The sequence below is a fragment of the Cygnus olor genome, chromosome 3 (assembly GCF_009769625.2).
Source record: "Cygnus olor isolate bCygOlo1 chromosome 3, bCygOlo1.pri.v2, whole genome shotgun sequence".
NCBI lineage: Eukaryota > Metazoa > Chordata > Aves > Anseriformes > Anatidae > Cygnus > Cygnus olor.
The window spans coordinates 107,361,703-107,433,791 of record NC_049171.1 but is presented as its reverse complement, the minus strand read 5'-3'; the positions used below and the strand labels follow the sequence as shown (position 1 = coordinate 107,433,791).

At 40.4% G+C, this 72,089-nt stretch overlaps 1 long non-coding RNA gene across 1 annotated transcript; it reads left to right on the top strand.

The window, feature by feature from the left end:
• Positions 1–21,646: 21,646 nt before the first annotated feature.
• On the top strand, positions 21,647–71,412 carry LOC121067636. Its single transcript, XR_005818363.1, has 3 exons — positions 21,647–21,794; positions 66,489–66,559; positions 70,746–71,412. It is a non-coding gene; the product is annotated as an uncharacterized LOC121067636 (long non-coding RNA).
• Positions 71,413–72,089: the final 677 nt, after the last annotated feature.

Below are 72,089 nucleotides of genomic sequence, written 5' to 3'. Positions count from 1 at the left end.
TAGGTATTATTTTAATAAATAGGTAAATAAATACATATATTGCTGTTTAAAGTCTCCTTGCCCTCCTACCAAACCAATTTAATGTAAAAAATATCATCCAAAGGGTTAAATATTGACACAGCTCAGGTCAAGATGTAGGATCAAATCTCAGCCACTTAAGAGCTTCTAGTTTTGCATACCATCTGCAGCTATAGTGTCAATGTATTTAGAGCTTTTCATGGAAATTTGAATCACAGGATCACAGAATGGTTAGGGTGGGAAGGGACGTCCAGAGGTCATCTGGTCCAAGTCACTGCTCAAGCAAGGTCGCCTAGAGCAGGTTGTCCAGGACCACATCCAGGTGGCTTCTGATCTCCAAGGAGGGAGATTCTACAGTCTTTGGGGAAGCTGGGCCGGTGCTCAGTTACCTGCACAGTACCCAAGTACTTTCTGACGTTCAGGGGGAAGCTCCTGTGTTCTAGTTTGTGCCCATTGCCTCTTGTCCTGGCACTGGGCACCACAGTTAAACAGTCCTAACTATCTCAGCTTTTCCTCGTAGGAGAGGTGCTCTAGGCCCTTGATCATCTTAGTGGCCTTCTGCTGGACTCTTTCCAGTACATCTAGGCCTTTATTGTACTGGGGTGGCCAGAAGTAGACAGAACACCCCAGATGTGGCCTCACCAATGCTGAGCAAAGGGGAGGATCACCTCTCTTGATCTGCTGGTGGTATTTTGCCTAATGCAGTCATGAATACCAGTAACCATCTTAGTAGCAAGGGCATGTTGCTGACTCATGTTCACCCTGGTTACCATTAGGACCCCCAGGTCATTTTCTGCAGAGACGCTTTACAGCTGGGTGGCCCCAAGCATACCATGCTTTCAATTTAATACCAACTGGGGCTATTGCTCCCAGGTGCAGGACTCTGCACTTCTCCTTGTCGGACTTCATGGGATTCCTGTCAGCCCACTTCTCCAGCCTGCCTAGGTCCTTCTGGATGGCAGCACGGCCCTCTGGTGAACCAGCCACTTCCCCAAGAGTCCATGTACCTGAGACTGTTTTAAGCCAGAGAATACCAGAGACAGTGAGAATTTTCATGTGGTAGAAAATGCATCTGATTTTTTTTTTGACTTTGCCTAGTTGCTATCTTTCATTTTACCTTTTGACAGAGTTCAAGTTTGTTCACCCTTTATAGACAGTTCTCAGGATTATGATGTGAAGTAGCACCAGAGGCTGGTGTGCTTCCTTAAGGAAAATAACTTCATAAAACCTTTAAAATCTTTTTTTAAACTCAAACTCTAACACAATAGATCATGAATGTTTGATAGCAGTGAATTTAGTTCATCCCCATTAAAAAACAAAACCAAACAATCACACAAATTATCCAGTTGATCCAAAAAAAAAAAAAAGAAGTAACTCTAGGGTCTGGCTTGTATTTGTAATTCCTGATCTGAGTGTCTCATTTTGTCTTGTCTTCCACTTGTGATCAACTCTGACTTCTTTTATTTCCTATCAGGAAGAAAAGTCAAATTAAGCAACATTTTAGCTGTTATTACATTCCAGAAGATTTTTGTCTGCAGATGACATGACTCCTATAGTCAAGTGAGGCTTGAATATATGAGATGTAGGGAGGTTATTTGAGAAATTGCCTTGTAATTTCTCAATAAAAGCCTATTTTTGTAAAAAAATTGTGGTCTGAAGGTGGTATACTTCTTTTCCCTGATAAAAGTTGTTGAATATGACTGGGATAATCTTTGCTGAAGTTTTTGTTTGCCTTTGAATTTATTTTGTTGATATCAATCTTGAGTATGTACTGAACTCAAATGTTAAATGAGACATAGAGTACTTATAAATAAATATGGCTGTAAAGTGATCACATTTCACATAAATTTCTTGAGAATTAAATACCAGTAATTAATAGGATAGCATCTTCTTGCAGTTGGTTTAGGAAGTATTTTTAAAAACACCACCGCTTATGTACCATTGGTCTGGGGATGGTACCAGACCTAATAAATAACTTGACAGTTTTGCAGTTCTCCTACAAGGAAAGAGACTGCAGTGATATTTTGCTCGAATTTATCCTGCTTCAACTAAAAGGGTTTATTTCAAGGACAGAGAAGGGACACTTTTTTTTTTTAAATGAAATGTTTCCCCCTAATGGTACCTATCACAACCCAGAGTGTCTGTGGTTGGGCTGCAGATCAAGTAGATTACCTGAGGCAGGAACTCATCCAGATCCTGCACTGCGCATGTGAAATCACACACTGGGATACTAGCCAGTATGCTTTACCCAGTCTCCTATAAATTATATATAAGGTTTGCAGTAAAGTGGTGCCTAGGGTTTATTTGTTCTGATTTTCATCGCAAACACCTAGGAAATGTCTTTAAATATCCTTGGTCATCATATTGTGTCCTACTCTCAGTGTATGATACAATAACTTAGGAAAGAGATAGATGATGACTGTACTAAAAATGTACTGTAGATCATACAATAGGTAGCTTGTAGATCACTTCAAAGAAGTGACATGCAGGACAATTGTTAACTAAAAAAGAACACCCAAATTGTTGGTCAGAATTTAATCATGTTATAAAACAATTCAGAGTAATGAACAAAATGTTGAAATAAGATTTACTGCTAGCTTCAATGTGGGCAGGGGAAAGCAAATTATTTTGACAATATCTTTCTATTTTTTCCTGTGCACAAAGGAATGAGTTACTGGGTGAGCTGAAATGGACTTTGCAGATTCAGTGGCCTTGTGAATATGTATGTCCTCACATACAGATTGAAATCTGTAGGTCTGGCTGTAACATTGAGGGTAGACAGAAATAGGACTTAACATCATGAGCTCCTGCTTGACAGCTCTTGAATGCTTGGATCCTGCCACTTTCACTGCATCCTGTAAAATATTTTTCAGTAAATATATAAATATTTTATTATTATTTAAAAGTAGCATTTTAAAATGCTGATGAAAGCTCAATGAGTCGCAGATCCTCCAACGAATACAACTGAACGTATGTCCTAAAATGTTCCCAATATGAGGCTAGTCCCTAATTCTGAGGTTCAGTATGTTCATATCTCATATGGCAGTTTCAAGGTGAAACCTAACCAAGTGGGCATGGCATTTTCTGTAAGGTCCGGAGTGTTCAAAACTAGTTTTACATTTTAAGCTGATACTTCTTAGAAATATCTGCACTCTGGGAGGACCTGGTGGGTTTTTTCTGTTTGGGAAGATCATTGGTAAAATAAATTTGTTTTATTAGAGGTAATCAGCAGAAATGGAATGGCAGATGCTTTCTGTGATACACTAACAAGATGTGCTGTTCCTTGTATGCTGTTTCTCTCTCTATATATTTTTAATTTAATTAATATACTTCTGAAATATGTGATCACCCTGTTATGGATGAATGTAGGATATTGCCTGTACCCTGAATAGTTTACTCTATTTTGAGGCTTCTTGAAGCTGGGCCGCTCCCTGCGTACTGCAGGCCAGTTGCCAGAGCACACAAGCTATGAGCTGGAGCACACGAGCAGCAGGAAGAGCAGCTGCTGTATTTGCAATCAGGTGGCTAATCCAGCGCACTTACTGTGTGGGTTCTGGTAAGCAGATAATTCCCTGTTTCTTTTTTTTAAAATGTTGTATGCTACTCTCCAAAGCTGGTGCCAGTCTTGTATAATATGTGCACAATCATTAGTTACCACAATCAGAAATAGTGAGGGTTATAGAAAATTTGGAATAAAAACTTCATGGATAACAGCTAGATTCAGTAAAATAAATTTCTTTCACTTTTTTAGGAAGAAAGCTGAGATTTTTTTTTATCACTATCCCATAGAAAGGCATCCTTTTCCATTCTTACACTGAACATATATTAGCTCCCAAATTCATCTGAGTGAATGTAAGAAGAAGAATTTCAAATGCCAAGAAAGAGGTCAGAAGAGGTAGGAAATGAATGGAAAATGAAACTGTGCCACAGTTAGGAGGGGATCAAACACATACAGTTAGAGATTGTGTCAAATGAAAGAATAAGACCAAAATACCACTCTGATTTTGGCATTTTTTTACATGTAGATATAACTGAGCAGTTATTTCTAATATTTAATTAGATATTATAGAATTAAACCTGTATTTAAAAGTATGAATTATTATTATTATTATTATTTGGTTATCCTTGAAAAGATGCGTAGATTTTACTTCCACATTTATGAGCTTTTACCAAAATAATTTGATGTGTATGAGCTCATTACATTTATTACTTAACTCTAGGAAAGGAGCAGAATTTTTAGATTTAATTAATTTTAAATATTGAGATGTATTTCAGATACTGTTAAGATGTCAAAATGTATTTCAATAAAACTGTTTTTTTTTTTTGTCTAAAAGTCACATTTAAAAATGTTGAAAAAGTTCAATGTTATGGCTTTTATACTTTTATTGTTTTTCATTTAGAGAATTGCTGTCATTCGTCAGCATTCATGCCTTTCTAAGCAGTAGTTAGAGGAGCGTGTTTTCAGCTTGGTACATCTGTGATTCTCTAATTGTATTTTCATACAGAAAACTAAATGTGATTGAAAGACAAGTAGAAGAAGTAGACAAGAAGAAGTAGACATGCTACACTATTGCTATCCAGTGACAAACATACACAACTGACTTTCTAATTACATAATATATAATGCTTTTTAATATTTTGATATGTAATACACAAATGCTTTTATAGAAATTGCTTGCCTCATTTAAAAATATATATATTTTAAATAGTGCTTATCACATAATCTAGAAAACTGATGTTTCTGCAAGCTCATCATATTAGCTATATGATCCTGGAAAATGACAGGGGAATAACGGACAGTAAATGACATTTATGCACATGGTAGATTAACTGTCTCTGGCTTGCTGTGCAAAGCAGTTGCGTGATCAAGTCAATCTAAGTGCCTGTTACCAGTGGCAAAGCAAAATAACCATTTGCTTAAAGAAAGTTAGGCAATCAGCTGTTTACCCTTAATGGTTTTCAGTAATTGTATAAAAAATTATTTTCTGCTGGTTGCAGTCAAACATGAAGTCTTTTAATGTCCTAAAAGGAAATAATAGTAACACTTAGAAAATGCATAAAATAACCTTTGACGTGAGTCTCTTGAAAACAGCAAGTTATTAAATTTTTTTCATCTGGCATTGTTGTGCACTTAGAGCATTTAGTTTTCCACTTAGATGGAAAATCAGGAACGTATATATCTAGCTAGGAATATATTCTGTGAAATTACTTGGCTTTTTATCATAGGTAGTGCCATAACAGTTGCTGGTACCTGCTGTGTTTACCGACTTACCCAATTAACATATCATTGAAAGTTCTTTGTATGTTGTTAAGATTTGAAATGTTAAGTCACGCTGATTTCTGAATGTGCATAAATGCAATCTCTGGTGGAAGGAGAGTTTAAAACACTTATGAATTCTGTATTTTTTAAAAAATGAAGCAAATATCTAAATATGCTGGATCTGACTTCTTTTTCGCCAAATGTGATGGAAATGCTTATAACATCCTGGTAACAAGAGACCTTGTTAAAGCCTAGATGGAAATGGAATAACAAGCTGCTGTAGAGGAGAGTGTTGCTTGTTACTGAGGTATATACATTTGCTAACAGATATGTTCTCCTCCAGTCTAATTTATTTCTAAAAAGTAACAGAAAGATAGAATTGTATTAGTAAGGGTTATTCTGTCAAAATTACTTTAGAATTGTCTTGGATATCTTTCAGTGCTTAGGGTGTAGATTGTCAGAGATTTGTTAGGAAAGAATTCTAGGTGTTGTTCCCATTAATATTGTAAAGGTATTGTATAAAACAATGACATTTTATGGGAGTGTTTTGTTATGTAGGATTGATCCCCTGAATGAGGATGCCCTTAATGTCATTCTGGAGCTCAAGAACTGGGACAGACTGCCTCCAGCTGCGAAGTGAAACCTTCTAGGCCACAATGAGGACATCTCAAGGGCTTCCAGCAGACCCTTTGATAAGCATACATCTGGGGAACCCCTCTATGTGCACCACTCTCCAGAACATCAATGGTGCTAAATGCAATGTGCTAATGCACAATGGCGTCAGCAGGTCAAATTATCAATAGCAATTGCATGTCCAGAAACTGGGAAGCAGAAATAGCACTTTTTTTTTTTTTTTTTTTTTTTTTTTTTTTTAACTGGGTTTACGTAGCAAGGCTTTGGTAGCAGTGGGGCTGCAGGGGTGGCCTCTGTGAGAAGATCCCAGCAGCTGCCCCTTGACAGATCAGCGCCAGCTCCATCTGGATCCAAAAGGGACCTGCTGCTGGCCAGAGTCGAATCTTTGAGTGGCATTGGTTGGACCTCTGTGAGAGCAGATTTAAGAAAGGGATAAAAATCCTGCTGGGCAACAGCAGCTGGAGGAGCAAGGAGTGAGAAGCAGCCCTGCAGCCCCCAAGGTCAGTGCACCAGGAGGGCAGGAGGTGCTCCAGGCATGCAGCAGCAGTTCCCCTGTGGTCTGTGGAGAGGCCCCTGGTGGAGCAGGCTGTCCCCCTGTAGCCCATGGGTCCCACATGGAGCAGATCTCCACGCTGGAGAGAGGAGCCCCCGGTGGAGCAGGTGGATGTGAGCCTGGAGGAGGCTGCGACCCATGGAGAGCCCCCGCAGGAGCAGGCCCCGGGCTGGAGCTGCAGCCCGTGGAGAGGAGTGGTTGTGGTGGAGTTCAGATGCCCGGTAGGGTAAAACCACCACACCTTTATAGAAAAAAAAAAGTATTTGAATTCATTTCACTCATGACAGTGTTTAATTCATAGTTAGCTTGCTTCAGGGAGGTATTTGTAGTATGGGCTACATAGCCACGTCATCATAAACACGTCTATACTGGTGTGTACACCTATATATTCTCCAAGTACAATTCCCAGCTCTGTGATGGGGTGAGGACCTGGGATGGGATGATGTGTCCTGCCTGGCTGTATAGGCATGTGGAGGTGGGAGTTGTCAGGGGTGTACCCCAGGAACTGGGTGTACTTCAGCCAGGTTTCTGCTGTGTGTGGAAAATAAAGTGTGGGCAATGAGCATAAATTCGTACTGCACCTTCCTAAAATGACTTGGTCATCCTTCTGGAAGACTGAAGGGAAGATAATTTGATTACATTTTCGAGGCAATATCCCACTGGCTTTGTTTATTAGTTTTTAAATTTGATTTGTATTTCCAATGAAGTGTCTATCCTTCTGTGTTAGCAGTTGCCAGTAATTAAACCACAAACCACACAAATTATCATAATAAATATTTACAGCTCATTGTCACTCCTATAGTCAAAATGTGGTCAGCCAAAAAAATTCAATAACCTGTATAGAACAGTGCTTGCCACGTTTACCCTCCAAGGAAGCAGCTTCAACATATGGACTTAGCAATATGACTTATGCATTGTTATTGAAAAACTGGGGGATAAATGGCTGAGTTTCAGACTCATTTCCAAAAAAAAAAATTGTTTGAAAGGCACTAAATTGTGTTAATGTTATTAAAGATGACTTTCTTTGGGATATTATTTTAAATGCTAATTAGCGTATTTTTTTGAGTGAAAAAGGGTTTTACTTGGGGAAATTTATTTAGCGTTCTTTCTTTGTTTCCATTGCTATTTGAAACTCTGCATTTAAAAGCATTGTCACATACATTTACGTTTCTTTGTTTGTGAGTTACTTACCTTGGTAGATAAAAGCCATGAGAAGGAGTCTGCAGTTAACATTTTTTTTAAGGAACATATTCCACATGAAGCAAGGATGTGGTAGGCAGCTGGTGTTGTCCAGGCTTTTGGGAACTGTCCTTGGTTGTCTAACTGAAATTATAGCAGACAAGCAGCTACATTGCACAGTGAATGCACAGTCTCCAGTAACCAGACCCTAAGAGAGGAGAAAGGTAAAAAGAGTCAGAAGTTTTCACATTTTTATTCTTTCAGCCAAGAGCAATCAGGGTAGGCAGGCCAGCTGCTGTGCTGAGATACAGCCTTTCCCACTTGAAAAGTACTAAGCACTTGCATTGAGATAAGCTTGTCACATGGCTGAGCATAGGAAATTAAAAATGAAGGGTTTGTGCTGACAAGTTCAAGAACTGGTGTTCACACCTCCAGCTGATGTGTGTCCCTGGCATACTGAATTTACACTCCTGCCTAATTAGGCACCTGACACCACTGACCCTTCTGCACTAGAAGAGCAGCTGCTGCTCTTCTGCTTCTTGCACCAGCTCGAGACTGAGCTGCTCATGGTCAGCCTGGACACTGCTCTAGCAAGGATGTCTGCATCTCTGTGTACTTATGTCAGGTTGTAGCAGCCTTTTCTGTCCAGACTTCACAGCCAGCCCCTACCATGCAAGAAATCATTCAAGCACTGGAACAGGCTGCCCAGGGAAGTGTTGAAGTCTCCATCCCCGGAGGTATTTAAGAGATGTGTGTATGTGGCACTAACAGACATGGTTTAGTGATGGGACTTGGCAAGTCAGGTTGATGGTTGGGCTTGATGGTCTTGAAGGTGTTTTCCAGCCTAGATCGTTCTATGATTCTATGAAAAGGGACAGACAGGGACTCCTGGGAGATACAGGTCCTCTAATGAGGTATAAGGAGCCATGTGTAGCCAAATGGCTCTGCAAGCAACCAGCTCAGATCCTGCATTGTTTGTTAACTGTGGAGGGGCACTGACATGCCTATCCTGGCTCCTCCAGAGCTACCTGGTACGTCTGTTTCAGCAGGGGTGTGTGGAGCAACCACAGGTCATCCCATGATGATGCAGAGCATCTGCACCACAGACAACAGAGGCACCATCAGACAACAGAGGCAAGGTCTTCTGCAATTGCTCATTTGGCAATCAGTACATGTAATGTAACCCTTGTAAGAATGGTAACACTACCAAATTTGTTGTTTTGTTTTATTTTGGATTTCTGGAATGTGATGCCATGTCAATAGTAAGGAGGAGTTGCTTGTGGCTTGCAGGCACTGGAGTACTTCCCCAGAAAAACACAGCACAGCTAGGGTTTTAGAGTAAGCCATCATCCCAAGTTAAAATGGAATGTTGATTGCCGTTTTGAAAAGGGGAAAATCAAGTTCTGAAAGTAAGTAATGGTAAAATACTTCATTTATGTGGTTTCTGAATTTGCACTAGCTATTTAAGGCATTTGTCAGTGGCATTATGAATTGTTAAGTTTGTCTTTTCTTCTATGAATGTTTTAACATTGTTCATTAGAGATAATAAATAAATCTTTGTATTGAAATTCAAGGAAGGAAGCTACTATAGGATAAACAGTACCGTTGTTGTTGTTTCTCCATTAAGATGCCTGGAAATGGACTCTCATCTTTTTAATAGAAAGCACCACTTTCTTTCATGTGTATACTGTGCTGTGCTTCATATGGGACTTTCTCTGTCCTTCACCCTGAAGTTTACTCAGTGAAGTATGGAAGTAAAAGGTGACATAATAAAATACATTATTTAAAAAAAATGTTTAAGCTTTTTCTTTGAACCCCTGCAGTTTTTTTTTTTTTTAAGGAAGTGGGTTATGTATTCCTACAGCAAAAGAAAAAGAGCAAACCCCTTCATATCTGGTGTAACTTCTGAACTGCAGTGCACTTAAAAGTTGATAAATTGAAAAGTTTCAGTGCAACCTCCAGATTCTTTTCCACTTTTACATCTAAAAGGTCTGTTTTTAGTCACTTGATGCGTATGCAGCAGTCTTCAAAGTAAGCTGTATATTAAACAGCAAGTATGCAGTGGAAGACTTTTCCAAGAAACTGATTTCTTCTGTGATTCATAGCAGGACTTCCATTTTGCAGCATAACATGTATTGTAGAATACATGAATATTATGATTGAAATAAGGAAAGCAAACATCACTTTAAAAAATATTACTCATGTTTTTGATTGCATATGTGACTAAATGGAATTACTTTATGGTGGTACTGAATGATGAATGCAGTTAATTAATGTGGCAGGTTGGAGCTAAGTTTTATGTTTGGAAAGCTACTGCCTTTTGATTGAAAACAGCATCAAAAGTATCAAAGTGCAATAGACTTCACTGCTTTTTGGATACCACCATAAGAAGCAGTATTTTTATTGGTGAGAATGTGCTAAAATCCCTATCCTTGGATTTACAGTGTGATAGAAGTATCATTATCCTGCATTTACTGCTGAGACTTCTGTACTTTATTGATAAGTCGTATGACTTACCCACTGGGACTTGCCACTGGGACTTCCAACATTAATCCCCTTGTTCAACACAGGAAAGTAACCAATACTTATCTGTAGTTATTACATTACATTAAATGTGCAGCATACGTTGTGTAGTTCCTATATGTTATATTGTATTCAATTATACATTACAAAAGGTCTTGGTCTCTGAAATGGACCATGCCTTAGCTTCTGGGAGCGTGACTGTAAGCTCCTGACCAGCTGCATTAATTGTGCTTGGGCTTCCGTAGCAGTAAAATATGTTCTTACTGAATTCAGACCAGTTTTATTTTATGTGTTGGGTTTTGTTTGCAATGACAATGCCACCAAGCTTTGTGGAATGTTAAAGTTTTTTCATTAAAAAAACAGATTGTTCTAAAGTCTGTATCAGTTGAATGACGACAGCAGATAAGAATAGATCGTTACTGTTCCACAGAGAACAAAGCTGTTACATGCCGATCACTGTTGTCCTCAGTACAGTCTTGTTTGCAGATAAACACTCTCCATGGTTCCTGTAGCAGTTTTAAATCCGGAAATATTTTGGAAAACATGACCCATCAACATGTTAGTTCCAGGTCTTTAGAAGCTGTAAATATTAGCTCAAAGCGCCTCTTCTACCCTATTTCTCCCTGTTGGTCAGGAAATTAAATGAAAATTATGATTTGAAAACAAAGGATTGAAGAAATTAGTATTTTCGCTTCATGATCTGAATATTTAAAGTTTATATTTTTATTTCCTCTGATTCTAGGAATGGCAAATAATATTCTCGTATGATTACATCTCAAGAGTGATCATTTAAAAATATATATACCAAATGTTATGCAACATGTAATAAATACCATGAGATTCATCAACGTTGGTGATAAATTCAGTCTGGATATCAGAAGAGTTTGTCTTTTTGTTTTCTTGGGAGCCATTGCAGCCCCAATAACCACAGTTTCTTTTACATAAAAAGAGTTTCAAAGTCCTGGTGAGGTACATGGGTTTACAGAGACAAAATTTGGGAACAACTGATTGATTGTTCAATTGATTGATAGGTCAATTTGATCACAGCAGGTGCCTCTCCAACCTGAACCATGAAAAGTAAGTAAACTGAACTAGGTTTCTTTTTCATAAGTAAGGCAGAAATGATTGCAGTTAATTTCAGATTGCTTTGGGATAATCTAAATAGAGGAGGAGTTCTAGAAGTGTTTGGAGGCACTGGAGTGGCTGTTGGTGCTAACTGGTTCCCAGGAATATGCAATGTCAGGCTTGAGCATGACAAAAACACATAGAGGAAACCACAGATGCCATTTTGATTAGAATCTATATTAAAGACTGCTAGTTTGTTCTTGACTCATACCATCTGCTCTATTTCTTTTTCAGATGTGCAAGTTATTTGTCATGTCTAGAGAGGTATTTTAGGAATATTTCTTAATTTTAGATCAATGTTTTATTCATTATTTTTGGAGAATTGCTAAATTATAATTGATTTGGGTCTTTGATGAGCATTTATGGTGGAAACGGCTTGCATTCTGAGACTACTGGACTCAAGTATGGTCAGAGGGCTGGAGCACCTCTCCTGTGAAGACAGGCTGAAGGAGAGGTTGAACCAGGTTGTAGTTCAGCCTGGAGAAGAGAAGGCTCCAGGGAGACCTTATAGTGGCCTTCCAGTACCTAAAGGGGGCCTACAGGAAAGCTGGGGAGGGACTCTTTGTCAGGGGGTGTAGTGATAGGACAAGGAGTAATGGCTTTAAACTAAAAGAGGGTAGGTTTAGATTAGATGTAAGGAAGAAATTCTTCACTCGGAGGGCAGTGAGGCACTGGCACAGGCTGCCCAGAGAAGCTGTGGATGTCCCCTCCCTGGAAGTGTTCAGGGCCAGGCTGGATGGGGCTTTGGGCAGCCTTGTCTGGTGGGAGGTATCCATGCCCATGGCAGTGGGTGGGAATGGATTGGGTCTGGTCTGAGGTGGAAAGGACTTCAGGCTGATCCTATCTGAAATTGGGGACATACATACAATTTTGTTTTCCAGTTAAAGCTCTCAAATATATGCACATTGTATTTTATAAAAGCTCTTGTTGCTCTGCTGCACTCCTGTTCCTGAAATAAAGGTCACACAATTACTTATGGAAACCACGTAACCACAGGCCATGCATTTCGGGGAGCGGACAGCAAAGATACAGCGTGTGATCGTCAGTTGCTAAGTAGACAAACAAGAAAATGAAATACCACCTTTTAATAGTGAAAAGGTTATGCTAGACTCTGATCAGAAATTGTTTTTATTTTCCTGTCAGCCAACAGACATGATGTAATGTCTGCACCTGAGTATTTTGATAATTAAATTAACCTTTTCTTCCATAACTCACCTCTTTGTCAGTTAGCCAAAAAGGCAGAAGCTGCTTTTATGCTACATGAGGCCTTCTCCTCTAGTTGCTTTCCTTCTTACTCAAACTTTTCTCAAATCTATGTTCTCTTTTCCAGAGATGCAGCTCTGACACCTTTTGCAGGTTCTTTTGCTCCCCTTCTTCTCTTAGCTGTTGAAAGCTGTTGGCAGAAAGCCTGATGTTGATTCCTTTCATGCTTTTCAGCCCACTTCAACATGAGTTCAATCTATGTTCTTTGTTATTGCATCGCACTTATCCCAACTAAAGAAACAGAAATCTCCTTTGTAGGCAAGTTTCAAGCAAGCCTCCCTTTTCAAACTAGCCTTTTTTCTTCCTGCAGTCAAATTCAAATCAACTTTCTAAAAGTTATGAGGCTTGACTGTGACATCACAAGGTACCTCCAGAAAGGACTTGAAATAATTTCTTAGATATGTATGCCTTTAAATATATTCATGTTTTAACTGGAAAAGGGGTTGGGATCACATTTCTGATTTGGCTTGAACCACCAGGTTATTGAGGGCATAATTTTACTGTGCTGCGCTGGCAGAGGGGTGTGAAGGAGGCTTCTTAGTAATTAGGAACGGAGGCCAGCAGCATTTGTCTCTAATGAGAGGCTTCATAGAAGATAGCGAGAAACAAGACTTTTCTGTAAAGAAGTCAAAAGTGCAGGTGGGAGAAGATAAATCCTTCTAGAGGATTCAGTCCAGTGAAAGTTTGCTACCTCTGCTGCCAGGCAGTTAATTTTTGTGCTGTCTAGCCATATTTGAGACAAGAATTTCAGTCTTGTATTAGGATATGCTACTACTCTGTTGTCATGAGGTTTGCTTTGGAGTCAACGCACCTTTGCTGATCTGTTAGTGTCTCTTTTATTAGCACGCTGTGTGTCCTTTGTCCAATTGCATAACAATATGGTAGATGCGAGGAAAGCGTTTGTCATTTTATATTATGATTGGAAGAAAAAAGTTTTCCGATGAATGGTTTCTCATTTCACTTTGAAGCATGCAAGGTAATGATTCATATATGCTCTGTACAAAAACATAACTAGGAGTCTTAGCAGTCCATACATCCAGAGAAGTTGAAATAACTTGAACAATAATGGATGACTCAGGGTATTATTTAATACTTGTTCTAAAAGTGTCTTCCCCCATGCTACCTTTTTGTGTTGTTGCTTGACTTACTTCTTTCTAGACTTCCTTTTGCGTTCTGGTAATGGTGCATGGGCTTCTCTCTCCCCAGGCAGGTAGTTCTTTTAGGTTGGTTGGATGAAACTTTCTAATTAAGGATAAAATGTTTCATTTCTTTGGGATCTGTCATAATCAGGCAACAACAAGTTAACAGTGTAATCCTGTGTTTCTACTTACTGTTTGATCTTTTTTTTTTTATTTAAATTTTTTCAACCTTTCTTCCTTTCCCTGCCTCACATTTGTTATCTTGCGATGCCATTGGTTCTAGAGAGTGAGCATCTACAAGGTGACCAGTTTGCTCGGGAACAGCCATTCACAGCTTGTCTGCAGGACCCACGTCTTCTACCAGCCCCTCCAGGTGGTGCCTGGCAATGACACTGCCACTGACTCGACTCTGGGGCTCTAGATGTCATTATGGCAATTAGCAGACACCGAAGAAAAGCTACTGTAAATATATTTTTTGTAGTAGCGTCTTCATATGCTGCAGTTTTATACTGTAGCTGGAGTTCACAGCAAGTTCTGTGATGTGCTGTTGTAGTTTTCTAAGTCTGCAAACGTTTTCTATATTTGAAAGCTTTTTTTTTTTTTTTTTTAAGGAAAAAATGTGTGAATCAGTTGTATAGATATTTACTATAGGTAATGTATGGTGCTCATATCAATGTCTAAGTTAACAGTTAAACTGTTTTGCACTTGACATACATAGCTATGGTTTGAAATGCAGCCTCTGTGAATTGCATCTGGAGATTGAACTGGAGAAATGGAATGGTGCTTTACACCTCACATTAAATCACAATTTCAAATGTCTTTTTCATCCTGAATGATAATTTTGCTAGTTAATTTTAATATGATTTGCAGTATCTTGCAAATGCTAGCTATAAAATGAACATCTGCAGGAATTTTGTTATCGTCATGTAAAAAAGTCTGTTTTACCCTCATGATGTCCTCATCATGATTTCTGTGGTTTGTACATGTCTTTGTAAGATGGGGAAGGATGGGATAGCAGACCAGGAATTTCAGAAGCGCGGTGAGGAGAATGTTTTATGGACTTTACTCTTCCAGACAGCTCCATGCCTTTCAGCTATATGCAGGCTGTCTTGAAGCAGGACGAGAAACCAAATCTACAGAGAATCATAGAGTGATCTAGGTTGGAAAAGACCTTGAACATCATCAAGTTCTGACCTACTGAGTCCCATCACTAAAAGAATCTCCTTAGTGCCACATCCACAACTCTGTTAAATATGTCTTCCTTTTGTTCAAGAGAAAACACTTGATTTCAATATGGAATATCAAAATATGTGGTGGTGTTAGCAGGTAGGATTTGGGAGATGCTTCTGACTAATCACTTACTGAGAGTTCCATAATGACTGTGTTAATGAAAATTTTCCAAGATAAATTTATTCGTTTCAAAGGCTGTCCTAGAACAATAACTAACTACAAATTTTGCTAGGCTTATTAAAGCATTTTATGTTTTACCTGTTACATAGATGAATTTAGGAGGTAGCTTCACAGTTTTTTATAGCTTCAAAGTTTTCTACTCCCGTTTGCTGGGCAAAGCATTTCAAAGTTTATGCTTTCTTCACAAAAAAAAAATGAATTATGGAAACAATGACATCCTTGTCTCTGTATAAATTGCAGCATAAAATCTGATTAACTTGTGAATTTTTTGTGTTCAAATATTTGCTTATGTACTATGCTGTACCAAACTGCAGATTTTCTTTGCTAGTACATAATACTCATTTTGCAGTCACTGATATCAACAATTTTTCATTGCAACACTTTTCTTGATAAATAAACAATATCAGGGAAAAAATGTATTGGATAACTCCTATCAGACCAATTATATTTTCATTTTGTAGTAGTTTTCACTTTATGCTCTCCATATTTTTAGCTAAAAATAGAGCTGCTCTGAACCCTGTCCAGCCAACCTGGCTTTAGAAGCTGCACATTCTGTTCAAGCCAGTTGCTGGTGTCTGTCCCTAGCAGCTGGCAGAGAGAGATATCTCAGCTTAGGACGGACCTGTTTGTGGTTTTCCTTTCTAGTTAAAGAGATGCTTCACTACTAAATGCATAAACTCAGGTGAAATATCACTAGCAGGTTGTTAATGGCTTGTTTTATCCTCTTGACCTGTTGTTTGACCATATGTTTTCTATCTACTTGTGATGTCTGATAAACGAGGGAAATTTCTTTTGGAAATTCTAGTTACTCAAAGCTCGTATGAGTTTTGGCTGCATGCATGAGGGATGTACGCCAACCACATGCTTAAGAGGATTCCTTGTGCTGCTCTGTGGTTCTGATGAGTCATTCCAGGTGTGTTGTCTTCTTTATTGACAACCTGTCCAATCCCCCCTTTTTTTTGAAAGCAAGATGATAGAAAACCAAGGAAAATAATATGCCTCATCAATGGACAATTAGTGGGAGGAGAATAGGAAGATATATTGTTTCTAAATCCTGCAAGCTATCTGATGCTCTAAAATGTGGTAATTATGGTAGTTGGGGTAGTTATCTTAGTGGTACTATTACAAATATTATAAATGTATTAAGGACACAACAAAGAACGTAACTATGTAGGAAGGGAATTTCAAGACAAGGCAGGACTGCCATGATGTTGCAAATGGACTCTGCATATACAGCCAGCAAAATGTGTCCCAGAATCTGAATAAAATGCCGATCTGTTGGAGAAACATTTAATCTTGTCATAATGTCTATAATGAGTGAGTGTAAAGCTTCTCTTTTTAAGCTTTTCCTGCTCCTAATTACCATTATTCTGTTAATGGCAGGAGTAGTTTTATTTCAAGGTTGAATTGGTCTGGCTTTGTTTGGATTCCAGCCACATGGTTTTGCTAGCTCTTTGTGAGATTAAGAAGTCCCTTGCTATCAGATACTGTTTCTGTGTGTAATTACCTATACACGATGATTCAATCACCTCTCAACCTTCTTTTCAACAAGCTGAATAAATTGAACTGCACTTTGTAGGACTGTATTGAAGGAAATCCCCAGATATCTTTTTTACACATTTAACAATGTCAGGGCAGAAGTAAGGTGCTCTCATTTGCTGTTGATATATATTCTTCCATATATTCTTGCTAACTAGCATGTGTATACTCACATTTGTAGAGACATAACACACATCAAATACTTGTTCACAGCAATGTCCCTTTCAAGGTATTCAAACACACCTTAAAAAGGGGGATAATTGTGTATTCTTTCACTGTACAGGGATGGAGATGTGCCTCCCTCCCTGGTGCTGGGATGACCTTCTCAGTCCTGGGACTTGAATGCTGGAAAGCAGTTTGTCTCAACAGGGGAAACAGCGAGCCACTTACCTCTGGCTAATTAGTGTCAAAGACAGCATAAAGATTAGTGTCTATCTAACCTATTTCTGGCTTTTTGGAGTTTTGCTAAATGGAAATTTCTTAGTTGAGTTTCTGTTTCAGTCATATTAATCACTTTGAATAAAGCAAGATTTTGCCATGGTTGAAATTTTGTGTCACATCCCTGGTATCAGGGATCCCTTGCTCTGGGGAGGGAGATAGTTTTTTCTTTTTTTTTTTTTTTTTTTTTTGTCAGAGGTGGACAATTTTCTAGTCTGGGCAAGAAGTTTCCCAGGAATGTAAAAAGTGAAATATTTGCCTTTAAAACAGTGCAGTTGATGCATATAAAGCAGAAGCTGTCCAAATTTTAGGAGCCTAATTTCCTGAAGGGCTACCTGCACAGAGCATGTTCTGTTTGGGAGAAAGCTGGATAAGATCCCCTCTCAGCCTTCTCTTCTCCAAGCTAAACAGGCCCAGCTCTCCCAGCCTCTCCTAATATGAGAGATGTTCCAGTACCCTAATCATCTTCACAGCCTTCCTCTGGACTCACTCAAACACAACGTGGAAGGCAGGACTGGGTAGGTCTGTGACATGGGTCCAAAGATTTCAACACTGTTGTTTGCCCATATGAATAACGACACAATTAGTTCTGACTTATGAAAATCCTGAGAGAATGACACCCATACAAATGTGTTAGAAGTACGCAGGGAGTGAAGGAAGGGAGAGAGTAAGACAGCAGACTCAGGTATTCAAGATACCAGGAAAGGTTAGGCTCTACCAAAGTCATCTCCAGTTTCTCAGCAGAAAGACAGGTTTCTCTCTCCATTCGATTTGGAGATCAGCTCTCCTCCTCCAGCTGCCTGTGGTTTGAATCTTGTATATCTTTCTGTGGTTTCTTCCCCTAAAGCAGAAAAGCCACAAGGCCCATACTGGCAGAAGCTAGGCAACCTGTACAGGAGATCCTACGGTAGACAATTCAAAATATATAAATAATATATGCAGGGATTGGCAGCAGGTGTGAACAAAATGCCAAGCCAAATGTTGCAAGGAATAATGTCGACTTTAGGGAGCTAACAAAATCAAAATCTGTTTCTATTGATTTCCCTTAGAACAACTCTACCTGAGATTGTTATCAATCCTCCTGAGCATCCCGAGTTTTTGTTCTCTCAGACTTTAGCTGCCTTGCTGCAAAAGATGATTTGCATCTCAAACTACCAGAAGCCTTGGGACCGCAGAACAGTCATTTACCAGGCGATTTTACCCTGGGGAGGAACTGCACTGACTGCAGCTTTACTTTAACAAGAGCTCAGACTTCAGGTTTGGGAAGAGGTGGAGAGATTGGAAGAGCGGAGGAAGCCATACGGGTGTAATTTTAACCTTCAAAGTGTATTGTATATAGGTTTTTGATGTTACAGATGGGTGTCAGTGGGATTTCTGTGCCTGAAAAAAAATAATCTTAAAGGTGTTGTCTCATGCTACAACCTGTGAATGTACAAATGTATCAGCAGAAATTTCAGTGTCAGAAAAAGGAATCATCATTTGACACAGATAGCACTTGACTCCTTCCATCTCAGTAGCTTGAACTTGCCAGGTCACGGAAACACAAAGACCCCGAGTGGGAGTCAGGTTTACTTGTAAGCCCTTCCACTAAAGGCAGTTGATGCAGTGGCTGGCCCCACAACCCTCTGGCCACTTTCACCTGTATTTCTACACCTCTCTGTGCTCATGGTGTGACACACCACATTGATGTGAATGTCCAGCATCACAGGGTGAGCAGGGTAAAGCTGCGGGCTCTGCTCTGAAGCTGGCCCAGGGGAAGGTGGGGCTGTGGCGAAGATGGGGAAGAGGCGGTGTGACAGAGGCAATTTGAGGATGGACTGTGTTTCTGAATGAGGTACAGCCTTTGCCTTTTTCTTGTTTGCTGTCTCCAGTGTCTTGTTTCAGGCAGTATCGATCGTGTCAAACCTGGGCAGCTCTATCAGCAGAAACGGTAGTCTTTGTGCAGAAGGGAAAGTCCTCTGACAGCCAGCAGAGCATATAAAACTAATAAACGTGCTGTTACAAAGCCAGTAATAAACATGATACAGCCTGTTAGCTGTTAAAGTGGCACGGTACAAAATTTCTATGAGCCCATTTGGTTGGGGTGTCATTAAAAGGCAGGGACTTTTCTGCGTGTGCCCCAGCTACCAGTCCTTCTGGTAGCCAGGGCTTGTTTCAGCTCCGGAGACTCCACCAGATTCTTTCCTCTACCCCCAGATGACCCAAAGAGGAAGGAAGGAAGCCCACTGGTGATAACATGCCCTCCTTCATAGCTGGCTGCCCCACAAGTGAAGACTGTAGGCTTTGTCCCTTGCTCTCACAGCGGCTGCTGCAGCGCCTGTATGAGTGGCCACAGCCAGGGAGAGAGGCAGCTGCTGAAAGTCTCCTGTCAAGCTGTGGTGGAGCCTCTTCAGGCAGCTTTGCAGTGCTCCTATTTAGCTTCTGCAAAGAGATATTGGGGTCAAAGGTGAAAGATTTCAGGGGACGGAAGAAGGGACTGAAATGTACAGCCTTTAGCTACAAGAAAGAAAGCACAGACCAGAGTGTCCAACACTATCACCAGTCCCAACAAGTGACAATAAAATAATCTTCAAAGAGACAGGTCGAGAGTGACCTTACCTATGGTGCCCAAACTACAGTAGGCAAAATGATGTGAATTTTCATAGGAGAAAAATGCATAGGCAGAGACTAGGTCAAGAAATCTACTCAACTCTGCTGAGAGTTTGGCATTCAGGAAGGTGCCTTCTGAAGGATATGAGTGAAATCCCAGTGCTGTTAACATCCAGGAAGGTTTTGCCACTCATAATACAATCTCAGAGTTCATTCCAGGTTTCTCCATGATAGGCAATGCCTGTCTACAGGGGAATACAATGAAAGTAAATTCACAGCCTAAATGGCTTTCATACAATTGTGATTATGAAATAGAGCAGAGAGGATTAAAGATCAGCAGCATTAACTCTAGGTAACTTTAATGAGCTCTGTAATTCTAGAAACAGTGAGGAGCTCAGCATTGATACTTACTGACGTAGACAGGATAACAGTGTTTTCAGAAAAAAATTAGCACCTTCTCAGACGGGAGGGCAAAAGACTAAGGAGAATGGCTGTGCATCACTTTCTCTGTCCCAGCCTTTATGCCTCGTTCTTATCCGTGAAATCTGAAATGGCTTTGAGTTCCTACTAATTTTCTTTTTCTTCTTAAATGTCAGAGTAATATTTTTCTGTCTCTCTTTCTTGACCTTTCTTATTTTCAGTGAAGGAGGAAAGATGCACTTTTTATGAATTGGGGTGAAAATTGTTAACATGCAGCATGCACACCTACCCCAAACTTTTGGAAAATAGAGGGCAGCCACACTGTGCCTGTGTAGACACAGAGAGTGTCTTGAATCTTTTTGCCTTGGAACATTTCTGATGGGGAAATAATTTCTCCCTGCCTGCTCCTTCTCTGCTCTGACAGCCCTGGTGTGAAGGATCACTCCTACATAGCGAGAGGAGTAATTTGTCTTCTAGGGCCTGAGCTAAATATGGACAGGGTCCTATTGATTTCTATGGGAGCTGGATGGGCTCATAAAGGCACCTTTGTAGACATAATTTGCTACTCTGAGCTCAGGTCACTGCTTTCAAATACTTGCAATTTCATTAAATCAAGAGTGCTTTCAGAGAGGAGAGTCTTTACTAGTTCTTGCCTCATCTCTGACTGCATGATCTTGAACAAATCACCCAGGTCAGAACCTTCTATTTTGTATTTTTGAGTCCATTTTCAGGTGACATCAATGAATCATTAGACTTTCCAAAGTCCTGCATGCCCACAGGGTAGGACTCCCATGCTTTAAAACCAGGAAAGTATCTCTTTGCCAGCAGACATGGAGCCTGCAGGACTGTCCTATGTGCTCTGTGCTGTACAGATCATAGTGATAGGTAAAGAAAGACAAAAAGAGTGTTCTTTACAAAAGAATACTTCCTGCCTGGCTGATAAACACCGCAGGAAGAGATGGCATGCATTACAGACTGGGGGACCTGCATGGTGTGAAGATGTTTGAGGTGCTACATTGCAATGTGGTTGGCAACAAACCGATGACGCTCTGGGGTAAAATCTGGGACTTTGCACTACTTCAGTCCAAATCTGCAAAGGAAGCAGGCTTGGAATTCCTCTGTGAAAATGCCCCCAAATTTGCTGCTTCTTGGTTTGCCAAGAGCAAAAGGGGTGAGCTTCAGAGCTCAGTGCTTGAGGTGAGGGCAGGTGCAATCCACATGCACACCATTTTAGAGCAAGGAGGGTTTGAGGGAATATGATGGCTGCTGACAGAAGAAAACTTTCCTTTTGAAAATCCAAGATATGTCTATTTTAGCTTATCTTATAGGGTCACCGTTGCTAGAAGAAACCAGCTGAGAAACCTCAGCTGCTATTAGTCCTCTGAAGTAAGTAAGCAGACCTCTGGCCCCAGAGCAGTCATACCACAAGGGGTCCCTGGCTTCTTAAAGCTCACAGCTGTTTTTTGTACTTCTGGGCCACAGATAAGTTACTACAGCTTTCCCATCCTCTCTGAAGATAATGATGCCATCTCACAGCTTTCACATATTAACCACAACTAGGTTTCTGCCAGCTTTCTCATATCAGTCATCAGTGAAAAGGGCATAAATATAGGCCTACAGGCACCTGCAAGTCCCCTGGTCCTCCACGTGGAAGTTGTGCTGAGGAGAGGCTTCCTAAAGCATGAGTTCTGCTGACTTGCAACAGGTAATCTGCCTGTGAATATGTCAACGTGGGCTTGTAAACTTTGCTGGGTTCAGGAGTTATCTTTCTTTTATGGAAAATTACTGAGTCTGGGAGAGAAAGCCCATTGAAAGTGTTTAAAGGTGACTGTACGATGTGTGTGGTTTTGGTTATGTGTGTGGAACTGCTGCAGGTGAGTGTGGTTTTCGTAGCTCAATGTTGTATCAGGATGAACTGTAGCGTATGGGCTATCGCTTGTTAGAAAACATGGTCAATATGGTAGGTCTTAAGTTATAATTGTTCTACTTGGAGACTAGAGTTGTAACTGTTAAAGTTTGTGTCTTACAATACAGAGTCAAAAGAAATCTCCACAGAGACCTGATGCAGCACTCTCTACTTTGCGTTGGATAGGAAGGAAGCCATAAGCTTCCAAGTACTCCCTCTGTGAGGGTGCTGTTATGTGAAGACAATCATCCACATAGTCTTTTTATCTATGCTTAGGCAGGGAGTTTATTTCAGAAAAGGAAGTATTTAGAAAAGCAACAGAAAACCTAAATTTGTGCAGTATAGCAGTTCTGAAATAAGCAGGCATTCTGGAGGCCTACAGCAGTTGTGTAAGAATGCATTGAGGACTCATTAATATTTCACAAAACAGAAATGTCAATATACATTAAAGTATTAAAATGTTAGCCATCTAATTTCCTTGCAACAGAAAACAAACACTAAGAAGGCATTCTGTAGGGAAGAACATAAGGATAGACATGAATTTACATTGCCTGTGAGCTTTATTTGTGCAGAAAGGTGTTAGGAGAAAGGAAGCAATTTTCAGGGTCTCTTCTAGTTTTGCAGCCACATGCATTTAAAATATGCATCCTACGCTGGAATAAAACCAGGGTAACTTATTTGTGTCTATTCACAGTAGCTATGACAGTCACATTCAGATGCCCATTGCTGGCCTCCTGAAGGCAGAATTATGCACTCATTTTCAGAGCCATTGGCTCTGAGCACGCATGGTTGCTCAGCAGCTGAAAATGAAGATGCTTTAGTGGGATGCTGGTGCTCCAACTGCTGAATAGTAACTGAAGCCAATGGGGCGACTCGTCTGAGTGGCTGCGCCCTGTGTGAAGCTTTGGGCAGTGAAGGTTGAACAGTTTGTCTTTCTCCTTTATAAGATGCCAGCTGCGGCGTAAACCAAGCTTTATCCCAAGTGTGGGCAACGATTCAGGCTGGTGTCACTAAAGCATGCCGTGCTTTGGATGAAATACCTTGCGTGTACTGCTGTGACCTCCTCTTCTCCAAATGGCAAGGAAAGTAATTGTGGAAAATAAAGGGCTGCTTGTTTATTTTTGCTTTCCCAGTGAATCACAAGCAAGGTTTGTCAAGGAAGACTAAGTGCTATGGAAATGAATCAGTATCTCTGGCACTCAGTCCTGAAATGAGGCCTCTGATTTGAAATCTAGTGGGGTATATTTAGGCTTCTGGGTTTGTAAGTAATGTTTCCTTCTGGCCTAGGCATACAAATAAGAAAGAAGTCTTTGCTATGTATAGTTATTAGATGCAGAATCCCATCCCCACAGTCTTCAGGGGTTTCAAAGTCCAGATCTGCATTTTGCAGTATTGACCCTTCCCCAATACCAATTCATGTCACTTGCTTGCTTTCCCCAGTAGCAATGCAGAGGCTGTGTGTAATGAAATATTAAACATTCATTACATGTTGGGCAGCCTAGGGTTTTTAAACTTCTGTTTTTATAAAATATCAATTCAGCTCAAAACCACCAGGGGATACCGACCATGCTGTGTTTGCAGTGCGAGCACACAAACAGCTGTTGGGCTGTCCCTGCAGCTGCCACCACCTGAAGGGCACAGAGCATCCTTCAGCTGAGACCTACTGTTTTTGCTGCATTCAGATGCAATTAACTGTTTTATGCAGATGTCCGTGAAGATTTATTCTTTTTGTTGTTAAACATAGTGCTTTTTTTTTTCCCCTCAGTCAAATGAATTTTATCAAGTGTAGTTGTACTTCTGTAATAAGACAGCTGCAGGCTTTAAAGATGTGATGTTCAGGAGAAGCTGGTGCTTCAGCTCACTCCAAATCCCTTCTGTATCCCTTTGAAAAGCCAGACATCTAGGGAGAGTTTTGTATATATGAGTGATACTTAACTCCATTAAAAAAAATATCAAAACAAAACCTCCCTGTGAGCTGCAAGTAAGAATACCAGATTCTTAAATAGGCCTTTGCTCAGTGTAACCTGGAATACTATATGTAGAAGTGGAATGTGTTTTTTTTTAGGTGGGGAAACTGAGGCAGTGTGACTTCACCTGCAGGTTTCACGCACTACTGGCTGCAGGGGTGAGGGATGTGGTGGCTGTGGTTATGGGTTGCTTGGCCATGTCTAGGGAAATGCTGCCCCTGGGCTGCCCATGGGCCAGCTCTTGGACTGCTGGAAGCTGTTAAGCTGAAATATTCTCTTCATCCTGGCTTCTCCTCAACTGTTGTCTTGTGCTGATGCACATGCTGGCTGTCCATCGTGCAGCAGGAGCAGTCCTGGACCAACCATCCCTGCTCTTCAAACCGAGCTCCCCAGGGCCCAGGCAGTGCTCCAAAGGGCTGGACATGAGGCGGTCACTGTGGCTCAGCTGGCAGGTGGTGATGTGTTTGCTTTCAAAACCAAGTTTGGAAGTCCTTGCCAGTCTATTCAGTTTAACCAGTAGTCCCCTCTCAACTAGTCTGTATGCCAGAGTACTCACTGTTGGTAAATTATTTTGGCTTATATCAGCAGCTTTAAGTGAAAATTAATAATGAAAAGTAAAAAAACAAAACAAAACAAAACAAAAAAACTCAATGCAGAGAAATAATGGGATTACTTAGCTGTGGTAGGCTTATAGTTTCATTTGAGAACATCTACACTGAAATCAAAGTTACACATGTGAAATGAGAATCTGAGAATCACTTAGGAATCATTGGAAAAGACCCCTAAGATCATCAAGTCCAACCATTAACCTAACACTACCAAGTCCACCAGTAAACATGACTAGTACAGGGGTGAGTCAGCCCATAAAATAAATAATCTTGATGAGGGGTGAACAGGCAGGGTGCATCTTAAATATTGGCAGTGAGTTCCTTTTGAAATGGTGGAAGCACCTGTATTATTATTATTATAGTTCTTGTAAGGCACTCTTCATCTGTTTCAGGGTAAAAGTGTTCTGTAAAGTGTTTACACAGATGACTAACATTGATTACAATTGAAGTCTCACCTTTGCTGTTAATTTAAGGCATGCCAAACATGACAAGAGGCTGTTACTTTGTGATTGCACGCTTTTCAATAGCTAACATTGGCCTGTAGCTGCTTAAGAAATCTATTGTATAGAGTGTATAAATGTTTCATGTGACCCATGGCCATATCTGAGATAACTTGGTATTATTAATTTATTGTTGCTTTTGCTTTAAAATCATGGAGATAAGGTTTCTCTGAATTTAAGATAAGAGCAGCTTGTGAGTATATAGGTCTTTTGTATGTATGGAGGTGTTTGTGTAGTTTTGGTTTCCCTTTGCACGTGTTTTGAACTAATGTCATCCATGCGTATGTGTATTTAAAGCCCAGCATGAGTTGTGCTTAAAACTGCTAGGTAGACAAATGAGGGTTTCAGAGCTTAATTCTACATAAGAAACCCCTCAAATATAATTAAATCCAAACCATTTTACTTGCAGACAAATGAATAATTCATGGAGTTTAGGCATAATCAGGTTATGTGCTTTCTGAAATTCTCAGATGATGTGCGAAGGTTAATTTTTTTCCTATATAGGGAAAAAAAGCTTGGGTGGTTCCATCCCTAACACGAAAATGCAGGTTGCCTAGGATACCATGTTAAAGGGGCAGGAGGGCTCGGGATGTGTGTGAGGAGGATGTATACAGAGTCAAATGCATCCTAGTATTTATTTAATCCAATAGACATATAGATTTTCATGTCTGGATGGCTCATTCTTTTCTCCTGGGGAAAACAAGACAAATGCAATGAGGAAAAAGGGTGAAGGGGGAAGGGAGTGGCAGGAAACTGGAGCTAGGAAACTGAACAGGCAAGCACCAAAAAGGCAGAAAGAAAGAAAATAAGGCTGGGAGGAGCAGCAGGCGCCTGGCAAGTTCAAAGCAACCTGATGTAGGTAAAAAGGAATTAAATCCCTGAGCCTTCTCTATACGTGTACCAAAGGGGAGCTACAAGGGCTGGTAGCAATTGCTGTGCTGCCAGATGTACTGGCCGGGCTGCGGGGAGGGCTGGCAGCCTGGGGGAGCTCTTCTCACGCTGGAAAACCCCAAACCGAGAGCTGCAGGGAGGAGGCAGGGTGCTGGGCGATGCCCACATCGGTACCACGGTGCCTGCCTGCGCTGCTGGTCCCTCGCTCCCCAGAGCATCTTGACTTGGCTCTCAGCATAGAGATGCTCTCTTTTGCTCTCCTGCTTGCTGCTCGTGAAACTCAGAGGCTTCAGGAACCCCTTTGCACTGTGAATTGGATTTTGGAAAATATTTAACTGAGCCCCCAGTGGAAAAGGGATCAGCGAGTTTTTGCAGCTAAATAACAAGCAGGGAGGCTTTCCTTCTATTAGTGCTGCATAATAAACATGAAAGAAGCGATTCTGTGGTTTTGGTCCCATAAGCATATTCTCTAGAACATGTGCTTGAAATAACAGCATGCTTAGTATGTGAACAGAGGGGAAAATAGGCTTAGCAATAAGTCTCAGTGCATAGCTTGGACAGCTGTTGCCATGTGTGCTGTGAAAATTCTGGTTTTTAATGTGCCAAACTAATCTGCAGTTGTCCTGCAGCTGTGCCATGAGAACCACTAATGCAGCTGAGTCAGGGATCTCCAAGATAATGGCAAATAGTAATTGGTCTGAAATTACTCTGGCCTCATTTGTGAGCAGGAACACACAGGCATATAATCCCTGGAGACACCAGGCTTTCCCACCAGCTAGCTGAAGCTGGCATTCTCCAGTCACCCGCAGCATTTCTCACGGCTCTCAGAGCCGTATTTACGCTTGGTGTAGGGCTGCCCCAGTCCCCTGAGCTCCAGTGAGCAGCACTGTAATCCAGGATCTTTCTGAATTGTCATGAAATATGCCTTTATGATGGCTTATTGAAATCTGGTTATTCATGTATCTGACTATCAAGGTCTTGAGAAAGGGCAAATGCCTGCGTTGTGGTTTGGAGGCTTAACTATTGTATTAGGATGTTCCATTTCTTATATCTCTTGTACTGCTTTTGGGTCACCTAAAACATCCTGTTTCCCATCAGCCAGATGAGTATCTTTATAACAAGAACAGTTTCTTGAGTGTATGTTGCTATTTGGAGTAAAGCTTGCAGTTTTCCACACTGACCGAGCAGAGCAGTGCATGTTCAGTGTAATGCTGCTATCTGGAGCGCGGTATTAAAAGCATTTGTCATATGCTTTGTTCTTCTGCTCGCTGCATGGGTGTTTCACGTGGAACAGATAAAATGCTGCATGTGTTTGATGTGCAGCACAGTGCTCCTCCCTGAGATGTTAATCCTTACTAGCATTGCAGTTGCGTCCTTCTGATGCCATCCCACCATATCTACCAAAAAGCCCTGGACTTTTATCTCTTGCATAGTTTAGTTTTCAATAAGTGTATCATACGTGGTAGTGTAAAATAGCCACACAGCCGTTCTCTGAAACCACAGGCCTGAGGTTTGAGGCTGAGCCTGGGAAAGGCTGGGTGTTGGCAAATTGAACTGAATGCAGCTCCCATTCCTGGAACTCTCATTTGGGTGACTTGTCATATGATGACTACAGGAAACATGGCCCATGCACTCGCTCCCCTGCTTTGCATTGTCCCATGTAACAGTGAAACATGAAAAATTTCTTGTTTCATGGTGTTATCTTTTCCTTTGCCATAGGTCTAACAGCAGCCAGTCCGAAACTTGTTTGATTGCTGATGGCTTTGCAGCAGAGGGGCTTTGTGCACAGCCTCTCATCCCATGGGAGAGTTTCCAGAGCATCTGCTCATGCTGTGAGGGAGAGGCTGTGAGCCTGCCCAGTCCCTCAGACCAGCTGCCAGCTGCTTATCAGGGGGCTCTGGGTGTTCTGGAGCCTTTGTGTTAGGTGCTGCATTGGAAGTGTTTGCTGTTCTTTGCAGTCTGATTTAATTAGGAAAAGAACAGTAGGGGTTCAGTTTAAAAAACAAAATAGGAAAAAAAAAACAACAACACAGAACAGACAGATACTAAACATGCATTAAACTGCTTTTTAAAATTCATTTTAAAACATTATTTAGAACTGAAACCATTCTACAGAGGTGAGCCAGCATAATTCAGTGAATTGTCTGGAATTGCTGATAAGGTAGATGTCAGTAATGGATGCAGAAGTTGCTGCGTTGGATTATCCATATGGGCAATGTCAGTGTATCATCTGACTTGCTTTTATTTTGTACATCTGCTTGTTTGTGTCTAGACCTTCCCAGTTGCTTCTTCCTGTAGGGTCTGGTGTGGCCTTTCTAAGAGCATATTTATCACTACTAATGATTATTTTTCTACCCCACTGGAAATTCTGTTTCAATGGCTTAATGTCCTCCTGTCACTTACTGCTTATTTTTGTGACTGAATCCTTCTCCTGAAACAGCTCAGTATCTGTAATGAATAAAGAATATAAGGCATTAGCTTGCTGGTATCCTGTCCTATTGTAAGAAATCACTTGCTGCCTTGTATCTGTGCTGTTATTGCTTTCTTACAGCATAGATGAAATAGAGAAGGCTGGAGATCAAAACTATTTCTCATTATGTGTACATTGAAAAACATTAGCCTAATATATTTCACAAACAGGAGAAATGACCTCAAATGAAAATAAGTAATCTGTTCATATAGGCTTAAAATATGGTTACGGCAATAGAAAGAACTGAAAATCTTGTAGCTGTGCCTACCTGCTGTATCTTATCTCTCAGATCAGTAGATAGGTACTAAAATGAGCACAAGGTCGGGGAACATCTTTTCAGCGTCTTTCTGGAGAGTGGTGTTAAATTTCTTTTGTATCAAATTTTTCTGACTGGGAGGAGGAGAAATGTTTCTCTGCTTAGGAAACAAATGCACCTCCACTGTGGAATTGGATTATGAGAGTCCAAGATGAAAATGCGTTTGAAGGCTGAATTGACCTAATCTTCCCAGTTGGATTTTCCCATTTCAATCCATTCTTGGTGTTCTATTTTTTCAAAGAAATATTTGAGGTTAGGTGTCTTATACATACAGCATGTCTGTATATGAAACCATACTCAGTTTCTCAGTGTTTAATTGAAGAAGGAAAGAATATGGTTCACAGGGAGCATAAGGCTGTGGAAATGTAAGAAATTCTGATAACACCACAGTGAGCACAAGTGATGTGTGCTTATACAAAGCATAAGCATGTATAATGGCTCATTGATGTAAGTTCATTTGATGTGAACTTAGCATTTCCAGAGCTCCCCTGCAATAGCTGTTTTAAGTTCTAATGCTTATTTTTCCATGCAAAACATTATTCTGCACATTTGCTCTTAAATTTTTATTGGAAAATTTTCTAATATAGTAGAAAGGGCTTTAGATTTTTGTCTTGCTTAAAATTTGATTTTCAGTTATGTGACAGGACTATAAGGCTGTTAAAAAAGATGATTTGGTCAATCCAAACACAATTGCTGTAGTCCATTTCAAGACCTGTAATCCTTTTCACTAACTTAAAATTCTTCTAGTTGGTAAAGTAGCTAGGCTATGAAGCATTTGTTCCCACTAACTGATTTTTTTGGCCATGACAATGAAATATGTGGGCAGCAACATGCAACAAGGATTGATGACAGATTTCAAGTCACTTGTGATCTAAAGAGAGCATGCAGGGTGGATGCCTGATGCCTACCAAGTCCCAGAGCTAGGCAGGACAAGAGGAACAAAAGACCAGTAACATGCCCAGGAAAACACTAATTTTGTCTGGCTCCACCTGGGTGCCAACACTTGGGAGAATCATTGAATCAAAAGCAGATCTTACATCTCACATCACTTTCTTCCAGTGATCATGTTTTTCCTTTCTGCCTTTCCTTTCCAATCGCTTCAGCTTCAGAGGATGACTTTTCGTAGTCTTTATTTAAGCAGATGGGCTATCCTTCTTCAAAAGGGAAAACAGAAAAGCTATATTGGCAGCTGCTTAGTGGGAGAGGAGACCTTGTATGTGGGAGGTTTGGCTTTCACTGTGACCGAAAGAAAGTGGACCTGTGCCTGTAGAGAAGCTGGCTATTAAAATAGCCTATTGCTACTGTGTGAAGGTGATTGATGATGTGGGGAAAAAGGAGAATAAGAAATAGTCTGGCTGTGATATTAGTCAAGTATGACCTAATGAGGATAAAAGATGATTGTTCACTGTTGCCTATTGGCTAGGGAGACAGCAGAGATGTATTTGGGTGATGCTACAGATGAAGGCTGTGCAACCTCTTTGAAGCTGGGTCCAGCTGTCAATTTTAGGATAACTCCAGGTGAGTTGCGTGGGTCACAGATGCCCTTCTGTGTTGGATTCTCCTGTTCACTGCTCTGTGTTCGTGCAGAGTACGAGATGCTTAAAGAAAGAATGGGTTTTAAGCTGTTGTAGGAGGTTCCCTGCTGCATGTAAAATGTATACTTAAAACCTACAAATTAAAACTTAGTGGTGAAATGTAGTCATTGCCTCTTATGAGTTGACATTGAATAATAGAAACTATATAAACACTTCTTACAGGAGGAAGGTGATATCCCAGGTTCTGCTATGTGTTGGCAATGTGGTGGCAACTAATGACTTGGTAGTGCTGGTCCATGCCCTGCAGTTAAGGCTGTAAGAAGCCAGTATGTTTTGCATGTGATATGGATACACCCAAAGTAGAAGAGCAGGAAAGCAATTTAACTGGGTCATATATTAAAGAATTATTTTCTCCCCATGTTAGTAGTGCTCTTGGAAGTAGATAAGTAAGCCAGCGACAAAAATACATTCTGCTTATAATTTGAGAGGAGATGACTTAGCAAGTGCGTGCAACAAAGTTTTATTCCAAGACTTGAAAGCAATTTGAATTCAGTATACAATAAATATTGTTCTTAGTTTCCATATACGGAAGCCACCCTACCATAAAGCAGGACTGGTTTTGTAGATTTTATGGGGATAAAAAACTTTCTCTACTTGCAAAGGATTCACAAAGTAGATTCATGAAGAATATTCATGAATTAACCAGATTAATTTCTTGATGTATTAAATCCATACCATACAAAATTCAAGAACATTTATAATAACAAACAAAACCCAACCCCCGAACATAATGAGAAATTAGAAGATCTAATGAGTAAATGTGGAGATACCAATACCTACTTGCATGAAAGTTGTGTTGCCTCTGTGCTCATGGTATATTTTGTTTTATGGGTGGTATTTGTCAGTGTGGTGGTTTAGAGAGCTCGTGTTGTGAATCTTTATTTACAGGAAGCATAGTTCTACCTGGCAAAACGTTATTAAAAATCTTCTATGTATCCAGGATAGCCAGATGTAATTTGGCTTGTAAGCAAGAGAAGCAGACATTAAATTGGCATGTTGTTTGTTTGCATTATCTAGGGTCTCTGAAGCAATTAGTTCTGCATATGTTAGCAAGTCTGGAAGTCTTTCAGTCTGCATATTTACAGGGCAGAGACAATAGCCGCAAGGTCTGATCCTTGAAGTAGTACAGAAGTTGACAGATCAGGTGTATGCCGATGCCTGTAGTGGGTGTACATAGGAGATTATTTTTTTTAGCATTAATAAATACTTCCAATGTTGGCCCTTTTACCTCATGTATCTGGTAACAAGGCTTGTGCACAAGCATTGTCTATTGCAGTCTCTAGGAATTTAGTATTAATTCCCTTCATCTGGGTAGTTCTGCTGCCTTGGCTGAGAATACTTTATAATTAGTGACATTTTTCACTTTGGTCCATTGCTTGTTCCTGCTATTTTATCCACATGAGAAGAGTTAGTTTTATTTTATAAGTGGTTGATAATACAGTGTATACTGTTTCTGGGTGTTAATATGTGTAATCTAGAAACTCACCTCCTGCCTGCCCACTTCACTGCAATCCACAGCAGGCAGAGCCTTCAGCCAGCAAAGGCAGTCCTAGGGCTTAATTTCCTTTCTGTTGGAGGACTCTAAGCATACATTTTCCACTTCTATGTCAACTTGGCTTTAAAGGGCCCTGAAACAGGTTTCTTGTACTCCCTGTTGTTGAGAGGAATAATTTCTACAGGATGTTTAACTACCAATTGGTCCAAAAAGCAAGAGCTGCTATATAGCTGAACCCTTCAAGCACTCCCTAGAGAAAGGAAAGCCACCACTCAAGTCCATCAGTGTGCTTTGATTAAGAAGTGAGGGAATAGGTAGCATCTCCTATTCTCTCTGGTGAAGACTGCAATTACTAGGCATCAGAGTGGTGCTCCTCCCGAAGCAGGAGGAACTGATGTTTGGTGTCTCCCACCCACAACAAGCACAGCAAGGTCTGTCTCCTTGTGTGAGGGTGGTTCTCCCTGAAGTGTGGGAGAAGTTGGACAGTTCAATTGCTGATACGTTAGACTGTGATTGAAAGAAATGTAAGAAAATGGGAAGAAAATGGGGAGAAAATATCCCATTTAGCTTTAAAAAAAAAAAAATAAAAAATTGTAGGAAGGTACTATAGGCAGGCAGACTGTGACATACTCTGATGCCTGCTACCCTGCAGCAGGATCATCAGCCCTTATTTGAAATAATGATCTTTGTTCTGGATTTCCAATGGAATAAGCCAGCTAGTTACCAGTGTGCCAAGTTGTGAGATTGATTAAGAATTGAAACAGTTTGCATCTGCAGATGTGCTGTGCACAGTCAAGTATAGGGGCATCAATATTTCATTAAATCAAGACCAGTGTTTGTATGGACACTTTGATTACAGATGTTGTTCAGTTTAGAGTTTTTCTGGGGGTCCTTTTTTTTTTTTTTTGCTACAGGTGCACATGAACACAGCACAGTTTCTTTGTGCCTCGGTAGGCAGAAGTTGGGTGGGAGGCCTGTACCTCAGGAGAGGGAAGGGAAGGAGGAGGAAAGAGGAGACAATTATTTCAGTATGTTACAAAAGTGATCCAAATCCCAGGGTAATGGCAAAGGAAGCTGCAAGGCTGCAGTGCTCTGCAGCCTACTGGAGATGTGACCCAGGTCACTTCAGGCAGAGAAAGAATGTGCCATTCTTACATTTCATATGGATGCAGATGGTGACCTAACTTGAGTAAAGGATTTGTGGCTATGGGTCCCAAACAGGGATGGCTGCTTCATTTTTGTCCAGAGGTAATTCCTTAATTATTCCTCTCTTTCCACATTATGCCTCTTAATTGCACGTCTCTCTTTTCTGTCTTGATGACCAGCCAAGGTCTACTCATCTGCCAGATCTCGTGGGCACAGACAACCAGCTCTCCATGTGCTGTGGATATAGAGTTTGATATATCAGCTGGGGTTCTGGATTCCAGTAGATTTCATAGTACCTAAAAGTTAGGGGTTGCAACTCCCCACTGGTAACTGAGCCTCTGGGAAAGAGTGCTTCTAAGCCGTATAAATGCAGAGCTCCAAATTTACAGTGAAAATTTACGGTTCTTCTGGGATTTAATTTTCTTTTGAAGAATAACTTGGAGAGATGTGGTGCTTTCAAGTGTGGGCAGGACCATAGAGCAATAATGTCCTTGAAAAGCATGGAGCAAGCCGAAATCTCAGCTCCTTGCAGCATCTCTCACTAGCTCAAATCCATAAGTCCCCATCTGTTCAAATGCCTCCACATGCACACTTGTCTGCAATAACATTCAAGTAGTTATGACTAATCAGGTAAAGAGATGGCATTTACAGATTTCAAGTGTCTGTGTAACTGAGGATAGCTCAGGATATTCCCAGAGCTATGACGGGCTGAAAGCAGTAGCGCTCTGACACTGTTCATGTATTGTCCTTATGACACTTTTTTTAACTGGTGCCACTCAGGGCAGCTGTAGCTAAGAAAGTTTACGTGGCAAATGGGGAAATTCGAACTTCCTTACACTATGCTTAGCAAGATGTTTTTCAGAGGTTCAGATGACACTCGAGTAGGGGTATATTTTATTGAACCATGCAGTTCTCTGTCTTAAGAAATGAAGGTCATGATGAATGCGAGCACAAGAGATGTGGGGTGTGCTGTGCACAAGGCCATGGTCTTGAACCCATCCACCTGCTCTCATGGCCTGCTAGTACAATGGGAGACCATGGAGTGGCTGTTGGCAGAAAAGTTAGTCTTGTTGTGTACCTTCTCTACAGTTTTTGAGTCAAATACTTCTCAGCTGATGAGGGCAGTAGACGCTCTGGCAAGGTGGGCTCTTCAGTTTCTTGCTGAGGTAGCTAAAAAGACGTGACCCCAGTGAAAGGTGCCTGGAAGAGAATGCAGTAGAAATTTGGATGGAACATCTAAACCCACTTATGTCTGATCCCAAAAAGATGAAGTCAGCAAAGCACGTCAAGTGATGAGACAGGTTTAGCACCAAATTCCTGTGCTCTAATTTAAGGCAGAGTTTATCTCAGTAAGAAGCCTGGTGCACTCACTTCATTTTCAAGGAGCACAGAGGTATTTCTCAGGATACTGACCACGGAGTGATGAAGAATAGGTTCACCAGGCAAGGGGATTATGAGCAGATGAGCTGATTGCATTGCTTTCTTCTCTCTGAGGGTGCTGCTGCCATTTGCTGAATCAATTATTTAGGTTTCATGAATTAGTGATTGATTAATTAAGAGCCATATTGAGAGTCAAGGAGTTCACTAAAATCCTCACAATCCTTTTATGGCTGAAATACTAGTATGAGGGGTGACATTTATTTTCTTACCTGCTTCTGTTAAAGAAGGTTTTCCCCCAAAATGAGGTATTTGGGATGGTCACAGAATGAAGATACCCTCTGTTCTGTAGAGGTTTTCAGATGAGATGCATGGAACAAAATTGGCTGTATTTACTAGCAGATCAGAACGTGTCCTGTACATTGTACAGGGCCATGCTTCCTTTTGTCACTGTAGGTCATTTGCTCATTCATTAATAAAAAATGCATTAAATTCAGTTACCGTTGTCTTTATGGGCCATTTCTAAATGTGGTACATTTAATAGGCCATCTAAAATTCTTCCTTTTTGCTGTAAGCCTCAATTTTAAAATGTGACCTTAACATTTTCACAGCTGTAGCAGATAGTGTTTTATCTTTGGAGACATACAATACTTCTAGAGGTCCAAATAGCATTGAAATAAAATGTCTTAATGGAGATGCAAAAAACACTAAATACCAAGCTGAAAATTGTTCTGACAGAAGGAATTATTCTGAGATGTGGTTTTGCACTAGGACTAGGCCTTCTAGTATATTGTTTTGTATCATTCTGCATGCAATTTAGCCCCAGTTGTAACATGTTGAATGTGATGACTCTACCAGAGTTTGACTGAAGTACAGAAACTGTATGGTTTGTGCTCACTATGTCTAGTAGCATTAAAGGATTGAAGCATGCAGTCTGGGGATATGAAGGGTGTAACATGTCCTAGTGTAGATGGGAACAGGGAGGACTTACCTTGGGGCCATCACTTCCTCCTCAATCGCAGGTGGTCTGTCCAAGAGGCCAGCCCTGTGGAATAGGCAGGAGACTGGCAGGGCTCAAAACACACTCCTAGGGGGCATTTTGCTGCTGTTTTGGAACAGTTTGCTTTGAGTTTATTTTTGCTTAGCTGTGATTGCTTCAGAAACTGCTTTGTAGCTAACCTCCAGAGTAGCCTCAGTGCTGTTGAGACATCCTGTTGTTTTTCTGGCTTTTCTTTCAGAAGTAACAGTTTCTGAAAATGGCTGTAGAGCTTACATTTTATTCTGACTTGAGCACTTACAAGATAATTCTAATCAGATATTTTCTAAAGCCTTGATAATAGGAACTGAAAGGAACAGAAAGCTGTATCAAGGCCACTTTTGCTTCCTGGAGCCCAGTGCTTGCTGTCTGAATTTTAAATGCATATAAATCAGGAATGCTTGTGGTGCACAGCACTGACCGTTTGTGCACTGCAATGCATAGATGCCCCTGAGGAAAATCTCTTTATGAGAGGGAGGCCAGCAGCAGCCATGAATAAATGCTAGGATGCATTTCTGGACTGAGATATTTACTGTATAATGACTCTATAATGAAAAAGAGTGCGCACTAAATAACTTCTGTCAGTAAGTACTTAAAACCCAGCTATTTTACTGATTCTCAGAAGAATATGCCTGGTTGTTCATGCTAGCTTTTTTATTCTTTCCAGAACTGTATACATTTACAGTGGCGATCAGCCATACATAGTAAGAAGCATGTTTCTCATCTTGTAACTCCTTTCTTCCTGGCCTCTTGGAGCTAGGATTCCAGAACCCTTGTGCTTGGCAGGTTCTTGAAATTGCTATGCTTCTTCTTGAGCCTGGAATTGCATTTTTAATATCTTGGCAGATGGTGTTCAAACGCTTACGAGTTTTACACCCACAGTCCTCTCTGGTGCCAGTTGGGTATTTCTTCTGAGGAGCATTTTTCTTCTCTAATTACAGCATGCTGCGAGTGTTTTCCTCCTCTTCTCTAGCAGTAACATGTTTCTGCAGCCCAGGATATGTTATTACTATCGCACAGTTTGGAAGGTGGAAAGCACTGACCTTCAAAGTTGTTGCTTCTGTTTTCCCTCTCCCTTGGTTTCTGCTAATGTGAAATTCAATTCCATTAATGTTTTGTAGCCTGTTATGCATCTAAAAGTAGTTGACTGTTACAGTAAAAGGGAAGAGATTGGAAGTGTTGTTTGGCAAACAGTCTTGGCTGTATAGGCTGTCTGCTGAGTAAATAAACCCACCAGTTAAATCTATCAGTGTGCATTTAAGTATGAGAGAGGGGAAAAGAAGGCCTTATGTTGAAATATAAAGAATATAAAAATGAGGACATCACTTTTTCTAAAGGTTAATGGGAGACAGATAATGTCATTGTCATATTAAGGAGCTTTCAGCATGGAAAAAACCCCACATTTATCCTGATCTTTGGAACACTGCATGGCAGCCTCATGTTTGAGTCACTAAAATATACTCCTAGGACATCCGTACCTGTATGAAGGCTTAAAGAAGTAGTTTGGAAACTGGGTAGCAGAAAGAAAATGTAGAGATGGGAAGAGAATGGTGGAGTGGTGCTTTCTTGAAGCAGGGCTGGAGGATTAGCCTGGCTGCAAATACGCAGGGTGCCTGTGAAGCAGCCTCCCTCAGATGGCATGCCCCAGCTCCGAATGGTCTGGAACCATGTTGTGGTTGACTGCCTCTAGTCCCCAGCTACGAAATGCCCCATCCCAGTGCCAAGGGCTCTCTAGCCATCAGGACCATCCCAGGGATGATGATGGGGCCAGTCTAAGGCCAGATAGTGTCTGTCTCTGTAACCTGCCTCCTTCCTTGGTTCTTCTGAAATTATGACCACAGAACCTGGATATCAAGCTGGGGTGGGTGTAAATATTCCTGCATCTGGACTCTAGGAACATCCCTAACTGCTATTTAGGAGCTCTATATTGCTGGTGAAGAAAAAGCCCTTTGTTTTTAAATTGGCACCCAGTGTATCTTCTCAAACAAACATGAAAAATCTGTGTGTAATATCTTTTGTAGATTAGGTGATAAGTGCAGTTGATTGGAAAAAGAACTGTGTTACAACAAAGGGAAAAAGTTGAGCTTAAACATTTGTTTTTAATTTTCCCCCTTGCTATGTTTCTTTTTTTTTTTTTTGCTATTACATCTTCTATCCATATCTTCATTGAAGTCATTCCCAAATAAAATTATTGCATGTTATATGTAGGAGGTTAAAGCCATTCTGTTTACTTCATTTTGTTTGTTCTGGATTTAGAACTAAAGCCTTTTGATAGAGGTAGTCTATACAAAGCTTTGTTTCATATTATGGAACGTGCTGTTACACTGTTTGTTCTATTAAAAATCTAAATGAAAATTGCAAGTTGGTATTGCTCAGAGAGGACCAGGAGGAACATTACTGGATTTCTTGTTAACTAGGGAGCTTCTCTCCGCTGTCTCAAACAATAGACCTGGGAGCCTCGAAAGTTTTCAGAGCATCTAGGCAAGTTTATCTGGTGGTACAGTCACTTGCTACCTGTGAGTTTGTGCTACTGTCTGGTTCCAGAACTGTAGTACATACTCAAAGAACAGGAGAGAAGAAAGAGATGGTGGCTTCAGGGGGAAGATGTGTGTTATGTGAATTCTTTTCTCCTAAACTCTAACGCCTCGGCTGTCATGAGTGAAGCAGGATAAACATTCTTCTCTTGTAGGGTTTTGGCGGTCACATACTGATGTTAGTTCTTTTCAAGTATGGGACTAACATGCTACATCTCTCTGCTATACGCCTTTTCATGGGAAGATGGGTTCTATTTTATTAAATCTTTTCCAGAAATAAGGCAGAGATTGAAGTGATGTCATGATGGTATTCTGATATTGTGTTATTTAAGCATTTCAGTTTTAGCTTACAAGGGTACTGCCCAGAGGAGGTACAAAGTGTGCTACACCCTTCTGTAATATACTATCTGCAAAGCGCATGCAAGTACCAAGGATATGACTAACACAACCAACTACGTATATGTTAACTTATGAAATGGCTCTATAGAGAGAATGCCAGGTTTCCCAGGGAAGCACTTGGTATATCTGAGGGTTTGGATCTCACCCAGTAGATTCCCCTATGGGGGGAAGAGAGGTATGGCCTGTTGACTGATCCCTGAAGTCAGCAATGTCCTCTTGGCTTGTCTGCGATGGTATCTTTCCTAACGTTTTTCCCTCTCTTGAGAAATTTTATACTATTTTCTTGTTTTTAGGTGGAGCTTGAGTGACTCTAGTCATATGTACCTTTGTTACAATTGGTATAAAATTTTCTCAGTTTTGCTTTAAGGGAATAGGCTCAGAGGAATTCAGAGTGCATGCTCAGTTGAGCGGTGGTTGCACCTTGTGTTACAATGAGATTATAATGAGCAACATTCACCCAGAGGATGTGATTTTGTTATCAGGTTGGCTCAGGGCTGGCCATGCAGTCTGTCAGGTCCATAGTACCATCAGGTCCCCCTTCCCACAGAGCCTGACCGCGGTGTCTTCACTCCTTTCCACCCTCTGTGGTATTTCTCTTAGAGTCAGCACAGCAGGCTCCCCTGGTGTTGCCAATATCTGATGTTGCAGTTTGTGTTGCCAAGGGAACTATCATGGAACAGATTCCTTGCATATCTGCCACATCTCACCCTGGAAGTTTCCTCAGCGCTGAACACTCTCGTAAGATGTGGATGTAGGTTTAGTTTCAATAAACCACCTCCAGCTACTATTCCGTACACATTTGTATTAAATAACACTTTGACAAAAAAAAAAAAACACAATCCAGTTCAAGTTGTGGAAAACCTGTTTCCTACATGACAGATTCCCTTTCCTGCCTTGAGTTAGAGTTGCATTCCTTGTCTCTGCACTATTTATAGATGCTTTAAATTGCAATGCTCACTCTAACAATACCATAAAATACTTGTTATTAATATTTCCATTTTAGGCGTTCTGTGGGTTCCGTCACATCTGACTATTTCTGTGAAAATCAGCAGAATTTTAATTGGCTTAGTTTCTTCAAGTCAGTGGTGGATGTTCTGCCTTCACTTCTGCTTTACTTTGTGTTTAACAGTTGTGTTTCCCTGCTGTTATTGTGCATTTGGCATTGTTAGGCATACCGCAATAAATCCAAATGGACACATTTATGACTAGCTTCCCGTCTTATACGGTTGAATTATGCTGTATTTAAAATAACTTCCAAAATGTGCCGATGTCTTTACTCCACTTGCAGCTTGAGCAATTGAGTAACTGTATCATCATCAAAACTTGTTTCATGACTATTTGTTTGGGGACTAACTTTCAAAATGTAAGATTCTGCTTCCTCGGATTAAAATTTCATGTGGCTGCTGCTAGCTGCATTATAACATAACCTGATTTGGGGTTCTTTTTTGTGCGAGGCAATTTATAAACAAAACCTAAGAGGCTATGGTTTCTGCCTCATATTCCCAATCCAGGTAATAGTTAAACCTCACATGTGACAGGATGCTAACTCTGTCATAGGGTGGGCTGACCCAGGCCAGCTCTGTATAGAGAAAGTCTATATTGGAATAAAATGTCAACAGGGGATTGCTGTGGAGTAACTGTTCTGGCCAGTCTTTCCTCAGAGAAGAACTTGTACATGCAGAACAATAATGAATGAGACTGCACAAATAAAATTACTTAAGTGTGTAAATGTATTCTTGTAGAGGTTGGGATTTAGAAATGTAACCTCTGACAGAGGACTCAACAACCAGTTATGTAGTCTTGAATATAATGTTTGTTTTCTTGAGCTGTTGCTTTTGTCTGTTACCCACAAGAAGAGGTAGATACTGAGAGAGCAGAAGAACCTATGACTATTTCAACTTTGATGCTGTTGGAATCAGATGGATTCTTCACATCTCCACAGTGGTGCAGATGCTTAAGAGCCTTTCTGGTGCAGCCTTGAATCCTGTAACATCTTTCATTGAGGAAAAATCCTAAAAGGTGATTGATAGATCTGTTGGTTTTGGATACCCAACACTGAAACTAATTTGTGGCAACTTACCGTTCTTCTTTGTTCTTGCTAAACAAGGGGCCTGATCCCAAGTCGGGGTAAAGGTTAGTGGTTTCATCATATAATCACCATCTTAAAGGTTTTTCTAACTTCTTTCCACAGCGACCTTATCTGTGCAACCTAATGTTGAATAATATCTCAACATGTTTTTTATTACTGAGGATGTTAGCTCTCCTTTTCATAGCTGACTGCTATTCAAAGCTTGATAGTGACTCCTCCATCTTCCTTTTTGAGGATGCTTTTCATGCTGGACAGCTCAGAAGACCTGATTTACATCAATTTCTACTGCTTCCTTTTGAAAGCAGTGACTTCTGAGCTGTGGTATATATATGACAGTCTTTGTCCTCAGCAGCTGGCAGTTAGTTACACCGTGGCTTGTCCTATCTCGACCCTAGTGTTTTCATTTCTGTTAGGAGTGGGGGAATAATTTGTTTCACTGCTGAGAACTGGGACTATTGTGCCCCCTCTGTCTCCTGCTAACAGTTGTTCAGTTACTTATTTTAAGTTGACGTTTTAACAGTTAGTATGTAGTGAAGTCTATGTGAAGAAGGATTTGGAGGTTATTGGAAGGAACGTGATGCTGAGGAATGGGACAGGAATGAGGAGAAGGATGAGAGAAGGGAAACTAATACCATTTGGGAACATATCAACCTTGTTTGATCTTACTGACTGTTCAGGATCTGAGCCAACATCTGAAGAGAGTAAAAATGTTAAAGTTCTCCATTTTTACTACAGAGATTCAGATTCAGACTTCTGCACAAACTGCTTATGGCTGGCTGCTAAAAGTTCTTCTGCGATTTGAATGCCACCTATGATCCTAAGTTTCAAGCCAGGCTTGTTGGCCATTACTGTGTAAGGAATTTTGGCTTCTCTGAGGGTTGCCATATGTCATCTGTTACTAGTGATGTGAATTCCCAAGCACTTCCTGGGACTTACTACATACTTATTCTGGAGGGATGACTTCCTTGTGTGTGGCCAATTTATAACTCACTGCAAATTTAGCATCACTTATTTTAAAACCAGGCACTTCCTTAACCTTAAACCTCTTTAGAAAATAATTATAGGGAAATGTTTTGGGGAACTAAAAATGTAATACCATGTTTTCATTTTGTTGTGGCATTTTTCTCTGCCAGTTTTATTTCTGTAATATAGTTTGTTCCTTTTACAAGACTCTGTAGTGAGCGTAAATAGTGGAATTAAAAGATGCAATCCATTCTAGTTCTTCTATATCTCAACTAATGCATATTCAACCAATGCTAACTTAGATTTTATAGCCATGTTTAGGATTAATAACATATAAAATCTAAATATTGCATCATTTTCAAGCCTCTACTACTGGTCTGAAACAAAGGAAACATCTACACTGGTCATTTCTTTGAGTATGAAGTCAAACATTTGTCAGTGAATATGTGCATTTTAAAAATAAGCTGAAAAAGATGCATGCGAAAACTAACTATAATAGTAACTATAAAAAGTAAATATAAAAGCTAATAATACACTGTCTGTCCCTGTAACTTATAATGCTTTGCAAATAACTGTTTTTCACCCTTATGTTACATGATTTTTTCTCTAGTTGATAGCTTCCATTATTGGTGTAGAATTGTCTCTTAGCATATAAAAATAAACTTAGAACAGTAATAGCATGGATTTAATGACACAGATGAATAACTTCTAATGCATCCAAGAATGTATCCATTACTTTAAGAAAGCATGGTCTCATAGCTATTGCAGACTTGGATTCTAGTGTTGGACCAGCACAGGCATTGTTTGGTTTGAAGATGTTTGGCCAAGCAATATACAAAATAGTGTTGGAATTAGGAAATTAACACGGATTTGCAACTACTGACCACATGGGGAAGTTGCTCCTGGTTGTAACACCCAGTGAGTTTGATTTCTGGGGAAAAAGCCTGCAAAAGAAAACAATAGTCTAAGCTGCTTAGGCATCCTTTTATGACATGCTATTTATAAAATGTGTCAATGGTTATGTCTACATGATAGTCTAGGCTGGTCCTGAACTTTGAAGACACTTAAAAAGACAGTTAAAATGCCTGGTGGACACACAGGACAATCCCTTGATCTCTGACAGTTTTATTCCAGTGTATCTGCTCTACCTCACTGTGAACACAAGGTTGAGCATGTAGAGCTGTGCTCCATGGAGATCCCCGTGGGTGTAAAATGTAGCCAGGATGGAAGTCCTGAGCAGGAATATCCCTGATCTATGCTGTGTTTGTATGGAAATCACTAAGGCAGAGTGCTAGTGATGCTCTGCTTCCCGTGGGCAAATACTGTTTTCCACTGCTGGCCAGGAGCCCAGGGCAAGCACGGCCAATGAATGTATCTATGCTAGCGTGATTGGATCTGTATTTCAGAAGGTAAATCAGTGGAACAACTTCAAAATCTTTTTTTCTTTTTTAACCCTCCTGTAGGGACTTTTTAGCTCTAAAATTCTTTCTCTATTTTTGCCTTACCTTTTCAGCTTCTAAAAGATAAGTCCTTGTCAGCAGCTTATAGTGATGAAGATATGAGTGGAAAGGAAGGGGCATCTATAACACGAGAGTATTCAGTACCTGCCACCTGATAGGATTTATGCGCTATAAAATATAAAGCTTGGAAACAAATTCATAGTGCTTGATTGAGAGCTCAACCTGAATTACTTAAAGGCATGTCCAAGTAGATACAGTCAGTGTGCTGACGTGTGGCTGCTATTTATACTGAGGAGGGAAAGATAAACTTGAACAAGGAGTCAGCATTTCTGCAAATCTCTTCACCTGTGAAATGTCATTGCTAAATATGCTTGCCAGTGCTCCCTTTGTAATCTTGCAAATACCAGACAGTTAAATTAGAAGGGGAATTTTTTGGCTGGAGATGCAGAAAGGAGTGAGATCCTGGAGAAGGGCTTCATAACTTCATGCCCATCATCTTGATCTAATGCTAGGAAAGGACACAGATATGCCTGGTATATTTTAAGACTTCTATTTGGACTGTTCTATAGTTTTCTAGCTTTCTAGAAAATCAGCAGTTATGGTGCCTTTCTCATCATGATTCAACATCGACCAGTAACCTCGGGTATTGACTGCTGCGCGAAATGTTCCTGTGGTTATTAACCTGGTATTAACCTGGACCTCTGTCAAAGAGTAGATAGTAGAGATCCTGTGATCAACCCAACTCATTCTAGGCCTCCAAAGAAGAACTACTGTTTCAGTGTTATGTTCTTACAGATTGTCTCAGTGGGAACTGGTGTTTTTCTGGTCTAGATTTTATGAAAAAAAATGTTAATAGTGCAGCTTTCATGCCTAAGGACAAATTTGAAAGAAGCGTGCTGTTAGTATGGCATTTGCATTGCTCCCAGCTGTCTCTATCATCAGGTCTTGCAATCTCTCTGTGAACCTCTGCTTGTTGATGCAATCCTAGATGGAGATCCAGGAGGAGAGCCTAGGCATGATGTTCTATTATGAAAAAGCAAGCTACAAGAAATACAATATCTCAACACCTCCCCCCTCCAAAGCTCCAGTGGGGTGAAATGAATATCTTTGTGCAGTGGGCCTAGCACACAGTGCTTTTGAAATATCCTGGAAACAAAAGCGTCTTCCCTTACGTTTTCTTGCTTCTGTTTGTTTTCAGTGGACTTGTCCCTCATTTGTGTCAGGGCAGGAGCAGAACAGGTCCTTGTCTAAATATTCAAGGTGAATGCTGGTTCCCAGTGCCTCCACTCAGCTTGCCAACTCAAAAAAATCTCTTATCAGTTGAGAGGAGGTGGGTGGTTTTCCCAAAACATTATGGAATTGTGTATCTATTCCCTTTAAAATGAAGACTCCTCAAGTGCTCTGTTTAAGAGTGTCTTTTCATGTGGGCCTTATATGGGGTTACATGTGATTCTGTGGTGCTGTACTCTGTTCTTGCTATGAAATCCATTACATTCATTTCACTTTAACGTGCATGGATTGCTGTAGAAATCAACCTTAGTGATTTTTTTTAAGACAAGAAATCACTGATATCGCACAAAGCAAAACTATCTTGCCTACTGTATCGAAGTAATAGACTGAAGGTTGTTCCTCTCCTTCAAGAACTTCAATCACTTCTGCTGTGCAGGAAAAACTCATTCTTGTGCTTAGCATATTTCCCTACTATCAATACTGTGTGTCCTATTGAAATGAGACATCAAGATGTGGGAAATTATTTTGGGTTTGACCTGATGAGTTCTGTATATTTTCAGCATCTGAGAAGTTTTTTGGTGCAGAAATGCTTTACTTCCTGCACTTTTCATCTATCATTAGATAGATGATTTTTATGGCAAATGCATTCCAGTCTTAAGTGGAGAACTTGAAAGTAATATTTAAAATAAAAAATAGATACACTTCCTAGGTGGACTTTTATAGTTTCTCTTCCCACCCCTTTTTTCCTTTTACAAAATAACCTTATGGGGATCCCTCTATTACTGCATGGAAGCCAAAATGCAGAAGTGCAAGCTCTGATTCTAATCATGAGAATGCGTCTGCTCAGTCCAGCTCTCAGAATTCACTGTAAGCAGATGACTTTTTTTGTTATTGATTTCTTTTTTTTCCCCCTCTTGGGGATGTACTTACTCAGACTGCTAGTTGTCACTTTGAAATGTCGGAGATGCCATTTTGACATTCCTTTGCAGGAAAACAATGACAACGGGAGGTCAAGGAAGCTATGGGTTTTAAAGAAGTAGATCTCTAGTACGGTTCAGTGCATCTCCACAGCTAAATGACATTGACATAAAGTTAGACAAGGATATACATTTCACAATAAGATGAAGTGACTGAACCCGCTTGTGGTTGCTGCTTAGGTATGTAACATATCACCTACTTAAACCTTTTTTTAATTCCATATTCAGGTTGAAGAGTATTTCATGGCAAGAACATTAGCTGTTGTCAGTAAATCAGAAGCAACTTGAAAGTGATTTCTAAAATTACGTGCTTCTACATTTTTTTGAGTAGGATTGAGCTCCATATAGGCTAAAAAAACATAATAGGTGCAGCCCTTACAAGAAAGCTATGGTATTTATAACTTTTCTTTGAAAATAAAGCACAGAAGTATGTAAGCTTACATAACAAGATAAGAAGAATCTTATATTCTCTAATCACTTTCATTTATTTCTGCTGAGCTCCAAACAGTTTTAATTAGATTATTAAAGTTATAGTATACAATACTGCTAAAATTCTTGCTTTGTAGCTTGGGGGCAACCTTTGAATCTATCATTAATTAAACACATGGAGTCTGACTGTGTACTCCCTGGGATCTGAATTTCACTGCTTTGATTTTTGGAATAGCAAAGCAACACTCTGTGTGCAAATGATGGGAGTCTTGCAGCAGAGTAGGTAACTGAGTTACAAGGGAACAGAGGGCTGGACCTTCAATGCTTCCTTTTGCTCTGGAACTGTTTGTGCTGCCTGTGCCTCTGTCCCCAGGGACCACATGCTTGCAAACAGTTTAGAAACCAGCTGAGATGCTGCAGACGCTAGGTGGTGCTTTCAGTCCAATATTGAGGACAAGAAACAGAAATGCTGATGGGAGTTGTAGAGGCAGCTCCCTACCAGTCCCTGTTCCAGTCCCTGGAAGTTGGAGGGTTAAGGAAGCTTGAAAGCTTTTAAAAATATTTTTAAAATATCCATGCTTAGTGCCGTGGATTTAAGAGGCAGATTCTTCTTGTACTCCATATCAAGTACTCCATATCAAGTTGCTCCTGGTTGTTGCCCCTGTTGGCAGTCAAGGACGGAGATTAAAGCATCCTCTGAAGATGATCCGTTTGGTTTCTCTTGGAGTCATGAGAGTGCTATCCCTCTACAGCTGCTGTCTGCTTTGTCTTACAGATCTGTTCCCCTCCTTAGATCACACTGACTATAGATTATTGGACATAAGCTGATTTGTTTTAAAAGGCTTTTCACATCTCCAAGCTGTAAACTTAAAATAAATGTATTTTCAGTGAGCTTTGCTCCTCCATTGAGACCTGCTGCCAGAAAACAGGTTTGGTTTTGGCAGATGCAGCATCTGTTGCAGGTAATAAAATAATTGGATGTGCTAAAATTTACATGTGGAAAAAGTCTAAGAAACTTATGTTCCTCTATAAAAGGAAGAAAAAATGTTCTACTTATAGGTGGGCTTGCAGACCGAGTACAGCAATCTCCAGCTGCCAGTCTGCCATAGGTGACAGTGCAATGTATGTTTTGGAGCAGTGCTGACTCACTGCCAGTGACAGCAAATTAGTAACACAGTGCTGTCAGGGCTCCCTTTTCCGATGCCACAAGCTGTATGAAACACAACAGCTTTTGCTTTAGTACAGAGACATAGCTGACGGGATCACTTCTACATCTTTCTCTGAAAGGACTTGCGATGTGCATTTGAGATCATTCATGGTGTAATTTTTAGAAACAGAGCTGTGAATGTAAAATGTGGTTTCAACTCCTGGTATGCAATGCCAAGCTGATGTGTAGCCCGGGGAGATAGATGCAAAAGGCTTTGCTGTTCATGTCAAGGTCTTTCAGGAGGGACTTTCATTGGTTTGATGAAGTCCTAAGGTAGGAGCATGCTCTGGAGAGAACTGGTTTTCCAGGGTGTGGCCAGCAATAACTTGCTGAAACTCAGGCCTCTGAAATAGGTTTTAAATTAGGTGCTGAATTTGCTACCTTAAAGCTCAGATGTGTTTTTCTATTAGTGTGTTCAAAATAACCATGTTTTTATTTCTGCTCCAAAGCTCTTTTGATGTCCCTCTCTTGGATGGGTTTGAAAGTGCTCTTGACCTCTTCAGAGTAGATCCAGCTTTCTAAGTTGCTTGAGAAATCAGCTGTTTGCATTTTGAGTCTGAAATTCATACTGGCTGGCAAAGACTTTTTTTTTGGTAAATGGAAGAGTTTTGATCACTGAATGACTTAGGTGCTGTGTGAGCTGTGAACTTTAAGTAGCATCAAACTGGCCTTTGGTTTAAAAAAAAAAAAACAAACACAAAACCAACAACAAAAAGCAAAAACCAAGCTAAAAAATGCATTTGTCACTGGTATTCGCTCTTAGTACAATGCTTAATGAAAAGACAGTAAGAGTTAAGCGACAGAATAGTGTGCTTCTGATCATGGACAGTTATTCCTGTATGTTTTTTTGACTTTGTTTAGCTCTACTAAGTATCTTTCAAAGACTTTAAAACTTAGTTTTTTTTATTAGTAACCTGAAGCTAAAACAGAGGAACACTAGTAAATGAGTGGCCTGTTAGGGAGCAATTATGTAGATGAGCTGCTTCAAGAATTGGGTGGGTGCATGTCAGTGCCTAACTCTCAGTGCCTGGGAGGAGTTTGAAGTCTGCAGTAATTGTGGCTGTGGCTGGGTGCAGACGTGTCATTGTGTGACAGTAAAGTACAGTTTTGGCTTTAAAGTGAGGGTGTATGTTTGCCTGGCCCCACGGCTTCTGCCCACATGAAAATACTTTTTAGTCTTTTTATTAGTTATTGAAAAAAAGGAAAAACAAATTCAAGTGCTTGGAAGCAGAAGTATTAAGTAATGCTTTGCAGAATTTCCCATAATCCCATAGCTCTTGAGAACTTTTATAAGGGATAAGAAGGGAAATGTTTGACAGGTTTTTGAAGTCCTGGTATTAGAGATTGTTATGGGTAACCTTTGTCTGTGAAGGAACTGAGAAGAAAAAGTAGGCTGAAGATAAACTGCCTACTTAAGATCTTTTTTTTTTTTTTTAAGAGCCAAGTGAGAAACAGGTGAAAGAGTGAAAGGATAAGCCAAAGGCAGAAAGTGCAGTTTGTCTTAGGTGTTGATGCTTTGCCATAGCCTGACTGCTGGAGAAAGGCCAGCCCAGCCGGTGCTCTGGCCAGGCTCTGTGAGACCCTGCAGCAGCTGTGCTGTGCTGCCCCTCTGATCATGGGCTTTCCCAGCCAGAGTGAAGGGAAAATCTGGGTCAGCTAAGCAATTCTGCAAAAGTTTGAGCTAGGCAAAAAAGCTAGGCAATTCTGCAAAGTTTGAAAGAGGGAAATTTGTGGGTGCGTGGGGAGGGATGAAACAAGCAAATAAAACCAAAACCCCACAACAGCAAGGAATGAAGCAAGGAAGAAAACTTTCCCTGAAAGCCTGGTGTGACAACATCATGAGTCATTCTCTGGCCTGGCTGTGATGGGGCATCTTTGCATCTGTAATGGTTGGGATGAAAAGACGTCACAGTTAAATCTTTGATTTTAGTGAGTAATGGAGTAGCAAACAGCAATTTAAAAACTGCTTCTTCAATTTAATCTAATCTCATGAATCATTTGGTCTGAACCTTCTTTTCCTCCAAGCTTCTTTCATTTTGTTTAGGACCCCCGAAAAAGTGGGATGGGCACAGGATTTGTTTGTGGTTAGCAATGATGTCTGGTATCTGATGGGCAAACTGTAGTCTCTGAATTTTTGCTCATGTTTCATGTTTCCAGGGGCAATAGTAATGTAGCAGTAAACCTCTTGTCTGTGCTAATTTAATAATCTAATCTTCTTTATGTAAGTTCTGTGGTGCTCGTTTGTTACAATCATCTGTGATACTCTAAAATAACTTTTGCTTTCAGTGCTACAGCTGCTACAACTTAGTTTTGCAACAGAGGAATGGGTTTTGTTTAAATGTAACTGTTGATCACCTCATTTACTCTTCACTTCCGTCAATTTCTCCCTGTTGCATCTGGAACTCAGTAATTTAATTTAGCTAAAACTTGTCATTCAGAAAGCACACAGTTTTCTGGTGCTGGCCTTAATTTGGACTGTTTCTTGAGATAAGCTTTTCCCAGTGGATAATTGCCCTCACTGTGAAATGTCTTATCTGTAACCCAAATAATCTGAATTAAACTTGTCTGTTGTTGTTGTAACTTCTATATTAAAAATAAAAAAAGCCTTAATACTTAATATTCTCTTTGAAAGGGACTGTTTTGAAACTGGGGGCTAAGAACTGATTCTGATCTGAGAAGTAGGGATAGAGCATAGCTGGAAAATGGGTGGTAAGGCTTATGTTTAAAGCTGTGCTACCCCTTGTAGTTCCTGGGGAAAGTAGATGTAGTGTTGCCTACAATGCAAGGTCAATCCACTTTTGCCTTTTAATCCTGCCTATCGTAATTAGCTTTGCCATCAAAATTGCAGTAACCCAACTAAGACTGAACTAGTGCCTATGCAAATATCACCAGCCTTCCAGTTCTCATTTTAAGCTTTGTAGATGTTCACACCACATAGAAAATTAAATCCAGGTGGGACTTGGTCTGTCATTGACTATGAGACATGGCCATAGATATTGCTGGTTTTATTCTTATGTACATATTTCCTAGCAGAGCAGAATGGTAATGTAGAGGATGCCATCATGCTGGTCAGGCATCTATTTACATCCTGTTGGAGACAAAAGGTACTTCCTATCTTTGCTATGGACTGAATTTACATTTTGAAGTTAAGCTTAGGGTTCAAGTGCAGGTAAATTGTCTTGAGTATCTAAAAGTGTTGAGCTAAGATTTCTGGAGCAGGTGTATAATCCCTGTAGCAGCTGTGAAATCTGGGGGTGTTTACTTCTGCAAATAGACTGTTTCTGGAGAGTGAGCTTAACCAGAGCTGCTGTGCTCATGGGCAAAGGTTTGGTTGTGGATCTCACACTGGGTGAGGTTGTTTGTGATGATTAAGGGCCTGCTAGTGAACTTGGGGCTTTGGCACTGACTTACATAGTGAGTGTCTATTTATATGTGCATGTGTAAAGAAACGTTTTCATTAGGTTGATTATTTGTGACTGATTTTTCTGATTTCATTTAAGAAAAGATAACTCCTTTTAAAATGAGCTGAATAGCCTTTCTTTGAGAACAGAGGATGAGCAGGTCTTGCTGGCCAGCTCTAAGGTACTGCCTCACCCACCTCCCCTGGGTCAGCTGCTGACTGCAGCCACGTGCTCTGGCTGACACGGCACCAATGAGGTCAGTGCTGGGGCCAGATTCAGCATGAAGGTGGGTGAAAGAAATAGTATTCTGAGTGAAATATGAAATATAGGGGGACACTGAATCTAGGGATATGGGTAGGACAGAAAATAGTGCTTGAGGTCAGGTGGAAAGAGAAGGGTGTGTTCAGTGCAGAAATATTAATTTGGTTTGTAATTACAGCAGGGGTATTTTGTGCTGATTCTTGCTCTTTGATTTAGTCTGCAATTGCAAGCTGCAGTTAGCAATTCTAGGTTATTCTGCATGAATTATTTGAACCAGAGCAATGGTGTCTCCTTTGTGGAGTCTGATAGAATATGTAATGACTTGGGTCACCTATATTACAAAGAACAATGTACAAGCAAAGAAGGAACAAAGCCAGTTTGGTTATCACTAGTGCAGTGTAATCCCTCCTACAAATAATTACTGGTTTTCACCTGCCTCTCCTGGGGCTTAAACTAATTGCTGTGTTAACAGTCTGCAGACTGAGTTCAAAGGCTAGTGCTTATACAGCTGGTTCTGCAAGGAAGGTATAACAAGAAAACTCGAAAGGAAAGGAAGGAATTTGGGGATTGTGTTGCCATGAACACTTGACATGAGAGGTTTTGGTCAATTCTCAGATGAATGACTCTTGCAGTTTATTGCTATTTTTCTTTTTGGTTTGTCAGCCACTTCCATCAACACATACTGTTGCTTCTTGCTGTCCTCTTGCATAGTTACTTGAAGACAGGTTACTGCTTATTTTTAGCTCTCCAATAAATACCTGCTGAGCTTTAACACCCTAAAAAACTTTACAGGGGCATTGCCAATTTACGAAGCAGGAAATAAGCACCGAACTTTGCTGTCAGAGGGACAATGTATGCTGCAAAAGCAGGGGAGCAGAGTAAATCTGCAGAAGCAGCAATGACCCAAGGAAGAGTATACGGCAAAATAAACTAGCCTTAAGTAGTTGATGTGATGAAACTCTCAGCGGTGTGGTTCTTCTGAGGGTTTCAGGATGCAGGGAATAAGTATACACACGTGGTACTCAGATTCAGTGATCTCATCTGCGTTTGACATGCAAAACAAGCATTCCCCAAGAACCCAGTTATATCTCCCTAGTAAAGGAGGATTTTGTTTGGAAATGGTAATGCACAACGGATTGACAGTTGTACATGCTTTAATTTAAATTAATTTGGAAAGTGTAGAATACTGTGGTAACTTGGGAGCTACTTTGGACTCTTGGATAAACACCTCTTAGACTTGTGTAAATTTGTAGGAGTTATTTTGACAAAAGAACTATTTACAGATTAATATGTGCTTTATTTTGGTGCCTACTCTATCTGTATTTGATCAATTTTCATACTGTTTACTTAAACAGTACCTCTCTAATACTTTCAAGACATTCTAGGCTACAGGATAGAGTATATTTTTGATTTGATCTCTGACTCAGATTTAAGACAGACAATGATAATGGATTGAAATAATCTGAGTAATTTTGAGTGTCATATTTCCTGACCTATTTCTTCCTAGAGTCAGAAGGGTCTTATAGCAGAGGTTCCTAAGATGTTAGGAATCCATTGGGTTAGACTTTCTGCTGAAGGAGAGAAGTAAATATGCATGCAGTAGTAGTTTGTTTCTTCTAAAAGATGCTATTTGTTCCATGGGACCACTGTAATTAAGGTTATAATTTAAAGAGCTCCGTAAAGATAAGTGAGGTACACGCACTGCCCCAGAGAGAAAGCAGAAGTCAGTTATAGGCCTTACAGATGGGGTGTGAAGCAGTTGCAGGGATGTTTGGTGATGTGATTACTAACAATGGGTTTTCTCAGCCAGGGCCCAGATTTTCAAGAGGATGATTCAGATGATAGGAGTGTATCTGTGGTTGGAATGGCAGGGGAAGAAAGGGTGCAATGAGTTTATGGATGGAAGGAGAATTGGTTGAAGGAACAGCTAAGATTAGAAACCTGAAGGACAGAATCAAAGTGTGCAAAATATGATCCTTAGTAATGATGTAAGCAGGAAGGTTCTTGTTTTAGACTTTTGTAAAGTCATTGAAGTGTCCATGCACATCACAGTGGACCCTTACTTGGGTAGGTGCTTGTGGTATTTCCCCTCATAGATAATAAAAAGCCTGTGCCAATATTTCTGATGGGTGCCACTATTTTGCTGTAAGACTCCATTTTCCTGGAAGCAAATATCCTAGTGGTGGACCTTAGAGAGACTACTGAGAGTCAGGAGTAGCATTTAATATCCAATAAATATTCTTGACAGTACAAAACTTATTGGAGTCATCTGTCCAGCAAGAAAATCTTGACAAGCCATCTATGAATATGGCTTAGATTATTAATTTCAGGTCAGAAAGGGGTAGGAGATAATGGAGAAATATACATTTTCTTAATTTCTTCTCCATGTTTTTTTCCCCCCTTCCATGCACAGGAAGTAAACTGTATATGTTGAGTTTGTAAGGAGATGAAGGAAACAGTGATATGGAAAAATGGCTGGCCTTCATCGTCTCTTGGTATGTCGTCTTTCATGCACCTTCGTGCTTTCTTTGGCATCACCTTTGATGTGAAAGGCAGACTGCAATGTACCTGGAAAGTCAAAATGCTTCCCTGTTTGGATTCTAAAGCTTTGCTTTGTCCAGGTGTTCACAAAGCTTTCAGTAATGATCAAGGTAGAGCTCATCAACAGTAAAAGGGATAATCAGCTCTTTAATGAAAAATAAAAACAGAACTCCTTTCAGAATTGTTTACATTTAAAGTTCTACTCTGTCAAAAGTTACCAAGGGTATTTCTCTATTGTTGCCTCTGTAAAGATGCATCTGCACTTTTCTTTTGTGAGTGTGTGTGCATGGACACCAGTGGATCAGAGGAAGAAGGACATGACAATACTCAGCTATCTTGGTCCTTCAGCCTATATGACTCCTCATCCAACCTCTCTATAGAAAAGAGTACTCCGTTTTCTTCCAAATAATTTTGGAAAGTTTTTTTCCTGGTTCTGCAAGAAATTGCCTGGGAAATGCCTAGCAACTGTTGGTTGAACTAAAATATTTCCATACAGCTCACACTCCTTGAGACTGACTTCATTCATTTACTGATTTCATAGCTTGCTTTTCCTTGTCCCCTTCAGCTAGTCTCATTTGCTTGTTTTTTTTGTCTACTGCTTTTTTCATTGGCCAAACTCATTTTGGACTGATTACAATGAGGCTAAAAGGAGGCCTGCTATGCAGCACCTTGGAAAACCATTCCATTGAATGACTCTATGTATAATTTATTTCTCTTTAAGTGTTGTGTATGTGAAAGATACAAATGAATTTTTCTATGTACAGTTTCAATGCTCAGCTTGCAAAGAGAATAAATCAGTTCAAAAGGAAGAGGTATAGTCAGTCTATCACTAAAGCCTCCACTATTAGCAGTTGATATGTAAGGAATCAACAAACATTTATCTACCATAATTAGCAAGTACTAATTTCTACCATTTTAGGCAGTCATTTCTTTGCTTATTCCCTCTATCAAGATGATCAGACAAATCCCAGTGGCTCTTACTGTTCTTGCTTTAGGCTGTGTCAACATCCAGTGATCAGACTCCAAAGGCACTGTCTCTTCCAGGATGCAATTATATTAAAAATAACCATCGGTTTCCTCTTAATGAGTGATGTTGTTGACACAGCAGCTGGAACTCTGGTTTCTTGGTGCATAGCACTGTGTTTTTTTTTTTTGAGAGGTGTGATGGCAGACTTTCACAAACCAGGACATCCTGAGATGCTTTGCACCATGCTGAAATCTTGGAACACGCTTTTTTGGTGATTGATATGGCTTCGTGCTCAGTGCTGGTAGTGCCTATGTGGGATTTGCAACCCCTGCAAAGGCATAAATAAGAGACACCAAACAGGAAAGGAGAGTCAGTTAAACAACAGGACAGATCTCAGCCTGACAGCTCTTTTTCTTGAGACAACAAAAATAGTTGCTTAACTATGTAGCTGTTGAGTGATGTACTAAATAGCTACCAAAATAATTCTGAGGTTTTCTGAGCCTCAGCAGAGGGGATGACAGTCATAGCATGTGCTGAGGTGGTTAGGCATTTGCTGCACTGAACCATGAAGCTGGTGAACACATCTGATACCTCATGCTGGCTAATGAGGGGAAGAGCGCACAGTGGATGTGATACTCCTTGCTGTGGGCTGTCAGTCAGATGCCACAGCTGTATTTCTATGGTATGCATGGCTGCAGGTGTGCCATCTTCCTCTGAAACCCAGCTTTGAGGCAGACATGGATGGTGGAATAGCTGCTTTAATTCTCACTTTCAAAGGCTACATTGCTTGGTCAAGGCTCTGCATGTTATACGACTGCCTTATTACTTATGGCACCCCTGGATCTGAATGTTTTTTTCATAAAAATTATCTCCCGCTCTTCTGACTGAAATGTGAAACAGGGCACTAGACAACTTCTAGTACTTCAGTCAGGCTGAAATGCATCTGAGAAGTCCTTTTTATTTCAACTCTGAAGCTCCAACAATGCTGCTGTTAAGATACTAACATTAATCATTTGATCCACAGTCTTTCCAGGAGAAGCATTGGGCTGAAGATTGCCTTTACTAGATTTTTAACCATATACTGGGATCAAGATGCTAGATGCTGTCAATTTTACTTGAATGAAGTCTTTTTCCCTTGTAGATTTATTTATTTAAACCTGCATGTGGGGGTTGCCCGTCTCCATGCTTTGTGGGTTAGGCTTGCTTTGCTTTGCTTCTCCCACAGTACCCACCATGTTCCCTATGATCTCAAACTCTCCATGGAAACTTTTGAAGCTGCAGAACTGGCGAATGCACTTGGTGATGTTTCCCTTAATTTTTTGTTTAGAATGTTTTTTTTGAGTTCTAGTGTCCTTAAAGTGTGATGTCAGATATTCTTGGAACTTCTTCCATGGGAAAACTTGAATTTCTTTGCATTCTTTTTGGAAACTTAACAGCAAATTATATATGTGTACACATACTCTTTAAATGGGAGTGAGGGGGGCAAAACTGCTTGTGGTACTATGTAATCTTATTGCTTCATATCATAGCATGCACACAGCAGACCTACACTGTGTCTTTTAAGCCACACCATAATTTGTAAATCAGATTATGTAGAAACAAATATGGAGGTGGAAATGTCCTGAATTTCACACTCATTCTGACTCAAGCTTCATTTCTAAATCTGTTCTTGTTAATAGCATAGATAATGATAGCTCTGTATTTTAATTAATTTAGTATGGTTTGTCTACATATATGGCTGAGACTATCAACCTCCCAAAACGGAGCTAAATGCCTGTCTGTCATGTGTGAAATTTGTAATTTATTTAATTACAAGTTTTCTTTAACCTTAACCTGGGCTTCTAACTGCTGTTTTATGCATTCTTATGTGAGCTCTGATTAGTGACTAAGTTTGTCATTTGTATAATACTGACAATTATAATTTCTTCTCGAAGGAAGTCAGGCAATAAATCAAGTTTCTTTGCAGAGAAAAAGATTAACCAAAAGGTTTATTTAGCATAAAAATTGTGTTGTTAGGATGTACATATACTGTCCTTGATATACCTCGGTCTTTCCTTTATTGTCCCTGTTGAAAGCTAAGTGAAACTATTGTGAATTGGGCTTTCAAAACAGGTGTATTTGTCTGAGGAAAATGGTGGGAACAGTGTACTCAGAAACTTTATAGCTATTTTGATGTTTTAATGTCCTCAAAAACACGGACTAATTAGAGCAATTCAGGTACTTTTCAGGATTAGATCGTCAAATCTTGAGGGCTCTGAGCCCTCAAGACTTTTTTGGGAGAAGATGGGAATAGGGGAGGGAGGCCATGCTGATATGAATGACTGGGAAGTTGGTGGTTGTTAGAGATCTAAATGTAGGATTTAAAATGATCTCAAGGGACAGACTTTTCTGTATCTTATTTACACATGGATTGTATTAGAGATACCAGTCTTTCACCTTGTGGTGACATGACAGAAGATGAAGGTAGTTTTTCAGATAGTGTGGAGTACACAGAACAGCACAACACACTTCTGTGATTCTTTGGTTGTTTACTTCTTGTGTACTAATGTCATATTTTTTTTGTTTCACTGCTACCAATATTTTTGTGGGACTCTGCCTGTGAGGCTGAGGGAGGCCTTACGAAAGGAGAAACATGATCTGAATTGTAGGTGTACAGAATTTTAGATAAATTGATGGGGCAAGGTGGAGGTCTGGCTTGTGACAGCTGTTACTTGGGTGAGACATCTTTGTTCTGGTCAAAAGATTACTCCGTACCAGCTGAGGCCAAAAGGTGGGAGATAGCTAAAGGTTCTGGAGTGTGACTGGAGGCAGGATGTAGTGACCTCCAGGGTGAGGGGTTTAGGCCAAACAAGATGGAAGTGGGAGAGACCAAGTAGGGCAGAGCTGCCAGGGGTTGCATAGAAACAGCTTGTGAAGATAGTGGGCCAGGTTTACTTTATGCTTTGTTTAACTGGTCTTTGGGGACTGGTGTGGAAAAGCTGTGAAATGGATGGTGAAGGAATGGAGTCACAAGCTGAGAATAGTTTGGGAGTGTGGCAGGAGTATGGATGATGTCCAGGTTTTAGTCTAAGCTAGGTGTTGAAGTGCCATAGCAGAGCGAGCCAAATTCCAGATTGGTTTAACAGAGATGCTGGAAAATGTTATGCGCGGTGAGCATATATGCTATTCCTGCAGGATAGGCTGGGGCTCCTGCGAAACATCTTAAAAGCCAGGATATGTGAACTAAATCCTGAGAACAAGCAATAAGAAGCAGTCACTTGGCTTATTTTGGAGAACACCTTTGATAATCTCACCGGTCCCAGTACTTGTGTACTGTGTGCAGGAACAGCTGTCAGCTTCTCAGACCAAACCAGCTGCTTGTAAGGGCACTGTACGGAGATACTGGTTTCAAACAGCATTGCAGCCCCATGCACGCGAACAGGCCCTGCCAAGCTCCTCATTTTGCTGGCTTTGTTCTTTTTATGACTCCTACAGGTAGCAGGAAATGCAGCTTCTTCCTGGACACCCTCCTGTAAAAAAAGGTTTTTAAACTCCAGCCTATCTAGCAGAGGCTTGTGATGATGTTGAATAAGATGACACGTCTGTCCCAGCTGGATCAATATTTGAGCTGCTTTTATCTCTACCTGTCGCAGAAGAACAGTTAAATAAATGGCATGAATTTCTAAGAAATATTCACAATAGCAGCTGCCAGGAATGTCACTTCTAAACGCATCGTCTGCCTTCAGTGTGATGCCTCCCTTGGAGATCTATGGCATGTGGAGTGTGCACCTAGACTGCTAGGATTGTCTGGTTACGAGGTGCACATTTCAAGTGAACGACTGGCACCTTCAGGGCATTGTAGAGCAGGTGGAGATAAGTTTTTCTTTAATCTGGGAACCTTAGCTGTAGTCTGTAAATTAAATAAGTCCTCACAGGGAAAGAAAAACAAATGCCTGCTAGGGCTATGTCTGCTTTCACTGATCACTTGCAAGGTACTAGGCCTTCTGTGAAAATAAAGTCCTTAAAGGCTGTGATGCTGGGCTATAGAGCTTAAGCCTGTTTAGGTTAGTCTTCAAACATGCAATTTTTTTTAACAGTATTACTCTAAAACAGTATTACTCTAATATTCTGGTAGTGAACTGCTTTGGGCTGTTTCTTATGATGAGTCACTTGGCCTGTTCTCTACGGAGGCTTACAGGGATAGGAACTAGTACGTATGAGCTGGCTGAGCGCAGTAGGAAGCCTCAGGTTATCTTGGTGTGTGTTAGGTGCTAAGCAAGGGCAAACAAACCCTGGCAGGAGATGCGGGGTGCCTGAAGAGCAGCACCTCTGTCATCTGGTGCAAGCTCTGCTGGAGGGGCTCTTCTGCCAAAACCAGCTACACCTTCTGTCTCCCTTCCCACCAAGAGCCCCTTTCAACTCTTCCTCTGCTCGAGTACTTATAAGGAGAGGAAACGACTCATAGCCTATGATGGACCAAAGAGCTGCTACAAGCAGGGAAGAGATGGGCAGAAGGTGGGTGGTTAGATGAGGGGCAGGGAGATGTAGGGATCACTTCGTTGTCCATCCTTGGTAGGCTGCTGCTGTGTGAAGTTCAGCACAGGTTTATGTGGATGCCTGTGCCTTAGAAGCTGTTTGACAGCTTGATTACCTCCAGTCCCCTGAGGTGGTCATGTGTTGCATTTTGGTTGGAGAACGCCTAAAAAATGCAACTACATTTATAATCTTTCTGTTTAGCAAATGTGAATCGATTTGAATTTGAAATCTGGGAAGACTCATCTGCGTTTACCCTGACAGGTGACATACAGTGTTGCTTGAAATAGACTTTATGGTGAAAAAAATGTGTTCAGAAAGGAGTAGATTACAATCTGGTTTTATTTTTGGGGTCTGATGCATATTCCAAGTGGAAAGTGGATGCTGTCCTTTGGGTCTGATGCCTTGATTATATCTGTAACGAGGTGAGCTCTGAACTTCTGGTTAGAATTGCTCTCCTCCTGACCTTCATCTGCACTAGCAAATGAATATGGGAGGAAAGAAGTACTGATATACAAGAACAGAACCTGGAAGAGCTGCAGGGAAAGGAATTTTAAGTGATGCTAGAGGCACTGTGCATTTGCAGTTGGGCAGTAATGGCTTACTGCAAACCTATTTAACTCAGAAGTGCCCTCCCTTCATATCCAACACTCCTGCTCTTACAAAGCTTGTGATAGCCTGTCCACCGATGTTACTGCTGTATCAAGGTACTAAAGGTGATTTCAGTCTGAGGTTAGCTCTGTCAGTTGCTGTGTAAGGGTGTAGTAGGCTTATCTGTGGAGCACGCATTTAGTTACTTGCTTTTAGCAGATTTAGGATCCAATCCTGCCTAAGCAGGGGAAATAGAAATGTCATCTCACTCCTTCTCACTATCTCCACACAAAAGGAGGATGCTCTTCTGTTGGAACAAGCTGTTTGCTTCTTCAGTTTCTTTCTGTAGCTAATGTATGGGGTAGGATGTTTGCAGGGCTGCAGTTAGGATATTGAAGCTGCTTTGGTTTTGGTCACTGTGGGGAGTGATCACTGCTACTACTGTTCAGCCACAGCTTCCCAAACCGCAGTGTAAGCAGGGAAAGATTATTTTTCAGAGTGTCTCAGCAGTGCCTTGTGCTGGGGAACAGCCCTTCCACAAGGGAAGGTGACCTGGGAGCCTGCAAAGAAAGCAGGGCAGGCCTGGTGGTGACCACCAGGTTCAGCCAAGAGCCCAGATCATGACGGAGGTCTCTGGTGAAGAGGCAAGCCTGAGGGTGAACGGAGAAGCAGTCTGCAGGCCTGGGTCCAGATCGATGGGGCACCTGCTCAGGCACAGGGATGGCTGCAATGCACCTGCAGCATAGCTTAGGTGGAGATCAATGGGGAGAACCTCTTAAATAGATACTTAATAATATACTTACTGTTTGCATATCTTCATGTTCAGTACACTTTCTTACAGTTAGGTGATTAATGTAATAAAGTAAGGAGTAGTACTTTTGGATGTTTTACTCTCTGCTCCATGTCAGCTCTACTCAGTTCTTAGGGACAGAGCATACTGTTCTGTATGGCAGGGGCAGAAGGCTTTTTTTTCCTGAAAATAAGTTTTTTGTTTGTTTCATGGGCTGTAATTTGTCATGCGTTACTAGAAAACAACATGTAAAAGAAACGAACAAAATTCTGGTCATGTTTGTTTCTTTATATTTACACTTTGAAAGCATTTGTTCTCAGACTCCTCCCCCCACAATGTATTTTGTCTTTTAAGCATAAAAACAAGAGTAGGCCACTCATAGGCTAACCTGGAAGCCTGCATCTATTAGATGGTCATTGGTATTCCATTTGCTTTATTGCATTTCAGCAGCAATTATATTTTAGGGGCCTTCAGTTTTGGAGTAGTTTCTTGACTCTTAAAACTACTATTCTTCTGTTTCAGGCATATTCATTGAATATACCTGATATTTTCAAAGAACTTTAAATTGTTGGAAAAAGCAGACAATGTCAGTTACTCTTTGCTCTCTGCTAACTCATTTCATTTTCCTAAATCTGCCTTTGGTTTTAGGTGTAGTTGTAGAAGGAAAAACAAATTTAAATGTTTTCCTGTTTTTTTTCCTCAAGTTTCTCCTTTCCTGACTTAGAGTTTTTGGACTTAGAAAGTTCTCAAGAATTGAAACTATGGCGATATATCTACCTGAAGAGTTGGGCACCATGAACCCCTCAGAGCTCAGGTAACCTACAAACTTTGAGAGTGCTGCCTGTTCTCATCCTGCTGCTCCTGTCCTTGCAACCACTGTCTGTGACTGCATACAACTGAAAAAGCTGTGGATCTTTGTCTGAAGCTGACAGGGTTCTTAACCAAGGGGAACTGCTTTTCTTGCAGGATGACTTACTGGTGATAAATTACCATATGATAATTTTCAGCATCTCTTGCTGTAATTTTTTTGTAGAGATCTGTTCAAGGTGATGTGCTAGAGCTAATTACTTTCTTAAAATAGTTCTTGTATCTTTTGATCTATCAGGTTCATTTGAGCTATTCAACTTGCTAATAGCTTGTCTTTTTGGTTCATAGTTATTTGGTTTATTCTTTCTGAAATTTGTACCAATAGCATACTTAAGGATGAATGTTGTATGAATGGTTTGTGGCTTTGAAGAAACATGGCAGCTGATTTTTTTTCCTTTGAGACATTAATTCTGTACCTGCAGAAACCAGAGCCATAACTCATTATCCACTTTCTGTAATAGCCATGAGAAATCATGTGTAGGCTTCTCTTGTTTACTGTTGGAAAGATGATCTCTTTTATGAGAATATTGCTGTACTTCTGCTCTTGCTGAAGTAGAAGTGGAGTTGAATGACTATTTTACTGAATAAATAAATAAATAAATCAGAGGATTTTTTTCCCCAGATAAAAACCCATTTCTATCTGCTACGTATAATAATTTCATGTAGTTTTCAGTACACTTGCTTTGAGTTTATATAAGCGTAATAGGACTTGATTCTTCTCTTATAACTAAGGCCTTATCTCCTGTTTGATAAAACTCAAATCTCTGTTAGGTACTGCAGAGGAGATATTGGGTGATAAATTATCTATTATAGACAACTATTTCTGTTGTGTTCTTTAAAACTCAGCTGTGGAGGCGGGAGTGCTGCAGAGGTAAGATGTTTTCTGAAGTTAAGCTGATGTTTAATCACTGCACCATTTGCAATGGCATGAGTCTTCCTGGATGGTTACAGATCAACTTGTTAACTGCTGAAGTGTGCAGTCATTCCGTTTTTGTCAAATCAACTCATTTGACAACGGACAGTTACGTGTTCATCTGTAGCCTGTTTGGTAAGTGACACTGTACTGATCTGGCAGTCTGCAGCACAACAATGTATGATTTTGCTTTGCCTTGATAACCATTAACTCAATTACAATTTTAGTAGTGTATTCTGCACTACTAGTTTATCTGTGAGAAAAAAACATAAAGCATGATATAGTGTATACATGTCAATATAACAGTTGTTTACTAGCTTGAAACACCACTTCAGAATTATGTAGCCATTTGTGGTATCTGCTTTGAAATTAAAAGTGGAATATAATCAGCACCTCTCGCACAGAGTAGCACTGAAGGCATTTGGTATTGACTATTCCGAAAGAATACATCAGCCATATCTTCAAGGTGGAGAGGGCTACACAAATAAACAGAATAGGCAGTCAAGCTCAGGCTGTCAGAAGGTAATTTATTAGAGTGAGTGAAGAAGTAAACAAAAGCTGCAGAAACCTTCTTTAATGAAAAGTGCACAATGCCTAAAGATGAATGCTGACCGAAGAGATTTTCTGTTGTGTTAATGGAGGCTTTTAGGATAATCTATGGATATCCTGATGAGAATAAAAATCTTCTTGCCTGATTCTCTTCTAATTTTTTTTAGAACAGATTTATTTTATCTTTGCCTAAATGACTGCTTTATTGCATCAAGATTTAGGCAGTATTGTATAGGATGCCTTAAAGTAAAAAAAAAAAAAAGAAAAAAGTTAAGGAGAGTGAAGAGCAATGCAATTGTAGCTGTTTCCAGCTCGGGACTGGTGGGGCCCATCCCAGGGACCCAGGGTCTCTGCCCAGGCTGGGGAACATGGCTGCTGCTTTCCCCTTTGCAGGTTCAGCTGGTAGCATTTTCTGCTGTTTTCCGGTTTCTGCCCCCTCCCAGTGCACAGGGCCCCTTGGTTCACAATCTTATCAGCTGCAAGGTTCATCCTTCCTGGAAGTGGTGCCTGTAGATGGTTAGCCCAATTGGTGTCTGGGAGGTCTGTTTCTTGTAATTGTCTCCCACCTTAGAAGGGAGGAGAATTCCTACTCTCTCACTTGCTCTCATAAATTAGTGTGAGTGAACAGACTTGATTCCCAACACTGCCTCCCTTTCCTGTTATCCCTTGGTGCCTTGGAAAAGGTCTTTCACTCAGAAAACATGCTGGTGTACTCAAAGAGCTGCCAAGGCAGCGGGGCAGGGGAGGAATCCTCTTTAGGGAACCTTACCTGAAACCCTTTCAGGTACCTCTAATAGCAAACTAATTAACCACCACAGTTTTTTGTGTTAAAGTGAGCTAGTGACATTGCAGCTCAGTGAATAAATTAATCAGATCTCTTCATTTATACATTTGGCTGTGTATTTTAAATATGAGCACTTTCTCATGGCATTTATTCTGTACTTGCCTCAGTGATGACAATATTTGTTGTAATTTAATTAGCATAGGACCTGTGATTATTACTAAAAGATAATTGAAATATCAATTCTGTTGTTACAGGCCTTACTTAGCCAGGCATAGATTGGTTTCATTTGTGAATATGACTATATTTCAGTGATGGAAATTCTCACTCTAAATGCTGGAAGTTCCCATAACTCTGAGCTCTCCTAAACAGACTTGAGTGGATGAGCAAGACCATTCCAACCACATACCACCAGCATGAAGTCTGTCAAAAATATGAAGACATGCCCACTTCATGTAATGTGCTGTCATGCTATACTCGGTTTGTCACTCATGTTGTGCAGTTATGCATGTTATTAAACAAGAATAAGATAGATCTCATTCAAGCTATGTGGTATCATTGAATTTTTAACTAGGATTAAAGATTTAACTTGGAGAAAACAGAATTTGGATTTCATGTTGTCAGTTAAGATGAAGCTGAACCTGTGAGCACTTTCTAGCACCCACATCTACAGGTGCTGACTACTGCCCAGGTAGCTCTGCTTGCTTGGTTAGAAAGCAACGGTACACCCACTAAGACTATAGAGGGTTTGGCTATGAGAATTTTTTGGTGTATTTTTTTAATTTAGTGCAATTAGAGTGGAGACCTGTTTTTGCAGAGCTCTTGCTGTTGCTTTATACTCGTAGAGCTTCTCAACACTTTGCTCATGCCTTCACTATCTTACAACCTTCACTATCTTACAATTTTCTTCCTTTCCATCTTTGAACTAGATTGTGCCCCCCATAAGGTGCAAATATCAGAATGATTATGGGAGTGTGGAAGAAGGAAAACAGATATTTTTTGCCTCTATCAAACAAAAAAAATGTTGAAAGGGAAGAGATTTGAAATTACTTTCAAGTTTAATGTTTTATTCGACTTTCCTTTAAGTTGTTTGCTACTACTGTCTTTTATACAGAACTCTTTGTTACCATTTTGGAGGGGAAGAAAGAAGAAAGGTTGGAAGTTTTCTTCCAGGAAGAAACTCTCATTGGATGTCAGTATCTGATTCTGGGGGAAGCTAGTAAGAGATAGTCTTTGATTTAAAATACCAAAGCTTGCAAGGCAGCATTGCTTCCTTTGACTCCTCCTTCTCTTTCCTGGCTTTCCTATCCAACTTTTCTAGAAGGTAATGAATGCTGCTGAGAGCTCAGGAATGAACCATCAAAAGCTCCAGTCCACCAATTTTTTCAGGGTGTAGGTCCCCAGAGACCATGGAGGTAAGGACTGAGGTGTTAACGAAGTGGCTATAGCTCAGAGGAGTTGTATAGCGAAACATTAACTTGCTCTAACTTGCTCCTATGAGAAGCTTCTGCTCAGGAGGAGGCAGCCACAGTGGGGTCTGACCAGAAGGAGGAGCAGCAGCAAAAAAAAAAAAATCAAACCACAACAAAACAAACATAACACAATAAAACCACAAAATGACAGCAACAACAAAAACATCAAAAAAAAAAACACAATGAAGACATTTAATTTAAAAGTTTCACTTTCTGGAAAGACATTAGTTTGTGGATTTGTTTTAATGTCTCAAAGTGGAACTTCATTTTGTTTCTGGGTAGCTGCTTTTAGGCAAATGTTTTTCAAGTGGCATCTGAATTCAACCCCTAATACAAACTTTTTAGAAATGGGGAGGGGTTGAAAGCAGAAATGGAGAATGTGGGTTGGATTAGGGGCCAATCTGGAGTTTAAGTTTGAGAATGAGGGCAGTGTTGTATGTCTTTTGATATGAACTCCTCTGTATCCTTTGAAGGAGGACTGTGCTGGTGTTGGGCTGGTCTCTCTGCACCTTGGGATTTATATATATATATATATGATATATGTACATTTTGACAGTTGAATAGGATTGGGATTATGTGGTTGCTGAGCCCTTATTCCTTGGAAATGCCCTCCTATTGCCCAGAGCAAGGACCACCTCCACAAGTGCTCCACCTCTGCATCATGGTATTAGCTTAACAGCAGTTTATTTCACCTCCCTAGCACCCAGCCCCTGAGCAAGGTGAGGATCAAAGGACCATGTGTAAGACAACATGCAGAGAAGTTCCCAGAAAAAATATCAACCCAGGAAATACTGGGGTCCTCTGCATTTTGATAACCTTGCCTGGTCAAGGTGGAAGATGGGCAAGAAGGCATTGCTTGCTGAGTTGCAGTGTGGCGAGAAGCAACAGCAGGGCTGGGAACACTATTTGTTCAAGATGATCTTTAACATCCAGTGCTACCAAACAAGACTTTATCCTTTTGCCCACTCTTTTTGTTTTCACTTCATTTTAGGATTTTTAGAGCTTCAGTGCTATAAATGGCACAATGGCTCAGTTAGCTTTTTTTGCAGCTATTGCTATCTTCTGAAATGCTGCTCTGCTGTGGAGTAACATACTGCACCCGGCAGTTAATGTGGCTTGCTCAGGATTCCTGTCAGGTCTGTCCTGCCTTAGACTGTTTCTGTTGTTTGATATTCACTAGCACTAACCACATCTTAAGACTTGCTACCTGGATTTCTGAGACTGAGATAGTAAAATGATCCTATGCTGTGATACCATATCTACTTGCTAAATCCCATCTTAAATTACCCTTGTTAACATTCCTATTTGCTTTCCAGTGCTGCAAGCCGAAGATGAGAGTGAAAAAGGCATTTTTTTCATTTTCATTCCTAATGTCCTCCTGCTGTATCCTATTCCACTTATGCCATCTGAGGCAGAAGCATTCAGGTAGCATTCAGAAATGCAGGTTTTGCCTTGTCAGTCTGTCATGTCTGTAAAGATTGATGGGATATGGTGATGCATAAGCATATGGTCTTTGCATGTAGCCGCCTTTGAGTATGAAGTATGGAAGGAATTCCTTAAATAGAACAGAAGTGTGGGAAGGGGAAGATAGGAGAGTCAAATCCATGCTCAGAGGAGTTCATTGCTTTGGAAAGGAGCCAGTCAGAATGTAAAAAGCGGCAGAGGCAAGTAATGAAACAAAATCAGACGCTTTAATCCAGCTCCCTTGGAGGTTTCGTAACAGAACTCTAGGTAATGTCAGTAGCAGGTGGGTCAGCCTACTGATCTAGCACAGAAGCCTTGTGGTGTCTTGAGTGGTTTTGGTGACTAGGGATGTTATCTTCCATGAGAAGTATACCTTCTGGCTCAAGGAACTAAAAACTCGATTCAAGTCCCCACAGACAGTGAAAACTCATTTTTCTCATATGTTTTTCATTTAACACTAAAAGTGGTGGTAACTACTTTGTTTTGTTTCAGCTTGGAGTAGTAGTTTACGTAAAATATACAGATTAATAGATGGATAAGGTTCTTAACAGAAATCACCCCCACAGGTTAACATATAAGGCTGCTGAGTAATCCCTTACAGGCATACAGATAAGACTCCTAAAATAATGTGGGCAACCCTTGGTGTATACATTCTGACCTTCCTATACAAATCTGTTCTCTTTTAATTTCCCCAGTGTTTGCAGGCAGACTGGCATTTTCTGGAGATAAGACCACAAAACTGTTCAGGAGAAAATTATTGGTGAAGGTAAAACATGTTCTGAAGTGATCCTGTTAAAATCATAGAATGGTTTGAGTTGGAAGGGATCGTAAATATCATCTAGTTCCAAAATCTGCTACCTGTGACTTGTTTTCCTGTTTGCTTTCTAGGAACTTTGGTTTTTGATGGTATGTTTTGTTGGGGTGTGTGTGTGTGTATGCGAAGGTTGTTTATTTTTGGACTCACTGTTCAATACTTTATAGGACACTTCTCTTCTTGTTCTCTAGAATCCTACCACTTCTAATGCCAAGGAATTTTTCACAATTTGAAGAAATGTGTTTTTTGCTTTTTAGAAATCCTTTCTAGAAATATTGCGTGTTTTCTAGGACTCCTATGATTTCTCTGTAGGAACTGCCAAGTGTTCTAGGACTTGCCTGTTCAATTTCTAAGATCCCACCTCTCTTTCTTTCTAGGAATGTTCCATGGCTTCTATGAACCCACTCAATTTCTTTTCTAGGAGACACCTATCTTGCTTTTGAGAATTTGCCACTAAATTCTTCCTAGGATTTTCTGGAATCCCCTCGTAAAGGCTTTTATTGAATCCCCCTATATAATGCTTTCTAGAAGTCCCCAATACTTTCTATGAATACCTCCTTTACTGTTTTCTGGGAATTTACCACATATGAGAAATAGTCCTTCCCCTCCCTATCACTTTTTTTTTGAAATTCCTCTCTGCTTTGGGGGAATTTCTTCCTAAAAGTCCTACTTGCTCTCAAGGATTTTCCTTTTTTTCCTTCTAGCTGTTCCCTAGTGCTTTTAAGAAATTTCCTGTGTTCTTCCAAGGATTTACAAATTGCTTTATAGGATTTTCCCATCTCATTTTTCCTTGGAGTTTTTTCCCCTTCCGCTCTGCTTGCTATGAATTCCCTACTGCTGTCTAGTATGCTTTGTTATACATCTTGGAAACCCTCATCTGTTTTCTCTGAATTCCCATATTCACTGTCTAGGAATTCCCCATCTGCTTTTCAGAAAGAAGTGGTTATGATGCTTCTGAAGATCTCTCAACAGAAATGTCTTCCTATGTTTTTGCTTAATAACAAAGTAGAAAATGAGCACTGAGGTTTGTTAGGGATCAGCCCAATGAACTAGAAAAGTAGCTGTTTATGTTCATACAGCAGTTCTTGTCCAGGAGCCCTGGCCTGTCCTTGACTACATCTGTGAAGTCCATGGAAAGGAGGCAAACCTATTGGGCTTACGTTCTTCTAGTGAGGGATCAGTATCTCCTTTGGAAATGGGAAGCACTTTCCAGAATAGAACAAACCAAGCAGTCTGTTTCACTGTGAATCTACATATCCTGCTTTCACCTTGGAATGTCTCTCCAGCTGAATGTCTTTGATCTGTTTAGTCAATTGGTTTCCAAGTTCCTCGCTCTGAACCGTGCTACCTTTGCATACCTTGTGATCCTGGATCTGGATTCAGCTAATTGACAGGTTTCATCTCAGGTTGGCTCTGCAGTGACCTTGGATCTCCACAGCCTGCTCTCCTTGCTTCATTCCAACAGCTTAATTCTTCCTCTGACAGGGCAGATGACCTTAATGTACTAATTCTGTTTACTTTTTCTGCCTTATTTGTCCAGTACCTCAATAGTTGCATTCACAGGATTTTTGCCAAATCTATTTTGAGCAATGAATGGGGTGGAGAAGGTTTAACTATAGACTGTTTCCATTCACTCATCTGCCAACCCCACCCTTCAGCCTTGCATGCCCCTTCCCCTGAAATCCACAAACTCCCATGGATATCTGCACCTTGTCAGTGGAAACAAGGAGTGCATCTTTATTGGGGCTTTCCACTGCTTAGTACCAACCCAGGTGAATCAGATGACAATATCCCACTAATGAACTAGTGACAGCAATGGCATAAGAAGGATGTTAGTCAATATCACAGCTGGCTTTGATCAAGGAGGAAAAGGGCAAGTTTCCTTCAGTATGTGGCACAGGAGGATAGACATATATCCTTCAGGGTTGATAGCACCCCTTTGTGTGCATGGTGAGGTGAAGGTGAAGGAATGGTTGTAGTTGGAGACCTTGGGTTCTAGAAGAAACTTAGTTCCTGCAAGTGAAATCTGCTATCCCAGCCCTAAACAAAGTGAAAAGATAGAAGAAACTGTGTCTGTTAGATGGAACAGGAGGTAAATAAAAATACTTGAAAGCATTGTACATAACAGATTTTATTTGTGTGCTTCAGAGGAAGTTGTACTGCCTTTCCAGCCTCATGGCTCCCCCAGCCAGTACAAAGAAAGCAACCAAAGTGAGGAAATGGCCTACCTGTAATGCAATTGTCTTGGAGACAGGAACCAGTTTGGGCCACATGTTTTGAAAGCTACTGAAGTGGCACTTCTTAGTAACCGGCTTGACTCTTTCAACCATCTGAGAGCTTTCAGTGTGTTAAAAGTATGTAGTGTTTTTATAAATGGTGGCTCAGAATGAGTAAAGATCAGGGTATTTGAGTTGTGAAACAAGAATAAAGCCTTGGTGACACTTTTCAGATTGATTCACTATGATTTAAACTGGAATTTCTTCATCCCCAAAGTGTATGCATTCAGTATTACTGAATTATAGATTTGCCTTTTGCAAAGCCCCTGTCTCTAGTCTGACTTGAACCTTACCAAGAATATATTTTGCTGATGGTAGAGTTATGAATACAGTATTTATCAGGAAAAAATGGAATCACCTTTTTCCTGATATAGCTGTCTACCCAGCACAAGGGTTTTTCTGACTGCCAATGCCAGCCAAGGTGAGAACTTGGCTTTGACACAGAGGCAGGTCTCTATAGTTTGAGCTGAGTCTCAGATGCTCACTGCTTAGTGCTCAGTGACACTGAGTATTTTTAGGTTGCATTAATTTTAGTAAGATTTGTGAAATCTAAGCAACTTTGCAAATAAGACTATCAAAGACAAATGCTTTGAGGCAACTGTGTAGAAAAGCATAGTATCTTTTCCTTTTCTGATGAAGAGTGGTATGTTCTCTTGCTGCAGAGTGGGAGGTGTGCAGAAATTGCTCACAAGCCCTGAAACCAGAATAGAAGCTTAGAACTCTGTGTTGACTCTAATACTAAATCCATTGGTTTTCAAAATCTGAACTTTGTATTATAAAGCTATAATAATCTTGAGTGTTTTCCCCCTCATTTGTTGGTCTTTTGTAGTTTCAGACTTTTCAAATCACTGAATGCTGATCAGAAAGGTCAAGGTAACTTTTGTTTGTTGTTTACTTGATGCAATTTTTGTTGTGTTGACATCATACCCTGACTGCATTGTCTGCTAAAGATAAGTTTTTGTTCATCCAACATTGTCAGCTAAACATTTCCTTATCATTTTTCTCAGCTATTTGTTTGGTTATTTTTAAATTATTCAGACTCGGGTTTGTTGAATCTTTCAGGTCATTGCTACCAAAAGAGATAAGAAAGTTTATTAAGTGAGCACATACAATGATGATGAGGGGTGGGGGGCTGGTGGAAATAGATGGAGAGTGTTTGTCTAGCTTATCTTTATTCATGAAGCCCTTGAGGGTGATGGAAAAGGGTGCCAGGAATCCACACAGGCTGTCGACTTATCCAGCCACATTTAACTTTGTCCTGGTTGCCTCAGCTAATGCACACGTGAGGCTGTGCCAAGAGTTGTGCTTTGCCTACCTTGCATTATTGATGCTCCCAGAAGCGCTTATGTTTGTATGCGGTTGGCTGAGGTGAGACTGGCACTGCTATATCTCCCTTGAATGCTGCATTCGTTGCTGTGACATTGTGGCTCTATGGATGATATTAGTACTGAGTGGGCATAGCTGGAGCAGAGCACTACCTAGGGTTTTTCAGTGCTGTCAATGGCTGTAATCCAGAACTATAGACCTCTTTGAATTCTGATATATTTAATTAGGGAGATAGGGACACATGCACAGACAGAAAATCAAGTCCAGCCATTGTTATCCACAGTGTGGTTATACTATGTGTTTTAATATCTGTCTCTTTACTTTCTTAAAACTGAAATAAAAAGCTTGAATGAGCTTCTATCTACTATCAATGCAGAGGATAACTTAAAACCACAAATAGGTGAAATGTAGGAACTGAGATGAGCATTCGTCATAATTAAAGACAATCTCATGGGTTCTGAACTGGATGCTTGTATAGAGCCCATAATATTGCAAATAGGTTTATTTGTTTTGTACTGCTCCTTTTTGCTTTTGAGGACTGCAACCAAACAGTGTTTCCACTTGAAGTATGAATGTCTACCTGCCTGATGAGACCTCATTTACACCTTGTCTTGGCAAGCTGCTCCACGGCTGAGTGTTGGTGGTGGTCAAGTGCCTGTGCACACGAGGGCTCTCTCTACCTGGAGCTCCCCTGCTGATTCTCTGACTTCCAGCTGATCCTTTGGAAGTGGAGCTTAAGTATTGGACTCTGTATTTATTTCTCCTCTCTGATTGTACCATGCTGTGTAATATATTTGAATAGATAACATGTGGCATGGCTTCCGTAGCCAGGTTATGCAATATGGGTAATGTGCACACGTAATGGGCTATTCCTGTAATAAATGTGTGTAAGTATACTATGCTTGATTTGACTCCACTGAATGCAGATGAGGGAGGCAGTACTGTTCAGTACTATTGCTTCTAATCTGGGGCTAATATCGGGTTGCCAAAAATGCTACCTATCAAAGAAGTATATTGCATTTGGACACGAAGGATGTATATGCAAGAAGTTAATGCATGATTACTTCCTAGTATGCTTGGTTGCCTTAAAAGTATGCTAAAGGAAACCAAATATATTACCTATATGTCAGTACAGTACTGCCAGCATCAGGCTTTCCCAAATCACAGGACCAGCTTAAAAATCAATGCATTTGTTTTCTACTTTTTTTCCAAAGAGCTGTCTCATAATGAGTGATTAGTTTGAATTTTTAACCTTCCCTCTACAATGAGGCCTAGAAATCTACTTTAAAAAAATAAATCACTGACAATCGGTCTCTAAGGAAGATGTAAAATATGAGGCTTGTGATATAAGTGGGGTAGCTGGTACTGCTGCTATTATTAGTTTTCCACGTGCATTCCTTTGGGTTTAGAATACACCAGGACTTGTTAGAAATCCCATCACTTGGGCTATTGTGAATTTGAATTTAACCAGTTCTCTCTCCCTCCCTGTGGCTGATGCTGTCACTTTGTTAGCTATTGTGCTATGGAAAGCTGCTGGCAGGCATACGCACAGGATTATTTCAAGCACATTTCTCTAATTTCTCTAAACTGATGCAATATTAGGTCTTCTAGGTACTAGAAGCAAGTTTTTGCTTACTTCATCCCCATCTGTTACTAATGTAAAATGACTGGAAAAAGTCAATTTTTAATTAAAAGCAGAAAAACAACAGGATCAATATACGTTAAGATGTATTAGATTTAGGTCATGTTTTATCCAGACATCAGTGTTTTCATGCTGAATCCTCGATGGCTGCTGTTCTTGAGTAGATCAGCATGTTTTAACCAGTAAATTTACCTAATGAGGTGGGAAATACAGATAAGAGGCAAGTGGTCAAATCAGG